The sequence below is a fragment of the Zingiber officinale genome, chromosome 1A (genome assembly GCF_018446385.1).
Source record: "Zingiber officinale cultivar Zhangliang chromosome 1A, Zo_v1.1, whole genome shotgun sequence".
NCBI lineage: Eukaryota > Viridiplantae > Streptophyta > Magnoliopsida > Zingiberales > Zingiberaceae > Zingiber > Zingiber officinale.
This window is the reverse complement of record NC_055987.1, coordinates 66,710,814-66,782,902: the sequence shown is the minus strand read 5'-3', so window position 1 is coordinate 66,782,902 and position 72,089 is coordinate 66,710,814. Positions and strand designations below refer to the sequence as shown.

Sequence of the window (72,089 nt, the reverse complement as noted above, 5' to 3'; positions counted from 1 at the left end):
CTTAATGCTTTCAAAGTTTTTTCAAACATTTTTTTTCAAAATATTTTTGTGCTTAGAAAATACTTTTACCTGAAATTCTTACTCATAAAACCTTAAGTTAGGTTTTTTTTAAAATAATTTTTGTAAAGACTTAAATCTTTTTTCTCAAAAATAATTTTTTTTGTTAACTTAGAATTTTTTTTTCTAAGTCTTCATGTAACGACCCAATTTTCCCTATTTCGAGTTCTAAATGTCCTTAAAAATATTAGGAAATGCTTTTAAAATATTCTAGAGATTTTTAGAAATTTTTAGAGTATTTTTATGTAATTTTTGGAGGTCGTTTGATATTTGTACTAAACGAAAGAAGTTTTGACAAAAAAATTGTCAAAGCCGAGATTCGAACCGTGGACCTCGAACCTGAACCGAACATTAACCGAATCTGGCCAGCCAACTGGTCCGCGACCTATTTGTGAACAAATAGGAACTCAATTGATCTTAAGTCAGAATTAACCTTAAGCCATAAAAGGAAACGGAAATACCAAAATAAGGGGCTGAGGCAAGATTCGAACTAACGATCTCCGACTCAGCCAAGCCTTTATCTGCTTAGGCTGACCAAGTGAGCAAGTAATTGTTTCTTGAAGAAAATCGAAACCAATAGTAGTTAAGCGATATTTTAGAAACCGAAAATAAACTTTGGAATAAAAAGTGCGCGGCTGAGGAATCGAAGCCCAGACCCTTGGCTCGGTCAAAACCCAGCCAACCAACTGCTCCGCGGCTATTTCGTGAGCAGATAAGAACCTGTAATATAGTTAAGTTATAATGAACCGAATTAAACCTAGTTATAAAGGGATTAGGTTTTCCCTTTCTCGCCGAAAACCAAAATCCTTCCTTCCCCTTTCTCGCGACAGCGCATTTCTGTGTGGTCAGAAAGGGGTGACGACGGGGCCTAGGTCTTCACTCCGGCGGTCGGCGAGGGACTCTTTCCGAAAGAGCTTCACGGAATCGGGATCACCTCGGCAAGGAGCGCCGTGAGCACGAAGGGGAAGCCGAGATCTCCGTCTCTTCGAAACCCTAGAACCTCCTTCCTCCTTCGGTTGTAAGTCCAAGAACGCTAGGTAAGTTGCTTACTCGCCTGCAGTAGGAGTAGCTATCGAGTTTTTGGTGTTTTCCTTGTGTTTTTTTGGGTATGCCGTGAGAAAGGATTGAACTTTGAAGTTCTACCATGGGTTGGGGTTTTGGATTAGATTTGCAAGCTTCTTTTTCTTTCTTTCTTGCAATTCTGCTGAAGCAATGAATCAGTTTATAAAGTTTTTGTTTTAAGTCTTCAGCAAGTTAATTTGGTCTGTTTTGTGCTATGTATGGCATTCATGGAAGCTGTTTTGCTAATTAAACTGCCAACACATATAGATATTAATAGTGGTTGTCTATTACTTGATGGTTCCTGGTTTTTCATGGAGGAAAAGAACACGAAAGAGGATAGGTGTGAGGAGCATTTAGCTCCTTTTGGTTACCTGCCATGCCAGGAATTGCTCCCTTAGTTTTAGGGATTTTAGCACAGCATTCATTATATGATTTTAAGAAATCTGAGCATGAAATGGGTTAATTTGGAACATGCAGTTGGTTGCATTGGATAGTACCTTAGTTTAGACTTCTTTAGTTTTGGCAGTAGGCGCGTACCATATTTAGTAGAAGTGTAGAATTTTAGATTCTTTAGTCTTATGATTTAGCATGTTGTTGGACTTTCCTATTTGTTATTAGTTAAGCATGTGTAGTTTCTTTATTACTAGAATAGCATGAGCAGTATTGAATTATTAATAGTATGCAGAAATTTATTAATAGTATGCAGATTTTCGTGAGTTATATATGCAGATTTCTATTTAAGCTTCAAGGCAGGTTCTGTTAAAGCTTATAGTATGCAGAATTTTGTAGCGAAGTATGCAGAATTTTAGTGCAGTTTAGATCTCTTGGTTGTGCAGTTTAGTACTTCAATGTTAGAAATTGTTTTAAATATTTTAGTGTCTTTTTAAGAAGCATTCTTTTATGAGAAGTACTAACAAGTATAAGAAAGATAAAGAAAAGAAAGAAAAAGGCCAAGGCTTTAAGTAGATCCCAAAGTCAAGTCTTTAGGGATTTTGACACACAAGGTGTTAAAGAAAATGCCAAGGCATTATATATTAGAAGTATTAAAAGATAACAAGTATTTTACTTTTATCAGTGGCACTGTACTAGACTCTCAGTTGTCCTTGGGTTGGGCTCCCATAGTCGTCCCTAGGTTTAGATAACCTAGTATGCAGGACTCTCAGTTGTCCTTGGGTTGGACTCTCATAGTCGTCCCTAGGTTTAGATAACCTAGTAAACCCTACTAGATTCGGGACCAGCTATCTCGGGTCTAGTTAGGAATGCGCGCATAGCAATTACAGTTGCTGGGCCCAAGAAGAAAGTTGATTATTATTTTGAAGTATTATAAGTATAAGTTTTTGAACAAACAAAATAAGTTTCACATAAGTATAAAAGTATAAAAGAATAAGTTTAGAACAAATGAATTAAGTTTCACTTTGTTTTAAAATCAGCAAGTTTAGTTTCCTTTTATGCTAGCATGTTATTTAGATTAGCTTACTGTTCTTTGCTATTAGAAGAGCATGAGTAGCTTTACATGTTTAGCATTTCAGTATGTTTGTTTCTTTTACTAGTAGATGAGCATGAGTAGTTTTCCTTTTGAGCATTCAGTTTTAGCTTCAGTATATTCACATGCATATCGAGATTTTTGTGAGTTAGATAGCGCTTACTAAGTATTTTGCTTATAGATTGCATTTCCTCTTATTGCAGATAAAGGAAGACGAGGAGGAGGTGCGGATGGTGTGTGATGCCAGGACAATGGAAGAGACTTGGGATATTATTAAGTTTCCGCAGTTTAGTAATTAATAAACATTTGAAGTTGTATTTCATGTTCATGTCATTTGAGATCCTTTTGTTTAGATTGCATGGAAATGAGTTCTGTTTAGTAAGTATGCATTTTTGGTGTTGTCACTTATTTAACTACGTGAGTGATTGATATATGTTCCAGCCGCCTGTGGCTGATGTATACTATGTTTGTATCTCGGTTTATGGTCACCGGTACAGGGGAGACTCTGTCGAAATTTTTCGGTAGAGACTCTTCGTGGTTTCGATCATACCAGTTAAGTAGAGTTAGTAGTCAAGTAACGGTCATCCTTAGAGTGTAATAGTATAGATAAGAAGGGTGGTCGTTACACTTCAACCCTTAGATTTTTTTTCTTGGAACCCCACTTTTTTTTGTGATCAAAGGGGGAGAAGGATTAGTATAAGTCTAGGGGGAGGTAGACCAAAATATTAACTTATTTTATTTTTTCACTTAAATTACAAATTAAGTTAATTTACTTAATTTTATTTTATCCCTAACTTAACTTGGGTTGATCACACCAAAAAGGGGGAGATTGTTGGAACCCAAGGTTGTTTTGGTGTGATAAACAAAGTTAAGTTAGGTCCTGTGTGTTTCTAACCTTGTGTCTAAATGTGCAGGAGCTTAGGAGCACAGGTAGTCGAGTGGAAGACGCAGCTAGCGTGAATGACGACAGTCCGAGGGACGAGGTGCTGCGGAAGAGTACACCGGCGGACGAGAAGGAAGCGTTCGGTGGTTCCGAGGGACAAAAGCCGGAGCGGAAGATTGCTCGGGGAGCAAGAGACGCAGTTAGCGAGAAGGACGGCACGCGGTGCATCCGAGGGATGAAGACTGTGGATGAGTACGCCGGTGGACGAGAAGGAAACACGCAGCGATTCCGAGGGACGAGAAGCCGGAGGGAAGCCCGCTCGAGAAGACCGGAACTTGGGTTCGGGTGAACCTTATTCCAGATAGCAGAGATCACCTAATCAAGCGGATCCGGAGCAGAGGACCTAGACGAAAGTCAACCAGAGTTGACTCAGCATCCGGGGCGCCCAGACCAGTCCAGGGCGCCCCGGAGTCAGTTTTTGACCAGATCGAGCCTTGACTCGATCTGAACTTTGGGGGATAAAATTTATCCCCCCTAGGGCGCCTGGAACCCTTCCAGGTGCCCCGACCAAGGCTATAAATATAGCCTTAGTCTAGAAGCTTTGAATCAACTCGGAAATTTACATTCTAAACACTTGTGCGCTTCTTTTCTAGTTTAGCTTTTGTCTTTTGTGCTTTCACTGCTGTAAGAGGCTTCTCCGCCTGAAGGAGATATTTTAGTGCACGTTCATTCCTTGGATTAACAACCTCCTTGGTTGTAACCAAGTCAAGTTGTGAGCCTCTTCTTTCTACTTTTTATTTACTGCTAATTTACTTTATGCAAGTGTTCTGTTGAAAGTTCGAGAAGGGTCTTTGTTGTTTTTTTTTCAGGTTATTCAACCCCCCTTTCTAGTCGGCTCAACGGTCCTACACCACCAAGTGTCACTCGCCCGGGAGGACCAAGAAAAGGTGAGCTTCATCACAGCGGGCGACACCTATTGCTACAATGTAATGCCATTCGGACTAAAGAATGTTGGGGCTACTTACCAAAGGCTCATGAATAAGGTGTTCCTGCAGCAGATCAGACGAAATATGGAAGTATATGTCGATGATATACTCATTAAGTCTCTCCGAGCTGCTGACCTCTGCATAGATATAGAAAAAACTTATCAAACGCTCCGCGCATATGGAATCAAGCTGAATCCGAGCAAATGTCTGTTCGGCGTAAAGGGTGGGAAATTCCTCGGCTATATCATCACCGAGTGGGGCATCGAGGCGAACCCTAGTAAGGTAAAGGTACTGCAAGACATGCCGCCACTAAGGAATTTGAAGGAAACTCAACACCTCACCGGTCGGATAACTGCCTTATCTCGATTCATCTCCAAGTCTGCTGACCGGAGCCTCCCTTTTTTCAAGATACTGCGCTGAGCTACGAAATTCCAATGGGACAAAGAGTGCGACAAGGCGTTTGAAGAACTAAAAGCATATATGAGTTCTCTTCCTGTATTGGCTAAGCCAGTTGCCAATGAGCCGCTTTGTATTTATTTATCCTTGACCGAGCACGCTGTTGGCTCGGCATTGGTACGGCCGAACGACGAGGAACAACCAGTGTACTTCCCGAGCCATATCTTAAAAGATGCTGAATCCCGCTACACTGGTCTCGAGAAACTTGCCTTTGCGCTGGTGCTCGCCGCTCGGAGGCTTCGACCATACTTCCTCGTGCATGCAATCATAGTAATGACAAACAACCATCTGGGTTGAGTCCTCCTCAATCCAAAAGCATCCGGACGGCTGATCAAATGACCAACGGAGCTTAGTGAGTTCAATATGCAGTATCAACCCCGAACGGCCATCAAGGCACAATCCTTGGTAGACTTTGTCACTGACGTACAGAATCTCGAGCCAGAAGCCACTTGGAGGATATATGTGGATGGATCATCCACTCGGCAAGGGAGAGGAGTCGGTGTACTACTGATCTCCCCTCAGGAAGAACGAATGGATCTGTCCGTTCGGCTAGAATATCGGGCAACTAATAACGAGGCCAAATATGAGGCGCTCATAGTAGGCCTACAAGTCGCTCGGCATGTCGGAGCAATCAGGGTCTTGATTCACTCGGACTCCCAGTTAGTCGCTCAGCAACTCATTGAGACATTTGAGATAAGCAACACCTGACTCAAGCTCTACGCCGAAGCCTTTGAAAGGTTAAAAGCCCACTTTCGGGTGGTGATTATTCAAAAGATATCCCAAGCGGAAAATCAAGCGGCAGACAAGCTGGCCAAGCTGGCTAGCTTCGTATCGCCTGTTGTCATATCGCAGTCGATCATGCAGGTATCTCTGGTGGCACACATTGATCGAATGGAAGGACTCGCCTTCCCAAATGATTGGAGGACAGTGTTGATAGAGTTCCTGCGATCGGGAATTACGCCGTCCGATCGGGAGGAAGCCAACCTGTTGAGGAGAGCGGGAATATTCACGCTGATTGGGGATCAACTGTACAAGGAAGCTTTCTCCCATCCCCTACTCAAGTTCGTCGGGCCAGAAGACATCGAGTACATTCTACAGGAGGTGCATCAAGGAACTTGCGGAGGACACCCGGGCGATCGGTCGTTCGCCAAGAAGATACTGTTGGCCAGGCATTTTTTGCCAACCCTCCAGGCGAATGCCGCTCAGACAATGCCCACATGCCTATCCTTCCAGAGGTATCACAACCTCTCACGCCGACCCACAGAAGAGATGATGACGTCCACAGTATCATGCCCGTTCGACCAGTGGGGCATGGATATAGTGGGGCCCTTCCCCATGACGACCAGCCAACGAAAGTTCCTGCTCATCGTGGTAGACTACTTCTCCAAATGGGTCGAGGCCGAGCCGATTGCAAGAATAACCGAGCAGATGATTCAAAAATTCATCTGGCAGCACATCATATTCTGGTTCGGAATTTCGCGTCGGCTCATCTCTAACAATGGGAGACAGTTCGCCGGGCAACGTCTCAGAGAATGGTGCGAAGGCTATGGGATTCAGCAAGCCTTCACTTCTGTGGTGTATCCCCAGAGCAACGGACAAGCTAAAGTCGCCAATCGAGAAATTCTACGAATTCTTCGAGTTCGGCTTGACCATGTCGGGGGCAGCTGGGCAGACGAGCTTCCGAGAATGCTATAGGCAATTCGCATGACCCCGAAAGAGGGGACGAGAGTGACACGTTTCACTTGGTTTATGGAGGCGAAGCGGTCGTCCCTGTTGAAGTTGGAATCGAATCGAATCGTCTACAGCAGTACAGCGAAGAGAACACCGAGTGGAGACTCCTGGAGCTGAACTTAGTGGACGAAGCACGCCCCAAAGCAGTCGTCCGGCTGACGGCCTACCGACAGAGGATGCGCCAGAACTACAACAGGCGGGTAATACCTAGATCTTTTCAGGTCGGCGACTTCGTATGGAAGAAGGTGAAGCCGGTCGGGGATGTCACCAAGCTGGAGGCTCCTTGGGCCGGACCCTTCAAGGTCGTGGGAAAGCTCCGATCGAGTGCTTATTACCTAGAAGACGAGGGCGGGCGGAGGCTAGAGCGTCCATGGAGTGTAAACCACCTCCAGCCGTACTGAATTGGGTGAAAGGTGCGCTGATGTAACTAATACCATATAATCTTTGTTCTCTACGTCCTTCAACTACAGGATTAAAAGATAAAGCAAAGGTTTACAAAGTTATCACCGAGCGGTCAACCCGCCTTTAAGACCGTTGAGCGGCGACGTTAAACCCTAGAGTCAGAGCGGCGACTATAAAAACCCCGCCTTGAAGACGGTCGAGCGGCGACGTTAAACCCCAGGGTCGGAGCGACGACCATAAATAACCCGCGCTGAAGACCGTCGAGCGACGACGTTAAACTCTAGAGTCGGAGCGGCGACTATAAATACCCCTCGTTGAAGACCGTCGAGCGGCGACGTTAAACCCTAGAGTCGGAGCGACGACTATAAAAACCCTGCCTTGAAGTCCGTCGAGCAGCGACGTTAAACCCTAGAGTCGGAGCGGCGACTATAAAAACCCCGCCTTGAAGACCTTCGAGTGGCGACGTTAAACCCTAGGGTCGGAGCGGCGACCATAAATACCCCGCGTTGAAGACCGTCGAGCGGCGACGTTAAACCCCAGGGTCAGAGCGACGACCATAAATACCCCGCACTGAAGACCATCGAGTGACGACGTTAAACCCTAGAGTCGAAGCGGCGACTATAAATACCCCGCGTTGAAGACCGTCAAGCGGCTACGTTAACCCCTAGAGTCGAAGTGGCGACTATAAAAACCCCGCCTTGAAGACCGTCGAGTGGCGACGTTAAACCCCAGGGTGGAAGCGGCGACCATAAATATCCCGCACTGAAGACCGTCGAGCGGCGATGTTAAACCCTAGAGTCGGAGCGACGACTATAAAAGCCCCGCCTTGAAGACCGTCGAGCGGCGACGTTAAACCCCAGGGTCGGAGCGACGACCATAAATAACCCGCGCTAAAGACCGTCGAGCGACGACGTTAAACCCTAGAGTCGGAGCGGCGACTATAAATACCCCTCGTTGAAGACCGTCGAGCGGCGACGTTAAACCCTAGAGTCGGAGTGACGACTATAAAAATCCTGCCTTGAAGTCCGTCGAGCAGCGACGTTAAACCCTAGAGTCAAAGCGGCGACTATAAAAACCCCGCCTTGAAGACCGTCGAGTAGCGACGTTAAACCCTAAGGTCGGAGCGGCGACCATAAATACCCCGCGTTGAAGACCGTCGAGCGGCGACGTTAAACCCCAGGGTCAGAGCGACGACCATAAATACCCCGCGCTGAAGACCATCGAGCGACGACGTTAAACCCTAGAGTCGGAGCGGCGACTATAAATACCCGCGTTGAAGACCATCAAGCGGCTATGTTAACCCCTAGAGTCGGAGCGGCGACTATAAAAACCCCGCCTTGAAGACCGTCGAGTGGTGACGTTAAACCCCAGGGTGGAAGCGGTGACCATAAATATCCCGCACTGAAGACCGTCGAGCGGCGATGTTAAACCCTAGAGTCGGAGCGGCGATTATAAATACCCCGCGTTGAAGACCGTTGAGCGACGACGTTAAACCCTAGAGTCAGAGCGGCGACTATAAAAAACCTGCCTTGAAGACTGTCGAGCGGCGACGTTAAACCCTAGAGTCGGAGCAACGACTATAAAAATCCCGCCTTGAAGACCATCGAGCGGCGACAGTAAACCCCGGCCTTGGAAAATCGTCTAACGTATACGCTAAAATGGAAGTCGAGCGGTGACTCTAAACCACAGAGGTATAATCCTAAACGAATATTTCTATAATGGCATGGGCGCCACAGTCGAGCGGGACTACGCATCCAAATACTTAGCAAGCAAACAACATATAAAGAGGGTGCAAAGTGATTTCATTAATAAGCGCTGCCGAGTAGCAGGAATACAGCCAAGACTTAGAAAAAACTCTACTGACCCCTCGCTCACTCGATATATTCAAATACCTCGTCGGGGATGGATTCGAGGAGTTGGACGTGATTCACGTCTTTATCAGATAGGGCCTCAGAGACATGCCCCTTCGTCTTCAGTTGGCTTAGCGTCGCCTCGATCACCAGCTCAAACGATCAGATGATCCGATCGGTCGCCTTCCCCATAAACTGGTATAAGCAGAGGTACTGTTGCTTCAGGACCGCGAAGCGACTCGGCTCGGCCTCCTGATAGGTCTTTAGAGCGGTGCACGAAGCCTCTAATTCCTCTTCGAGGTGCTTCATTTGGCCTTGAAGTAGCCTCCTTGGTCGATCGACCCTCCCGCTCGACAGATAGAGAGTCCTTGGCCTTCTTCAGATCTTCGACCAACTGTCGGACTTCTTTATTCTTTTCTTCCAGATCGGTGATGGCGTGCTGCTTCCTTGTAGTGGCCAGATCGAGTTTCCGATCGTAAGTCTTCAATTGAGCCTCAATCTGACTTAGCCTACTGGCCTGCTCGACCGATTTCTGCTACTCCTCCGTTAGAAGTTGTTGGGCCCTCTCCAGCTCGGCCTTCAGCCGAGCGGACGGTGGTCCCCGGGAGGAAGAGTCTTCTCCAGAAATTTTGAGCTTCTTCAGCTCATCTTCCACCTGTGCCAACCGCTGGCACATGGCGATGCTCTCCACCCAGTACTGCAAACAAATATTAGTGCCGATCGGAGATAATTTATGAAGTGATAGCTGAGAGAACTAACCCCGGTGGACATCTCCAGATGACTGTCGACCAGCGCGCCTGGGGACTTCATGATCGCTCGCGCTCTCGCCTCCTCCCAGACGCGGCCGAGCCAACCCCGGATGTAGACTTGATGTTGGGGAGATTCGGGCTGGTCGCCCAGTGCGTGAAGATCCTCGGTCGGCAGACGAAGGGTGGCTGTGACGAATCGTCTCCCACCCGATGTCGATTGGGAAGAGGCAAACGGGCTGGAGGATTGGGCAGGACGGACGAGATGAATGGTTGAGCGGGTTATCTTCCGCTCGGCCGGAGGAAGGGAGATGAGTGGCTGAATGGAGAGTGGCTCTTGTAGTTCATCCACGAACGGAGTCTGATCGGAGGAAGTAGCCTCCACTGTTACAGGGGTTGGGGACGGGACACCTCCCTCCGTAGAGGCTTGAATGAGTGAAGTTGCAGATCGGGATAGCGCCTCCGTTCGGCACCTCTTGCGGGAGAGAGGAACTTCGTCGCCCGAGGACCCCGATCCCTCAACAGGAATGACGGGCGGCATGCCGCGAAGTGAGCCTGGTTCGGTTGCCGCTCCCACACTGGGCGTCCGTTCGGCGGTCCCATCGCCCGCAGTTTTATTTTCTCCAGTAGTTGCAATTTCCCCAGTCGTGCCCTCTTGCGAGCCAATCGGGGTCAAGCCGAACCGCTCCATCTCCTTGGCAGCAGTCGCCTTGATCTCGGCCTGCTTGGCCTTCATTATCCCGGCAGCTCGAGCGCGCATCATAATGTCAACTACAAAAGAAAAACAGAATCAGTTAGACTCAAAGGAAGAAGGTTTAAAAAATTTTATACCTAGGCTGCTCGGGAGCTGCACTCGGCTTGGACTCAGTCCGAAAATGTACATTATGCCCTATGGAAGTAATTTGTGAATATCGAACTTCATCCCGGCCAACATGTTAGCAGCGTGGAGGTAATCTGGCTGAGTCTTGTATCTCTTCAGCTCGGGCGGAGGTGGCAGAGTGGTCTGCCATTGAGTGCGGAAGCTTGGCCGCTTGGGGAGTCTAATGTAGAAGAAACACTCCTTCCAGTGCTTGATGGAGGAGGGCATTTTATTGAAGAAAACTAAGCTGATGCGGGATTGGAATAGGTAGGTGCCCAGCTCGGACTGTAGTAGAAGTAATGGAAGACCCGAGGGGTCAGCAGGATGTTGTGCACTTTGAATAGCACGACTACCTCACATAACAAACGGGAGGAATTGGGGACGAGCTGGGCGAGCGGGATTCGGAAAAAATTACAAACTTTGATTATGAACAGATGGAGGGGAAACCAGAGATCGGCTACGAATTGGTCTCGAAAGAAACAAATAGTGTCGGTCGACGGGTTGTGTGGTCGATCGGACGGGCCGACCAGGACAATCTCGTGGTCGGACGAGAGGTCAAAGGCATTTATAAGATGTGTCACGTTGCCCGCATCAAACCTGGTCTCCTTGGTGGTATACCAGGGACCAGGGGCGAGGTCGACCGGTTGGGAAGAGCTAGCCATAAGTAAAAGACGAAGAAACAGAGGAGTTCGTTAAGAAGATCGTCGGAAAAACGGCGGAGGTTCACTAGGTAAGACAGTGGGACGCCGGAAAATGCTAATAGGGGAGAAAAGAAAACGAATGAACAGGAGCCAGAGCTTACAGGAAAGGGAAAGGCCTCTGGAGGAAGCTGGAAGTCGTCGGAACACTGGAGGCCAACAACGTAGCCAGAGCGCACAGTCGAAGGGCAGAAGGAGAACGCAGAGGAAGACACGGCGACGTTGAGGCTTTATAAAGATAGTCGCAGTCGATCAGGGTCGTCCAATCTAGGGCGCAGGAATCGGAGAGCACATCCGACCGTTGAATTCGAACCACCAAACGTCACATCAACAGCTGTCACCTCAGACGTGCGGTGACTGCACCAACGACACGTGGCACCATCCCACAGGATAACATTTAATGGATGCGTGCTTAGCCTTAATGGGACTTATTTGCACGCATCACGAGGAGATTCGGATGGCGTCAGCATTAGCTGATCGGCCCGCGCCCCTTCGAAAGCGGTGAGGAAAAGTATCCAAAATACTAAGTATAAAGACACGAAGCACCGACCGGGGAAGAAAGATCAGACATAAGGAGACCCAGCGGGATCCAACTCATCTATCAGCCGACCGGCCAACCACTCGCCAGGCTATTCATCCAGTCAGTCGGACTTTCAGCATCCCTTCGACTAGACTTGAAGGGAGGGCATGTGATCCGGTGGTAAAGGGGGGACTCGCCCGGCAGGAGGTCAAAGTGGTCAACACCCGGCAGCCGTTCGACCGAGTAGATTACCTTCCTAAGCAGCAGGAGGAATGGCCGACCCAGTATTTCGACAGCTCAGCCTGACGCTGAGTTTCCGACGCTCACAAGGCAAAGCAGGAAGAAATGGAAGCCGAGTGGGCATCCCGCTCGGCTAACAGTAGACACGACATTCGACCGAGCGGGCATCCGCCTGGAGGTCGTCAGCCGAAGGGCCTCCGCTCGGCCTGGGAAAGGTACTAGCCGAGCAGTTCCTCCGCTCGGCCCAGGAAAGGTGCGAGCCGAGCGGTTCCTACGCTCGGCTCGGTAAAGGACAAAGGAAGCAGTTGGCGATGTCTTCCTAGGAACTAGTGTCACCGGCAAGAGGCATGGTTGGCGGCTTGATCAGACAGAGAATCGTATGGGGGAAACTTCCACTGTCACGTCAGAGATATGCTCGTGCTATTAAAGTATGGCGTCCTGCACGCTTTTCTGACACATTCATTCCAGGTATGCTTTGAGGAGGGTGCACGCCTCGGGGAGCGTGTGCGCGCCTCTGGGGATCCCTATATAAGGACCCCCAGACGTCGATAGAGGTATGCTCACTATTTCACTGTAGCTACAGTTCTCGTTTCTTCTTTGCTCTACTTCCTTCTGCTAGAGGTTTGACTTGAGCGTCGGAGGGCCATCGCCGGGAACCCCTCCCTGGCTCAGCGTTGTGTTTGCAGGTTCACGGCGGCAAAGGATCTACGTCTTGGGAGTCTTCGACCAATCAACAAAAGTATCACATCCTCAACGTCTATCAACTCAATGCTCGAACAGAATCAACCAACCGTTCTAAGACCTATTGGAAGGTCACCTTGAGAAGAAATCAATCGATGGTGAAATAAGCAAGAGGCCGTTAGGATTGATGCCTAGGCAATCATCTCTATCTACTGAGACTTCTTTGGAAAAATTAAAAAAAAAAAACAAATTTTATATATCACATAGCCCCCCTCTCTCTCTCCAAACTTGTATTTATTTTAAGGATAAAACGGTGGACCGGGCAGGTGAGGTCCATTCATCATTCCCTCTCGTATTGATTTCTGCTCTTTCGCTTTCGTTTTTGCCTTGGAGCCAATTAAGTTTAGGCCTATTGATAAACATTCTAATGAACTAATTCAACAAAAATAAATAAATAAAATTGAGCTTAATTGAATCATCCATATTTAAGCTTGTTTAATTTCTCGGTAAGCAAATTTGCGTTATTAAGAAAGTCCGACTCCGGCGAATTTACAACCCGACGATTTTACAAAGTTAATTGAATAAACTAATCAGAAGGTTTAAACAATAAAAAAAAACCAAAGAGAACTTCAAGGATACGATGACAAAGTGTTACGAAATGGGACATTATCCGGTGGTTGTCATGTAACACAATTACAAAATGTCTTGATAAATATAAAAACCAAAGAGAACTTCAAGGATAAGTCCATCAAAAGAACTCTATAAATAACAACAAACATTAAGGATATGTAGGATTTTACTATTATTGTCTCTCTTTTTTTCCTATGCCTAACATCAATTAAAAAAAAATACTTTGTTGTGTTTTAGATGAACGTAATGGCCAAAAAGGTTATCCACAACAATTTGAATAATTGGAGCAAAAAAACATTCCACTATTAAATCAGAGAGGATAATTTTGAAACAGAAGGGAAGACAGAAGAAGATCAGAGGTAGTTTGATATGTGACTTCATAATTCATTGTGAATTTCACTACGCAGTCAACATAAAATGTTCATCATGCCTTATTCATTTCCAGGCCACAGTCATTATTCTCAAACTTCAACTCAAAACATATTGAATCATGCAGAGAAGCGTATCCGTACCCTTCGCTGAATTGGTGTCCTACAAGAAGGACAATCTTTCATTCCCTGCTTTTCATGAAGCTCATTGCATTTTACACACACAACTTGGTGAGCACAAGGAAGGAAAACAACAGACATTTCCTCTGACAGGCACATCACACATTCTCGCTCCCGCTGGAGTTCTTCCATTTCTGTTTCCTGTGACTCCATGAACTTTGCAAAGATATGGGCATTAACTTTTTTCCTTCCATCAGAGAGGTGGGAAGCATAGCTTTTATCTGTTCCCAACTGTAGAGCAGTGAGGTTTGTGGAGTCTTTGACAAGCCTCAACTGTGCAATCTGCCTCTCGAGCCTGCGTATTTCATTTTTGGACCTTTGCAGATCATTTTCAGCTTCAAATCTTAAAGCATTTTCCTGTGATTTGGTTGAAATCTCCAGCTGTTCTCTTTCTTTTCTTTCAGCATTAACCATTGCAATTGCCTCATTCTTCAACTTCTCTTCTTGTTTCCACCTGACCTGCAGGTTGTTGCCATCAGGCAAAAAAATAAACAAACTCTTACTTAAACAAAGAATCTCTTAATCTGTCTCTTTCGTCTTTTGTTGCCACATCAAATTCAATCTGACTTGCAACATATCCAACAATAGTTCCTCCCAATTTAAAATTTTCAGTTTAACAATAATTTTGTTTATGTTCATTACTCTTGTTAGTCTCAAAAAAATGGCAACAGGTATTTTATGACATGCAGTCAAAATGTCAAATATATGATTGGCCATATTGAAACATTTATCATTATTGTGTTTGTCCTAATCATTTGGGGTCGGCTGCATGAAGTCAATATCCTCCATTGAACACTAGCAATATTTGAGTTGATTAATCATATGTTATTCCAATGACTAATGTTGCTTCGAACTCTGTGTTATGTCTTACACCTTACACCCTAATCCATGTATGTTCTAGTGGTCTTGGACATATACATACCGTCTTAATATATTTTCTCTCAATTTATAGTCAGTTGGAGCTACACTATACAACTCTTGGATATTAGTAATTTTTTTAAAAAAATTATCATTTCTAGTAACTCATTAATTCATCTTTGTATTCTTGCTTCTATTACATTATTGATTTGGGAGTAGTTTGATCACTTTGACCATATAGAGAAAGACTGGAAGTAACTAACTCATCCTGTCTAGATTAATCAAACGACTAGATTTGATTTTAAATGAGTTAATAATCTTAGCCTTTGCTGTTAGAGTCATAAGATTCAAATTCCTATAAAACAATGTTACGTTTTACATGTAAAAACAGTCCGGTTCTTATATAGAACAGGAATCTAAGAGAAGCATGATCATTTTAGTACAATTCAAACATGATTGGATACAGGAATCTTATTTTATATCATTTACAGTCCACTCCTCCAACATCAACTACTTTGGCTAAGAACCCCAAACATCTCAGAAATAAATACAAAGGTAGGCATTTATCAAAAGAAGCACTCCTTCACATATATCAGGAGTTCCATTAGTGAAAAGGGCCTGGGGAAAGCTTGAACCCCCAACATCAACTACTCAAATAGAAGTGCAACACAATCTGATAATCCTATTCCTTCTGAATTAGATAGTCTGACTCCAAATAATTGAGTTAGATAGTTTGACTCGAATAAAAGTAAATTAACTTCTATTTTGAGTCATTTTAAGGAAACAAAGATCAATGGAAAGGATAAGTCCATTTGCAATGATGGTAGTGCTAAATTATTAGAGGATATTCATCATGGTGCAAAACCTTTGCATGATAATAACAAGAGAAGTCCAAAGAGAAAAAAAAACTAAGATAAGGCAGTAAGTTCTTCAAGTATATTTTTGTGAACAATAAATCTAAACACTATTTTTTGATGCAATCGTGCTCTAAGTGATCCGATGTAAGCTTGAGTTTTAATGTTTGGATAAAAGGGTATAAGTTGGAGTGTGTATTTGATATATGTATTTGAGTGTACTTGATGTGTTTGAATGTGCAAGGACTTGTCAGAACACGCAAAGAGCTTGTAAAGCTTGTGGCTTGGTGATGTAGAGCAACAAAGCCTGAAATTTTTGAATCATTTTGATCGGCGGTCACGAGCAGGCAAACATCGACTGGTCATAACTTTTGACTTGAGTTCATTCACGTGACATTTAATTAGTTAAATCGAAGCTCGTTTAGAAATATACTATTAGTTACGGGATGGAATCCGTAATAGCCCAATTTTGAGCCGAAAAAACATCATTTAAAGTCTTTTTGAAGGCTCCAAATAATTTAATCATTGTTTTGGGTTGTTTTCATCTTTTGGGTTTTTAGGGTTTTGGAAACTATTTAAACTATTTGTTTAGTTGTTTTAGGACAGTTTTTTTAATCGATAATATTTTTAAACATTGTCTCCTTCAGGAACGACGAATTTTGCTTTCCTATCAACAGGTTGTAGAAAATTATTTCCAATATTCGCAGTCGAACAATAGCTTGAGCTGCGTCACTTGGCATGGTCAAGATGGCACACTCAATAGATTAGAGATCCATTGAGATCGGAGAAGGATGGTATTGGGCATCCGAGGGACCACAGAATGAGAAGCAATGACCTAGCGTGGACCGAGGGACTATAAGATGAGTAATGAGATAGCAAGGACAATAACCAATAGAGGTGGATTACATAGGTTAAGAGGTGAGTGAAGGAGATAAAGGATTATCCGCACCCAAGGGATTGAGTAACATACCGGAAATGTCATAGGATAAAGTCAAACCGTAAAGGGTAAGACTCTAGTCACATAAGTGTTGAATGACCTATATCCAAAGGGATGAAGAGTAGAACTCAACATAGATAGACTCATCTTAAAAGTGATCGTAGTTGGGTACCAGTCGACTAGCATTGGAGATCAATTGGATGGTGGTTGAGAATCCCCATATTCAAGATTTGTAGTATAAGCAGTTGACTAATGATGGATCTCAATCGACTAGTGGAGAAATCAACTGAGGCAATTATGTCCAAGAAGCCGACTAATAGAATGATTTTGTTCATAGATGAGTTGACTAGGTAGTGGATTGTTCCTTTTTGCTAAGCACCTTCCATCCTTCTTGACATGATACCTTTGTTGTCAAGGCCAACAGTAAGCAACAACCTAACATTGATTAGCTTGTGCGAGCTACTAATAATGTTCCTCTTGTGCAAACGACAGTCAGTTGTGATCAATGTTAGATCATGTGCCAGTGTGATCGATGTGGTAGAGGGGGTGGGCAATACCAATTCCAATGATGTTAGTACTCTACAAGGCAAATATATCCATCACAAATTAAAGAACACTAAATAACTTCAAATCAAAGAAAGTATGCAGTGATTTAACATGGTTCGGAAGCCTCTAAACTCTTAACCACCCCATAAAACCTCTATATTTTATCCTTCTTGTGGAAAAAAGGTGATGCGCTCACCCCAAGGGCCCCTCCATGCCCACCCCAAGGCATTTAAAAGGGAAGTAAATCGCGGTGACCAAGTGCTATATTTTATCTTTCTTAGTAGCACCAAAGGTAGAGAAACCTCTTATAGATTAATAATTAACATGGTATAAAACTAAGAAACAATAAATACATTGGAACTCTCAATATGGTAGAGTAATAATATTTTTTTGACTTGATCGTCCTTTCTTCATGTAGCCCCTCGAGCTGTTTTTGGATAGCCTTCTCTTCGAATCATACTCGAATCTGGGAGGGAAATGCTAAAAGTGAAAGATTTTAGGATTAGTAGAGTAAAAATAAAATATATAAAATTTAAGTTTAATAATATTAGACGTAATGAGATAATTGTTAAGATAGGAGGTGATAAATTATGAGTAATGAGATTTTTAAGTATTTAGGATCATTTTCGCAAGAGAATAGAGAGATTGAGAAAGATGTATTATATTAAATTCAAGCAGAATAGTTGAAATGAAGGAGAGCGTCAAGTATTTTTTGTGATCGTAAAGTACCTTTAAAATTTAAAAGAAAGTTTTACAAAATGATGGTTAGACCTACTATATTATATAAACCTGCTATGTTGGGCAATGAAGCGAGCACAAGCAGAAGATGAGAGTTGCAAAGATAAAAATGTTAAGGTGGATGTGAACTTAGACGAGCATGGCGATGTGAAACTATGACAAATATCATACAAACAAGGAAGAGGAAGACCAAAAAGACTTGGTTAGCAATACTAAAAACAGATAACATTTATTTAAATATAAATAATGATATAGTAAGGGATAGAGCTCAATGACATAGAAAGATTCATATAGCCGACCCTACCTAGTGGGATAATGCTTGGATGTTGTTATTGTTGTAATCTCTTCGAATCATGCTAATATGGCAACCATCAGTTGATTGATCCATAGTATCTTATCCAAATATTGTTGTTAAAGCTTCCATCTTTGATTGCATTTAAATTAGTTACTATAATCAGCTGAACCTCTACAGCAGTCTACCAAAAAGCTTTTTGTTCTCGATCAAATGAACCTTAGTTGATTGGGTGAGTCGAGTAGCATATTTTGTTAGTTTGCCAAAGCTATGAAATCATCAATTATTTAAAGCATAACCACTAGTCGTCAACTGATCATTCCACAATACCCCAAACATAACCAACTTGGGGTATTAAACCACCAATCAATTAATACCCAATTACTAATCGATTAGGTAAACCACAAACATTAAATATTCGAGCCATTGACTCTGTCAATCAACAGTCAATTAATACAACCATCAGTCCACTGATCAAACCACAAAACCACAAAACACTTGGGGCATATTTACTCAGCCACCAGTTGATTAGATCATATCATCAATTAACTGGTTCCTCTTACTTCGACCACATCTATAGTCAAGTCCACCTAAGTTGTCATCTACCCACATCCTTTATGTTCAAGTCACTCCACTTACATCTTTTGTAGAGTTTCTTTTAAGCATTGAAGTCTTCACCCATCAAGCTAAGTCCCTTGTATGCACAAGTACTAGTCTCCTCGTGTCATCCGTTACATCGTTACTTACATAGTTCACCTCCTTAGTTTGCCATACTTTGATATCCATCATGCAATCCCTAGGATGCTCACTCCATCCTTCTCCAATCTCCACTGACCTTAAGCCATCGAGCCAACAAATACCTTGATCACACCAACTTATATAGATGATGGTAGATGTTGCGCAACTAAAACACAAGTTATACATCACACCGAACCTAACTAAAATTCTTTGTCCAACTCATCAAAACTCTTAATTTCCTAATTGCAATGGGACAAGAGTTCCAACAATCATGATCCCACTTGCCACTTAAATACTTGTCGTAAGTCCCTCTAGCAACAACGTCACCTATGAACTAATTAAGGATCATAGATGCTTAGTGTCCTAGCCACCTCCTCACGCACCGACCTCATTTATATGCTTCATCCTACACACTGCCTCTACTCCTGGTACATCACTGTCGCATCCCACACAGCCATGCACATCATGCATCCACACGTTCTGGCTAAGAAGAGTGAATGTCTCCACCCTTTTGTTCCTCGTCACTTTCCTCAAAACCAAATCCCTAATTGGGATTTGATTTAATTAATGTATGGTTTTAAAAAATCAAAATTCTTTACAATACAAACTAATAATTCTAAAAAATATCTTTATCTTTAATTTCTTGGATCTTATCCAAGGGCTATATTTTGACTCGCGAAGGAGCTTTGAAGCTAGATTGCTCAAGGGCCACCTGGTGCAATTTTCAAAGTGGAAGGCTCGTATTAACTCAATATCATTGTTCTTTGATTGAAAATTCTCTTTTGTTTAATTTAATTGATTTTAGTTAATTTGTGTGCATTGTGTGTTTGCTCAGGTATTATCTATTTTATTTGTACCATTATTATTTTAATTAACTTAGTTTTCTCTATATTTCTGTGTTAGTTAATAATCTTCATTACAGGTCAAGACCTTGCAACGGCTATGATAAGAAATTCTACCATTAGAGATGTACATACCTAGTAATAGAAGATGAGATTAAAACCCCCTAGACCTCCTATAACGATTTAAAGGTTATGATACTAGCAAAATTGAGGACAAGAGTCCTAAGCTTGTAGATCATACATCCCATCTAGTTGCACAACCGTTCACCTAAGCATCATTAGCAACAAGAGAATTATCCTACTCTCCTCTTGATGAGGACCACTTGTCATACACCTATGTTTGACAAAGTGTTCAAGATAAATATATCGTGAATCCATCACACTAGTAGATATGTTCAAACAAACTTCAAAAATCAATAATAGACAATGCAAATCTACCTAAAACAATTGTATATGAGAGTAGTTTAATACCTAAGTAAATTTGATAAGCTACACATATGGTGGATCCCCAAGTTAGACGCAAGGAAACTAATACACTTCATTAATGGGCTTAAGCTTGAAATCTAACAAGTTGTTTGCCCCTACCTCAATAGAAGAGGCTTATTGTAAGGTTAAAGAGATTGAAAAATTTATAAAACCAGCTACCTTTGATCATCAAGCTCCTCAACTAGTATCGCTCTTCAAGAATTTATAGGGTGCCACAACAAGAAAAACTCATTGGCTTGACTAGCCCTAAAATTGTCATCCAACAAGTGAAGACTAAAATAAAGGCCCCTAAGAGACTAGAGAACCCTAACTCCAACATTCAATGCTACAATTGTCATGGCAAAGGCCACAGCATCAAATCCCCTTACAGAATCTTGGCCTTCGAACCTCAAGGCAACTCTAAGGATGATGTAATATACTTTAGGAAGAGGTCAAACCTTTTGACAAACACCAAGAGACTAGAGGCGTGGAAGAGACTAGAGGACTCAACATAATGCATTGTACCATATACCCTACACGTCAATACATGGAAATTCACTTACATCATCAATACATAATTTCCATATAGACCCCTTTAGGCCACACCTTAACCACACTCAAACCCTTATAATATGGTATGAGTAAATCAAACTTTCCTTCTATTTCTACAAAGGTGTTTGATTTCCATTGAGAGATTCATATAAGGTTTAAAATTTCAAATCAAGTTGGAGTTTCAGTTTATGACCAAAACGATCCAGTTTTGGTACCGTAGAGTGTCATGCCAATACAATTTCAATACTTTTTTAAATATAAAATATATTAATTAAAAAAAATCATCAATGCTAGTCCTAAACTCGGATAAAAAAGATTGATGATCACATCCGCCAACATAAAACACATGTGAATGTTAATGTTAAGTTGTTCTCTAAAAGGAATGCATTGTAAGGTCCAATTACAACGTCTTAGCGAGAACTGCTATATCTCCATAAGAACTTGGATATAGTGTTAAATATACAAGAATTTTGATATCCCTGGTCTGATATTATAGGAATACTGATCATATTAGAATTAGAATATAGAATATAGGAACGCTTACTGGTAAAACAATGAAGGTAGTAGATATGATGATTAAGAAAAGAATTAATATTTTATGTACGAAAGACAAAATGAGTAGGAGAGAAAGTATAGATAATAGAAAACTCGAATTTTAAGTTATGATGCACAAGATGGAGTAAAGACCACTCGGGCCTCTTACCCCTTCTCCCTATTTGTTGAGATCATTCACGGTCGGGCAATCAATATTACCCCCTTTTAAATAATCAATAGCTATACCATTTCTGGTTGAGTCCCATGGTGGCCGAGTTAGATCACCCCATAGGTATCCCACATGTGTCTTCCCTCGAGATTTTTATTTCTTTGTCATTTTGGGTGCTAGGCATCCTTCTTTCATTTGTCTTCATCTTCTCTTCCCTTTTCCTTCTCTTCTTTTTTTCTTTCTGCTAACTTCGTGTGGTCCATGCAGGCGACATGCACACCATGAAAGCGACGTGATGTCTGCGGCGAGGGGGGCGTATTGGAAGAGCCAAGCGAGTCAACCCTTGCCAATGATCTATTTAGATGAACATATTCGGCATGCATTCATTACTCTGTTATGGTCCCTAGTGCAGGATTGAGTCACAGGTTGAGATCTAGTATCGGACTTGGTAATACAAACACACACAAGGGGGAAAAGAGACTCGTCCACTAAATTTTTCTCTTCCTCCTCTTTATTAATAATAATACTCGGGAGTCAAACATGAAACGACTCATAAATAGAAAAGACCAACTCATACAAGGAACAAGGAATCAAAAACAAAAAGCAAATTAGACCATTATGTGTTTCCACTATAGCAATGGCTAATTAGACCATTATTTGTTTTCACTATAGCAATAACTAAATTAGGTAGTAGAAATTCATGCAATTTGCTTCCGACTATAGTGACGCTCAACAAAGGCATCCACATCATCGAGCTTGTCCTCAAGCTTGAAAGCAAGGTAAGCAGAGAGAAATTGCCCAGCTGATTCCCAAGTAGCATCTTTAATGGAGGAACCCGTCCAAATGCATTAAGAACTCCCTTGTACCCCTATTGAGACGACTGCGCAGAATGGGCTCAAACAGGTAAAGCCTAGCCGTCACACACTTGAGGTAAGGTTCCCACACTATGCAGCGGGTAGTCCTTATATGGCTTTAGCAAAGAAACGTGAAAAACATCATGAATGCGGCTGCCTGGCGATAAGTCGAGTCTGTAAGCAACAAACCTGATGTGTGCCACTACCTAGAATGGACCGAAGTACTTGGGAAGCAACTTGTGGTGACGTTGATGAGCCAATGAGAGTTGGCGATACAGCTGTAGGTACCGCCAAACCCAGTCCCACACTACAAAGCTCAAATCACAGTAAGCAAAGTCAAAAGCCAATTTGGACCGCTGCTAGGATTATTGTAAGTGCATATGTACCACCTGAAACATCTCATCTCTTTCCATCAAGGCGCAGTCCACTACAGCAACACAAGTAGAGTCCCCAGAATAGGATAGAAGGTGAGGGGGCTCACAACCATACACTAGTTGAAATGGTCTGGCGTCCAAAGCGATATGGAAGAACTTGTTGTAGCAATACTCGATCAATGGAAGTCACTCAAGCCATTTCCGCAGTTGGTCCCCAACAAGGCACCGCAAATACATTTCAATGGTGCGGTTAACCACCTCCATTTGTCCATCAGACTGTGGGTGATGGGCTGAAGAGAAGGTTAGCTTAGTTCCACAAAATCGGAACAACTCCAACCAAAAAGAGCTAAGGAAAATCTTGTCACGACTCAAGCATTCCGTGGAGGCATAAGACCTTAGCAAAAAAGACTGCATCAACTGAGAAAGTCATATACGGATGGGCTAGGGGAACGAAGTGAGCATACTTGAATAATTAATCCACTACTACGAATAAGACTGATTTACCCTTCACCTTTAGAAGATCCTCGATGAAGTCCATAGAGATGTCTACCCATACTTGTTCGAAAATGGAGAGAGGTTGAAATAGACTTGTCGGACGCAAGTTCTGTCATTTGTTGCGCTGGTAGGTGACATATTGCTGCACAAAAGTCAGGATATCGTGCTTCATACCGGGCCAATAAAAATCAACATGAAGGCAATCAACACGAAGGCGGTGTAATGTCTTTTGTGTCCCCTCATGCCCTGTCTCATGAAAAATCATGAGCACGGTGGTGAGCAACAGAACACCCGACCCTGGTAGAAGATCAAGCCGTCCTGAGTTTCTCATTCGAGTCCCTCCTCTCAGCGTTGAACTCAGCCTAGGAACCAGAACAGCACCGGATTAGAGTTCACTTCACTTCGTCTCATCTCAAAGATCTCCGCACACGGAATAGAGAGAGTCATGATAATAGGTTCCTCCTCGTGACAGCAGGAGAGGGCGATAGTGGCATGGTTCAAGAGTCCTGCCTTAAATTCCACCCGAAAGTTGAAGCCCATCAGCTTGCTAATCCAATGTTGTTGGGGTGATGTGGTGATGCGTTGCACCAGCAAATACTTCAAACAACATAGTCTGTTTATATCAAAAAATGGCTACCCCACAAGTATGACCTCTCGTGAATCACGGATTTGGACGGACCAATGAGTTCTCATTCATACACAGCTAATTTAAGCTGATGTTATGCTATTTTACGGCTGAAGAAAGCAAAGGGGTTCCCTAGCTGTTGGAGAACTACTCCAATTCCACAGCAAACTCTTTAGTAAAATTAGGCAAACTCAGCACCGGTGTTTCTGATAGGGACTTCTTCAATCATCCAAACGCCCCTTCAGCCTTTTCGAGCCATTAGAAGGCATTCTTCTTGAGAAGACTAGTGAGAGGGGTTGTGATCTGCCCATGCTCCTGGATGAATTTGCGGTAGTAGCCCGTTAGTCCAAGAAATCCCCAGAGATCCTTGCAAGTTTGGGGTCTAGGCTACTCTTTAATGGCTTAGATTTTGTTGCGATCCATCACGACCCCTATGGAATGGATAACATGACCCCAAGTAGGCCACCTGAGACGGACCAAAAGAACACTTAGACTTCTTTAGAAATAATAGGTTAGCGCTTAACAAATCAACGACAAGCTGGCAATGCTCAAAGTGTGTTTCCCTCATAGGTTGTAAATCAGAATGTCATCAAAGAAAACCAGAACGAACTTACGGAGGTAGGGCTGGAAGACTTCATTCATCAATCCTCAAAAGGTTGACAGGGCGTTGGTGAGGCCGAATGGCATGACCAAAAACTCAAAGTGACCATGGTGGGTACGGAAGGTCATCTTCTCAATGTCCCTGAGGTCCATCCGGATGTATTGGTATCTGAAGTGCAAGTCCAGTTTAGTAAAGTACTATGCCCCATGGAGCTCATCAAATATCCCCACTACTGGAATGGGAAACTTGTCCTTAACTGTCCAGTTGTTGAACTCGTGATAGTCGATACAAAAATGTCACGAGCCGTCATGCTTTTTCACTGGGAGGAACTAGGGCGGATACTACCTTGTATGAGCATCTGGGCACATTGTCGCTCAATCTCATCCTTCTGCAGCTGCGAGCAACGGTATGGGCGCAGAACCACTGGGACGGACCTCAGCAAGAGCGTGATGAGGTGATCACAACTTCAGGGTGGGGGAGGCCAATAGGTTCCTGAAATAAGTCATTGTAATCCACAAGCAATGGCTCCAATTTGTCCCCTATAGATTCCTCGATTCGTATCATGGCCGCACATAGTTTTGATTCAAGAGGATGCCTGTGCCAGAGGACCTCCTTGCCCACCAAGACAAACTTCATTGTAAGGGAACGGTAGTCCCATATAATAGGGTCTAGGATGCATAGCCATTTAACTCCCAAAACGATGTCAAACCCTTCCAACAAAAGCATATAGAGATCAATAGAGAAAGTATCTTGCCTACCTGTAAGGGTACAGACTTGCAGAGACATAAACTTGGCACGCGTTCCCCGTTGGCCACGCATACATTCAGGCCAGGTTGCTTCCGAATCTCCATGTTCAGGCCCGGCACTAGCCTTTCACGCATGAAGTTATGTATGCTTCCTGAGTCCACTAGGACTGAGACAAGTACTCTTCAGGATGTGGCCAACAATTGCATTGTTTGTGAGTTTCTAACACCACTTAAAGCATGTTGGGAAATTCTAGGGTATGCTTCCCTATCTTCCTCACTGTCATTGTCATCATCACTTCAATCCAGAACAGGCGCTTGCACTTATGCCCATGGAGTAGAACTCATCACAGTTAAAACAGAGACCCTAGGCGCTATGTTCAACTATCTTGGCGTGTGTCACACGCATGAAGAATGAAGCAGATGGAGTCCTCTTGGTGTTATTCCTTGTTGATGTGGTCTTCACTAAAGGAGGATCTCCACTACTAGTGATAAGTTTGGCTGTGGTTTTGCCAAACTTATCCCAAGTGGTAAGCATGGAGACATGTGTTGCTTGGGGTTCCGAGTTCGAGTCCCCTTAGCAACAAATAAATCCTCCTTTGAGGGGTCTATTGACTGAGGTGTTGTCTTGGTAATAGGACCTCTTATCAACACAGTGGTATCATGCCTCCAAAAAATCCCTTAGGGGGTTTTACTGATATGGGGTCGTTTCGACGGTGGGGCCGGTTATTATAAAAAATTTACCCGGACAGTTTTTGTCCCCTCGAGACGGTCTAGTGGCTAGTGTATGAGGTGCTGCCACCATGAGGTCTGGAGTTCAAATCTCGGCATAGCCGAGGTAAATACCTCCCTCATGCGTCAATCACTATTTTAAAGGCTAGTAGCCATCCGTGATTTACCTCCTCCGTGTCGGCCTTGGGAAGAGTTGGCGGGGCCGCTGGGGGTGAGCATAGTCGCCTTTTGCCACCAAGTTTGGTTGTGGTTTTGCCCCAATTCGTGCGCAGTAGGCGCCCATATTGATGGAAGCACTGCTTCCGTTCTAATGCCCAGATCATATTCATTGCAATGCCTAGGTTTCCAAGCTTCTGCAGTTCGATGTCTATCTGGATATCTTCAACTAGCCTCGCAGTGAACAATTGTAGCAAAAAGGTGATTACGCTTACCCCAGGTGCACCTCACAATGCGTCTCCAGGTTAAGTGAAGGGAGGTAAATCATAGGATCAGCTTATAGCCGACCACCAAGTAGGGATGGGAGGGTTTATTTTTCGAAGCCGCACAGTGAACAAGCTGTCGAGGTCGGAGGTCAGATGTTCGAGCAAGGAGGGACTGGAACTACCGTTGATAGTTTTCTGCAGAGCTTGTTTGCTTCAGATTTGCTAGCTCCACTAGAGGATTGTTGCTCAAGGCGGCTCAAAGTAGATATAGCAATGGTTTTTGAATTGCACCCCAAGTCATATATCGCTCTTCCTATTCCATTTGATCAAACCAAAATTAGGCTTCCCCTACCAAGTGGAAGGCGGTCAGGCCAACCCTTGTCAGCTTTTGTGGTCCTTTAGTTGGCAAAAAAATTTTCACACCTTTTAACCCAGCCTAGTAGATCCTCTTCTCCAGAATAGGTGGGGAACTCCATTTTCGAGTATCGCAGAACGATAGTGTCCCTGGTTGGTAGTTCAACTATGGCCTCCGAGGCTCTGGAAGGGTCACACTCCATGCTGGTAGGGTTGTTTGTGGTGGGCACCTACCATCATCTTATATCTTGAACAGTACTGGACAACTCAGTCAGCTGCTCCTCTAGTCCTCGCTGGCAGGAGGTGATATGCTCCATGAAAACTTACTGGTGCAAGGTTAATCTCTCCATGAAGCCATCGAGTTTGGATGCAATAGGATTCGTGTCACCCATGATCGACTCTGCTACCAAGTTGTTATGGTTCCTAGTGCAGGATCGAGTCACAGGTCGAGATCCAGCACCAGACTTAGTCATACAAACACACATAAGGGGAAAAGGAGACTCGTCCTTAATAGAGCTCACTACTCATTTTTTCTCTTCCTCCTCTTATTAATAATAATACCCCTTATATTATATAAGAGTCAAACAAGAAACGACTCCGAAATAGGAAACACCAACCGAGAAAGAGAACAAGGGGTCAAAAATAGAAAGATAGTTAGGTCATTATGTGTTTCCACTATAGCAATAGTTAAATCATGCAATTTGCTTCCGATTATAGTGGCGTCCAACAAAGGCGTCGACACCATACTTTTGCATTTTTTTCATCCCTTTTGTTCGGAGAACTGTATGTTTTTATTGATAGAATGTGAAGATCTTAATGTTTGGAGTGAATTTGGAGATGAAAACCAAAAGAATACACATTACAACATGATCCACGGCCATTCCGTGCTGCCTAACATAGTCGTAGATCATCTGGGAAGAAGAGGCACCCGAAAACATCAAATTAAAGCATCTAGAGTGGAACATGGCTAGACAAAGTTAGCCGACACGGGCATGTTCGTTGTTGTCCCTAGACAACAATAGCAGACCAAATTTCAAACGAGCATAACTTTTGATTCAGGTTGAGTTATAGGCCCATAACCTATCAAATCGAAGTTCGTTCTGAAATCTATAGTTTGGTATAGGGTGGAATCCATAACATCTAAGTTTTAGGCCCCCAAAACATTATTTTCATGAACATGTGGTGAGGCCTCCTATTTTTATGAAGATTTTATATCTTAGGAAAAGTTTGTTAGTTTTGATATCCTTGGAGGCTATAAAGGAACCAAGGGGCACTTGTTTATGACATCAAGGGATCAAGGGGTTCTCCCCTCCCTATCAAGTAGGTTTACTTGTGACAAGGAACCCCAGGAGAGTCATTCCAATGAGCCGTTAGAGATTCTATTTATTGTAAAGCTTGGAGATTCTTCCAAAGATAACGATCAACACACAACTAAGCTTTTTCTTCTCTTATCTCCTTGATTTGAGTTGTAGGATGTCTTCTTTCTCATCTTTCGATTGTGACTCCATCTCCATAGAATAGTACTTTTAATTCTAGGATGATAGAGTAGTCCGATTGCTTCGTTAACACTTATTTTATATCTATTTGACTTACATTTAACGTATGATTTATTGAGCATAATCCAGCCTCAATATGCATACATGATTATGATACTAACCGTGTGTTTTAATATCCCATGAGATGCGGAGAAAGACCGAAAGGTAAACCCAACTCTCCAACCCATAAGGATCAAGACTTGAGGGGTTGTTTAAGTAGTTCAAAATCTCACGAGGGAACCATTGGCTATCATAGAGTTTGATGGGTTTACTCTTATTTGATGCCAAGAAATAGAGGATAGCACCTAAAGGACCATGAGACATTGTGATAGGAGCCTCCCTAATAAAACAATTGATTTAATAAGGCTACCTTAAATGTAGGCATCGCGTTTGGGTAGATAGGTATTATTTCAAAAATCTATATCGGTTATCTAGGGATAGTTTACCTTCATGTGTATCAACATTGAGGCAGAGTAAATAATATTTAGGGTGTTAACAATCATCGTAGCAAAACCAAAATCCTAGAATTGTTCCCTAAAATCGAATTTCTCCTAACACTCGTCATGTTTTCTCGATTCGCTTTCTTTCTTTCACGGCTTATCCTCTAGATAACCTGCTTAGTGATCCCTGGAATCAATCATTTATTACTTAACGACAACCGTGCATTTGCGATTTTCACTCATCACCCACATGTATCCGCCCTCAAGGTTTTTATTTTTTTATCGTTTTGGGTGCTAGGCATCCTTCTCCCATTTTTCTTCCTCTTCTCACCCCTTTTTCCTTCTCTTCTTCCTTTTGGTAACTTCGTGTGATCCATGCAGGCAACATGCACACCATACAAGCGACATGATCATCCAGGCGTTTGTGGCCAAGAATGTCCCCAAGAGGAATAGGAGGCGTTGAAAGAGCCAAGCGAGTTAACCCTCGCCAATGCTCTATTTAGATCCTCATTGCCCGCCTCTTCGCACTAAGCAGCCCCTCCATTGCCCTTCGAACGACCCCATAGGCTTGTATGTGAAGCCAATAGAAGTCCGTTGTTTTCTTGTTCTATAGCCAACTCCATGAGTCCACGGCTTGCTAGTCCTCAAGAAATTACTTCTCGAGGTCCCAGCTCGGCTCCGAGCAACCCTCTAATGGTCCTAGAGGGAACGGATCATCAATCTTCCCCTACCATCCGTTTAGAGAGAGGAAATCTCCCTTCTCTCTAGAGAGGGCGACGGAAATAGGGGGAAAGGGGATCTCGTCGATAGCGGCTAGAGGAAGAACCCCTCTACGATAAGGGAGGGATCTCTCCTTCCCCATCGGGGGAGGCTTGCTAGACACCCTCACTGGCGACGGTGGAGGGGTGAAGGAGCTATAGGAGCACAACTCTAACGACAACTGTAGGAGCTTCGAGAGGCTGGGCTTCTCCCATCGTCAAGGCCTCCAACCCAACCACGAACATGCTGTGGAACTCGAATACTATGAGAGGAGGCAAGGAGGAGAGCATAGCCTCCAGGTATCGTGCAATATGTCAAAAGCTATAGAAGCTCTCAGGCAAGGCAACAAAGAGGAGGATCTGGTTCAACTCCTAGCTGCAGGCTTCTTCATGGACCGAACGGTTGCCTGTTCTTACTGAGGTTAGAGCACAGATCACAAAGGGCGCCTCTCCGGTGTTGGACCACAACACGCCGAAGAGGAACCGGTGATGAGTGGGAATGGGCAACAAGTGGTGGGGCTGCGATGCTCATCAACGGAGAGGGGAGGCAAGAAATCAAAGTTGTGGCGAAGGCTCCAATGCTCTTGCTAGGGAGTTGGTCGAATGCAGAAGCTCCGGCAAGCAACCGAACTTGAGGAGGCTCCGACGAAGTGGGAGGCACGGTCCTTGAGGTCACCTTGGAAGGTGTGGCCAGTTGGGATTGTGGAGACAGAAATTCAAATACAAATTTGTGCAACGGGGAGGAAGTTCGAAATTCAAATTTCAAACCTCAAACCCCCCCCCCTTAACCCACCGATGGTGATGTGGAGGAAAGAGGATTAAGTGTTAGGGTTGTGGATTTCAAGTCCTAGCATGGATTTGCAAACTGCAACCCATTAGACAAAGACCACCGGAGGCACTCTTCTTCTCCGGCACCGACCTGCTACCCAATTCACCTTGATGGAGAAGGAGCCTCTCTGCTCATGTGAAGGTAGGCTCTCTTCTGGTGTAAGGTTGGACCAAGAGAGCGCATATAGAGGGGAGGCAGATGCACCTAGTCACAGTGCGCTTGCTGGCAACGAGAGCTATGGATGAGGGAGCAGTTGCACAGTGAAAGAGGGGGCAGCCAAGAAAGCTGTCACGGATGCAAACGAACAAGCAAAGATTTTTTGCCTCAAGTCATCTTAGTTCAAGCCTAATTGAAGCCTTCATCAAGTCGTCCACTACTGCTATGCTTTCGGACGGAGAGGTTGAAGACAGAGTTGTTGGACGACCGGAGCTCCGGCTATCTACCGAGGGGTCCGCATTCACTGAAAGGCAGAGAGGGTTATGGCTAAATGGCAAAGGGCATCTTCTTTTTCCGAGCCCAAGCTACATCTCGAGATTAAGGTTGGAGATGGGGTGCTGCTAGATTTGGATGGCTGGTAGGATGAAGTTGCTGGAGGAGAGATTGGTCATGGAAAGATGGGGCGATGATGGTGTTGCATTGGTGACAGTGATGTGTGTTGTGATTATGTTTGTGGTTGTATTCTTGTCTCTAATTGCGTTCAACAGTGATGTAGGTTGGTGGCCCTATGCATATACCAACACATAAACGGTGTCATGAGTATCCACTTTGATTTGGTATACTCAGACATGACAAGTTGGACCCAGCGGTATCATTTGTTCTTGTATGTTTTTGATGATATATATTTACCCCTTTTCATAAAAAAAAAAATAGAGGGAACGGGTCATCCCCTCATCATCATCTATATCAGTGATGCGTCGGACATCCATTCTGAGGATGTTGCCATAGGCTGATAGAGAACAACCCCGAGGCCTTGGATCTAGAGGTGGTCACCCCGTGTTGCCCAAGGAGGGAACTCCTACGACACCCAAGGAGGTTTCCCTCAAGAGCAATGTCACACCCAATTCGATGGCAACTACTCTGTCTGAAGAGGGGCAGTTCTTGCCACCACCTCCAGCTCACACAGAAGATCCTGAGGTACCCTTCTTGAAACTATCGAGAAAGGAGGAATGCCTCCTCCGCAAGATGGGTTGGGTTCCCCTATTGGAGGAATGCCTCCTCATTGTCTGGCTTTTCCTCGTTCGTTTTCTAACTTATATTGTGTTTTTGGGCTAGCTCTATCTGGACACTAGGAGTTAGTGACTCAATGCCTATCTTCAAAACAGTAGCCAACTCCTCCACACCCATGTGTCTACACTAGAGGCATGGATGGCTGAGCTAGAGCACCAGGTCAAGGACCTCACCTCCATGCCCTAGAAATGATTAGGTAAGGGAGGTTTCACAACATACCAAGGTTGCTCTATTCGAGTAGAACTATGCCCCCAAGCTGTCGTCGAGCTATTTTCCACAGACAACATCATTTATGATGCATCAAAAATCCACCTCCCCCCTCAACATTGCTGACAAAGTCTCCCACCTGTGTTGAGGACACCAGATGTGTCCATGAAAATCCCTCCAACGTTCAAATTAGCTCCGATAAAGATGCTCATTTGAAAGCCCAAGAGAAGACTAAGAATCAAAATTTCGAGGAAACGATCCTTTTACCTTTGTATAGTTTATCTTTTATGTGTCTGCCACTAAGTTGTGTTGATGATGCGATCCTAGAGTACGGACGTAAGTGGAAGATGTGTCCGCAGACAGGACAGTATGGGGCAAGCCATGCTCTACCATGACTTACTCCTGCAATGACCTTCCTTATTTATGGTTTATAGGCCTTTACGACAGTCCTGCCACCACCTTCTCTACTTATGGTTTGTCTGCCTTGACCATTGCGTGTGCTAATAAGTCTCTGACAGGAACTACTGACCCATCATGTAAAATACCGAAAATAGGCGATTATGAATAAGGAAATTTTCCGGAATTTTTGGACATTTTTCGAAAATTTTTCGGAGCTCGTATGGACGAGTTAACGGGGACCAGAACGGGGCCCGGGAAAAAAAAGCCTGTTTAGGCTACCCTATTTAAGAGAGGAGAAGATTATATTTATAAATCTTTTTCCTTTTTATTTACATTGTCGCCGAAAATCCCTCATTAATCGCCGTTTCTGTTCTTCTCCCTCGCGCACCCGAGCGTTTCCCCCTCTCCTCTGCCGACGCCGTCCACAGAAGCCACCGCCGCCGAGTCTGTCTCGCCTACATCGAAGCCCTAGCCTCTGCCCGATTTTCTTCTTCTTCCTCTGCGCCTGCATCGCCACCGGTGAGCAGGGAGTAACGCAAGGATTCCTCTGCCCTAGTCGAGCAACACTGCCACCGATCGAAGCCTCTTTTCATCTTCCTCCTCATCCTTAGCGACGGCCTTCTCTACGCAGTGCCCTGGGATCTCCACAGCCGAACGATTCCTTTGTTCCTCCTTCCCGAGCAGTTCACAGAGCCATAAGTGGCTTCGATTGAGGGGGGTTGGGGATCTTTTGAGTGAATTGAAATCCAGTTGGTGGTTGTTTAGTGAATCCTCTTGATTCCAGCAGTGTTTCTATTTCTGGCAGCATCAACTGCTTGCACACTTGTTCTGCCGGATTCAACCAGACAGCAGTGAGAGGTCAGTAGAGATTATGCATGGTTTGATTTGTGATCATCTTGCCGGATCTCATCTTGTTCTGTTTGTGAAGAATTCCAGCCAAGAAAGGCTGTGCTGTGGACTTTCTGTTACGACATTTAAATTCATTCAGCAGCAACAGTGCTAGGAATCAAGGAGTTTTATACGAGACGAGTATCTCGGAGTCCGGATTTGGACCATTTTATCGGAGGCGGGTACTTTGACTTATGTCTTTTGATATGCATGATAATATGTTTAACATATAACAGTAATTGTGTTACCTGTTTATTTCGGTTGGTCACTACATGATTAGTACATGTTGTTTGTTTATTTATTCTGCACTGCATATTATCTACCTGATCACATATGCCTTAGGTAGTGACCTAACCACATGCTCTGTTATATTCTGGACCTAGGGTTTATTTGATACCCTCTTCGATTTGTGTACCTTCTATTTGATACGTCTTCTTGTGGTACACACTTTGTATCTATTTATATGGATCATGCTATGTTATTCATGAGATTGCCATGTTCAGTATCATGCATCATGATTGCATGCTGTGCGATTGTCGGCTCTACTTTGGTTGAGCTCATCGCCAGTTACATGTACTGCACACATCACCCATGGATTTGTATATCTGGCTGGTGTGTGGCGGTTCTGCTGTTTAGCTCCGTTGGTCGGTGACTCAGCGTAGCCGTCAGTTCCGCTCTGTTTGGCTCCGTTGGCATTTAGGGTAGCAGCGTAGCCGGCAGATGGTGGACTTTGTTTGGCTCCGTTGGTCGGGAGACTCGCGTGGTAGCCGGGAGATATCCTCCCCGTCGTGTATCGGGAGATGAGAGCATTGAGCTCCCATTTATGATTTGGGGTCACGGGCGGGAGTACTCCGGCATCCCGTTTACTCTGTCGTTGCAGGAGCATTGATTTGAGTATGGGGTTGCATATGCATTTATTGCATTTTATTCGCTTGTGATTGCTGCACTTATATGCTGCATTTGTTTGGATGCATTGATTGACATGCATACAGGATTATGACTCACTCGGTCTGACGACCTGTTACCTTTATACTTTGATCCGGTCAGTACAGTTATCTTCTGATTTCATTTCAGTTGCATTTATCCTCCTCATATTCAGGAGACTGTACGCATGATTAGTGTTGTCTGTTATTTGTTTTATTATGCATATCAGTTGTACCTGCTGAGTGTTGGACTCACCCCGCCTCCATTGTTGATATTTTCAGGTTGAGGCTGTCCGGAGCAGTTCCAGTCGCTGGCCCCCCATCTGCACGTAGAGCTAGCTCTCTACTAGGTTGTTATTTGCTTTATTTTGGTTTTTCTTCCATCAGACTATGTTTTAGTTTTGTTTTGGATTTTATTTATGGATATTGTACGGATTGTTACCGTTTGATGGTCTTTTGGATGGTTTGGTTTTTATTCTACTATATGCCTGCCTGGACGGCAGAAGAGGTGAGTTCATTGGATTTGAGCTTTACGAGTGTAGTGGAGTAGGGTGGATTTCGAGTCAGAGTCCTATTGTTATTGATTATCTTTATTATATTCTCTAGATTGAGTTAGATATGCATGGTGTTTGTTTTATTTTGTGTGATGGTTCTAATATATATTGATATGTAGATTGTATTTGATGTTTTGATTGTATTTGATGTGTCATTGTGTAATACCTCGTTTGTGATGGTAGTTTATCAGGCGGTATACGATACTTGCTATGTGTTTTGGATTTTCGTTGATTTATCCGATACCAATTTATTTGGTATCGGAGCATAAGTTTTACGATTCTTTGATTTCGTATTGTGGACATTTGGGATAACACGATACCATTTATTTGAGCGCCAAGGTTTAGCGATACTTGTTGGTTTCCGTGTGTTGGATTTTGAGATTTATCGATACGATTTATTTGGTATCGGGGCGGAATATAATCACCTTTTGGTGTTACGGTGATTTATCGGATACTGTTTTTTGGGTATTGGATTTTGGATTAGTGAGTTTGCGAGTGTTGGGTAGTTGTTTAGTGACATGGATTTTCCATTCGATTGGGTTTGGATTTCGTTTGGTTTATATGGATTCCGTGATTTTCTCGTTCGAATTTTGAGGTCGAGTTGGGGAATTTGAATGATGGAACATCTCCAGACGCGAATAGGTATGATGTTTATTTTATGATAGTTATGGCGTGTATTAGCACTTTATCTTTAGTACATGTCTGATTGCTATAGCATGATGGGTTAGCCGTTGAGCATGGTTGACCTTAATAGAGATCGAGGATTATAGTCTGGTGATTTTTCACATCGTACCATCGATGGTTTAGCCATTACTCTAGTAGGAGATGGAGGCACTACCGACCTCTGCTTATTATGGATAATGGATGATACCTCATATTCCTGTTGACTTAGCGAGGAGTTTTATACTCATATCTTTTGGATATTAGGGTACTCGATACGATGGAAATTGGTCATTGGGGAGTTATCATGTTTGATCATTGATGAGAATGGTTTGAGGTTGAGGGATATTGTGAGATCAGGTATTGTGATATGTTAATTTCTAATGATTTAAGAGGATAAATGTTATGTGGTTGTCTGATGATCAAATACTAGATATTTGTTTTGATGATCTATTAGTGGATAACTATTTTGATGATTTATATTTGGGTTGTCGTTGATGGTGACATAGTGAGTGTCGTTTTGATATTCACAGGTTTGATGATTATGGTTGGTGATCGATTATAAATTGGATCCTTGAGAGTTTTACGGTTGAATGTGCCTATGAGATTTTAATAAACCTGGTTGGTTATGGATAGTTAACAGGATATATAAAAAAAAAAAAAATTGATATATGCTTCCTCTGAAATTGGACTATGTGGATAAATAATGATTGATGTTTTGAATACTAACTTGCCCTCATGGGGAGTAGAGACTTATTCATCTGATATTATGTGGGCTGATGTTTTTGAGGATGAAAATGAGAGTGTCGTGATGTTCTTAAATTTTGACTTTTTCTTTGGGTCGTACACATATGTGGTTGGATATACCTTAGTTGCTTGTGGAGGATTAAGGTATTCTTGATTAGTTAGTAAATGAATGATTTAGTTTTGTTGGTTGATCAGTAGTGGATTGCCATACTCTATTTTTAGAGGTTTGAACCTTTAGGTTATTTGTGCTTAGTTATGTATCTAGAGCACATTTGAGTACATGTTTTGTACTGATGTGAAAATGACTGATTTAGCCATATATCATTATCGGCTTGGATAAGTTATAAAGGATCGATGTATCCTATTCTATGAAGATTTTGACCGTGGATTGTATATACCTGGTGGGTTAATTTAGAGGGTGTTTGGGATGTGACCCCGCTGATGTAAGGAAGTGTAGAGCTAATTGCTTAACACTTATGGGATACAATTGTTACTAGTGTATACTGGAAGAGTACATTTGGATTTATGATGATAAAATTTTTCCCATTTGATATAGTCTTGGGTAGTGTATAACATTGACTGGCAATGTTATACCATGGTGTGTATATCTTTCTTGTCCAATACTAGTTCCTTTGAACCTATAGCAAGGTTGTTACTGGATGATTAGACTACTCTATTTTGGGTTGCTTTTGATTGATGTATTCATGCTTGATCATATGCATGAATTTTGTTTAGATATACCGTTAACCCATGAGTGTTGGTAGCATAAGGTTGGTCTCTTTGATTGAGCTGGTATGCTGATTTTGCATGTCTATGTTGCATGTATATCATGATTGTTTTGGGTTGTAGGAGTCCTGTGGTAGACTGTCCATTTGCAAGTAGTATATGTATCCATGTTCTGATATGGTTTGAAGGCTCCTTGTGGATTATAGATATGTAGTTCGGAGTATGTATCCGGAGGTATTATTGAAGATAGCTTGTTGATTAAATCCGAGATGTAGTATAAGTACATCGGTGGTGTTTTGATGGAGGCATTTTGTCGATTTAATCTGAGTTGTGATATGTACATATGTGTTTGATGTGGTATCTGAGGTATCTTTTTGGATTATGTTTGATATGTGAGTGCACCTGAGTTTAGTATGCTTTATTGGAAGTATATGTTGGTTATACTCTTGGCATAGGTGAAGATATGTCATGTGAGGGTGGTTTGAGGTGTATTGTTGATTTTACCTACATTGATTTTGCACACGTGTTCGGTATGTATTGTTGGAGGTATCATACTGAATATACCTGAGTTGTGAGTATGTTTGGTGTATAATAATTGGAGGATTTTGTTGATCATACATATGTTGTGTGAGCATGTGTGCTAGGTGTATACATTGGTAGCAGTATGATGATTCTACTTATCTTGAATGCAGAATGTGGAGTGACTGCATTATGTCATTTGTTGGATTAACCCATCAATTAATTTTCCTATCAGTGGATGACCCACTAGGATGCTGATAGAGTTGATGATGGATTTGATTAGTTACTAGGTTGTTATAGCCTAGGCTAACCACAGTGAATTGTGGTAGAGAGATCTTGTACAGCCTCTAGCTGGATAGTTAGGTGCCTTGGGGTACTTATGTATTATTTTGTGGTGGAGCGTTGCTCCCACATATCACTGATTGCTGGTAGTGGAGCATTGCTCCTATATTTATTACGATACATATTTCAGATTACTTGTGGTGGAATGTTGCTCACATATTGAGGATTTCTTGTGGTAGAGCGTTGCTCCCACATATGTGGTGTTTCCTGTGATGGAGCGTTGCTCTCACCCTGGAGGATTTATTCTTTGGTGATTTATGTTATTGATGATCAGATTTTTCGATTTATTATTGGAGATCTTATGGATAGGAATGTCTGTGATACGGACATTATGTGTATTGGTTTTTGCCATATAGGCTTACAGTGCCTTAGATGTTTTCAGGGACTCGATGATCCTGGTATGTCGAGGATGTTTGGATAGGTGTCCATTATCGTTGTGGACGATGTTGTGATCTATTACGGATCCGAGGTGAGTCACGTACACTACCTTTGGATAGATCTAGAGATGATTCGACGAGAACATCTATATGTGATTATCAGTAGTGCTGGTATGGATTGTCTTTTGTTATGATGTTTGGGACACACGGTCACGGTAGGAGTGTCCGGTGGTTCCACGAGGAGATAGAGGTTATTCTGGTTGGGAGGCCAAATCGATGTAGGAGATCCTGATCTTTTGTGACTCGCGAGGATATTCTGGACTTTTAAATCGAGGTTTCTTCCATGCTATACTACTTTCACGCGTGACCATGAAAGGCGTGAAGTTTACTGATTGAGGATTGCAAGATCAGCCAGGAGGCGGAGATTGTTATCGGCTCGATTTTGGTTTTACCTTACGGAGAGACGGATTTGTCCTCTACAAGCAGCGTTCTCGGTATGAGTCTGTTACGATGCGGCACGGTTGAGTATTTTTATATGCTTCTCGATAGTTGAGGGAGCCTGAGAAGAAAATACTCAGTTCATGATCTGGAGTTGGCTGCTATTATTTTTGCCCTGAAGATTTGGCAGCATTACCTGTATGATATTACCTTGAGATTCTCACTGATCATCGAATCTTAAATATCTGTTTTACTTGGAAGGAACTTAATCTTCGACAGAGGAGATGGATGGAGTTCCTGAAGGATTATGAGTGTACCATTAGCTATCACCCGGGAAAAGCTAATGTGGTTGCCGATGCACTTAGCCAGAAGTCCAGAGGGACTTTAACTTGCTACCGAGTGGTGGTTATAGACTTGATTCAGGGTTTCTCTGTGTTAGACCTTGAGGAGCAGGGACAGACCGAGCAGGGTAGTCTTGTTACCATAAGTACTCAGTCGTAGATCAGGATGAGAATCCGAGATGCCCAGTTGTTGGGACCTCATAGAGCTCAGCGAGGCAGAGTGGTCCTTACTATCGGACGGAGGATGTCAGAGGCATAAGACTGCTAGAAGTGTTATGCTGACCGGAGTCGGAGACCCTTAGAGTTCTTCATTTGCGACCAGGTATTTCTGCGAGTTTCACCCACGAAAGAGGTGAGGAGATTGGCCTCAGGGGTAAGCTAGCTCCGCGATACATTGGCCCTTTCGAGATCTTGGAGAGGATCGGAGCAGTAGCTTACCGACTGACACTACCACCGTCTCTGTCAAGCGTGCACGATGTATTCCACGTATCTATGTTGCGGAGATACATTCCTGACCCGACACATGTGTTGGCTGATATTCCAGTTCCAGTTCAGCCGGACATTTCTTATGAGGAGGTTCCGGTACGGATTCTCGACCGGAAGGAGCGTCAGTTGCGGAACAAGACTATCCGGCTGGTTAAAGTCGGATGACAGCATCATTCAGACGAGGAGGCTACTTGGGAGCTCGAAGATACGATCCGAGCTCGATATCCCCACCTTTTCACATGAGGTATGTGATTTAGTTTACCGTTCATGATTTATACTCTATATCTGTTGTTAGTACTTGCTGATGGTAGATAACGAAATTTGGGGACCAAATTTTTATTAGTGGGGGAGAATGTAAAATACCGAAAATAGGCGATTATGAATAAGGAAATTTTCCGGAATTTTTGGACATTTTTCGGAAATTTTTCGGAGCTCGTATGGACGAGTTAACGGGGACCAGAACGGGGCCCGGAAAAGCCTGTTTAGGCTACCCTATTTAAGAGAGGAGAAGATTATATTTATAAATCTTTTTCCTTTTTATTTCTTATTCCTTTTTATTTACATTGTCGCCGAAAATCCCTCATTAATCGCCGTTTCTGTTCTTCTCCCTCGCGCACCCGAGCCCACTCCTCGCGCCGAGTTTCCTTTTTGCCCTAACCGCCGGCACCGGCGGTTTCCCCCTCTCCTCTGCCGACGCCGTCCACAGAAGCCACCGCCGCCGAGTCTGTCTCGCCTACATCGAAGCCCTAGCCTCTGCCCGATTTTCTTCTTCTTCCTCTGCGCCTGCATCGCCACCGGTGAGCAGGGAGTAACGCAAGGATTCCTCTGCCCTAGTCGAGCAACACTGCCACCGATCGAAGCCTCTTTTCATCTTCCTCCTCATCCTTAGCGACGGCCTTCTCTACGCAGTGCCCTGGGATCTCCACAGCCGAACGATTCCTTTGTTCCTCCTTCCCGAGCAGTTCACAGAGCCATAAGTGGCTTCGATTGAGGGGGGTTGGGGATCTTTTGAGTGAATTGAAATCCAGTTGGTGGTTGTTTAGTGAATCCTCTTGATTCCAGCAGTGTTTCTATTTCTGGCAGCATCAATTGCTTGCACACTTGTTCTGCCGGATTCAACCAGACAGCAGTGAGAGGTCAGTAGAGATTATGCATGGTTTGATTTGTGATCATCTTGCCGGATCTCATCTTGTTCTGTTTGTGAAGAATTCCAGCCAAGAAAGGCTGTGCTGTGGACTTTCTGTTACGACATTTAAATTCATTCAGCAGCAACAGTGCTAGGAATCAAGGAGTTTTATACGAGACGAGTATCTCGGAGTCCGGATTTGGACCATTTTATCGGAGGCGGGTACTTTGACTTATGTCTTTTGATATGCATGATAATATGTTTAACATATAACAGTAATTGTGTTACCTGTTTATTTCGGTTGGTCACTACATGATTAGTACATGTTGTTTGTTTATTTATTCTGCACTGCATATTATCTACCTGATCACATATGCCTTAGGTAGTGACCTAACCACATGCTCTGTTATATTCTGGACCTAGGGTTTATTTGATACCCTCTTCGATTTGTGTACCTTCTATTTGATACGTCTTCTTGTGGTACACACTTTGTATCTATTTATATGGATCATGCCATGTTATTCATGAGATTGCCATGTTCAGTATCATGCATCATGATTGCATGCTGTGCGATTGTCGGCTCTACTTTGGTTGAGCTCATCGCCAGTTACATGTACTGCACACATCACCCATGGATTTGTATATCTGGCTGGTGTGTGACGGTTCTGCTGTTTGGCTCCGTTGGTCAGGTGACTGTGGTAGCCGGCAGTCGGTTCCGCTCTGTTTAGCTCCGTTGGCATTTAGGGTAGCAGCGTGGCCGGCAGATGGTGGACTTTGTTTGGCTCCGTTGGTCGGGAGACTCGCGTGGTAGCCGGGAGATATCTCCTCCCGTCGTGTACCGGGAGATGAGAGCATTGAGCTCCCTCGTTTATGATTTGGGGTCGCGGGACGGAGTACTCGACAAGATCCCGTTTACTCATCGTTGCAGGAGCATTGATTTGAGTATGGGGTTGATATACATTTATTGCATTTTATTCGCTTGTGATTCTTGCACTTATATCTGCATTTGTTTGGATCATTGATTGACGTGCATACGGGATTATGACTCACTCGGTCGTGACTGTTACCTTTATACTTTGATCCGGTCAGTACAGTTATCTTCTGATTTCATTTCAGTTGCATTTATCCTCCTCATATTCAGGAGACTGTACGCATGATTAGTGTTGTCTGTTATTTGTTTTATTATGCATATCAGTTGTACCTGCTGAGTGATGGACTCACCCCGCCTCCATTGTTGATATTTTCAGGTTGAGGCTGTCCGGAGCAGTTCCAGTCGCTGGCCCCCCATCTGCACGTAGAGCTAGCTCTCTACTAGGTTGTTATTTGCTTTATTTTGGTTTTTCTTCCATCAGACTATGTTTTAGTTTTGTTTTGGATTTTATTTATGGATATTGTACGGATTGTTACCGTTTGATGGTCTTTTGGATGGTTTGGTTTTTATTCTACTATATGCCTGCCTGGACGGCAGAAGAGGTGAGTTCATTGGATTTGAGCTTTACGAGTGTAGTGGAGTAGGGTGGATTTCGAGTCAGAGTCCTATTGTTATTGATTATCTTTATTAACTGCGTGGTTGTGACAGCCAGAGGCTGAATATCTCTATACACTGCGTGGTGTTTGTTTTTATTTTTGTTATCATTCCAGCCGCTTGTGGCTGAAGTATATATGATATGTAGAAAGTTTCATATTGTCCGCCGTACAGGGGAGATGCTGCCGAAATTTCTTCGGACAGAGACTCCTCTGGGGCGTGACACATCATGAGTCAACTACAAGGTCATGCATACTAGGCGAGATGCTCTATTTGGCCTTGTGAGCGAGATAGAGGTTGGTCAAGAGACCAAGGAACCATGCCTTACATGCTCGGAAGTATATGAAGGAGTTGAGTACGAGATTGTCTAAGCGAGGTCTCTCAGGCTAGAACTGTGATATGTTCGAGCTACCAAGTGGTTAGCCATGTGTGCGTATACTTGTCTACATGGTCGTGTGTGTGTATATAATCTTAAAGTTTAGACTACATACAATTGATTTACGTTGTTGTTCTACCAAGTTATGTTATTCCCTTTGTATTCTATACCTTTGATAATGTTGTTGGTGCTTGATGATTTAAATACATAAAAGATCTTATGTTATATTCATGCATTTATACAACAATAATATATTATATCTGATCCTGTCCGAATCGTTGAACCAACGGACGCTGGGCACGTGGCGCTCTCCTAGTTGCTGACGTAGATCTCCGACTGGTCGTGTGGAGCTCCGGCGAACCTGCAAAGAAGTCGAGCCGGGAAAGGGTTCCCGACGACGACCCTCCGACGCTCAAGTCAGGTAGACGGAAAACAAGAAGGTGGCTAAGGTGGCTTCCAGGGTCAGAGATTTCATACCTCCGGTGAAGTCCAAGGGCTCTTATATAGAGCTATGGGAGCTTGGTACACACAAACCGAGGTGTGCACGTGTCATACACCATACCGCAGCATGGGCTTGTCAGAAGAGCATATCTAACGTCATACTGCTACAGTCTGAGCGTCTTCTTGATGGGACAGCAGAACCTTTTGTCGTACGATACTAAATATGGCCTGGTCTTCGAACATGTCTGTTGTCAGCAACAGAGGTTACTAAGATGACGTACCGCTGTCCCACACTCTGTGACTTCTTCGCGGATCGGCCATCAAGCCGCTCGGCCAGACTATTCGCCTTTGGTCTGGCGTCGGTGGTCGTCCGTCCGGGATGGTTCAGAGTCGCCGCCCACTCGGCTCTTGTAGCCGAACACCCTGGCCGAGCGGACAACCGCTCGGCCTTCACTCTTGATTTGCAATGCGGCCGAGCGGACTATCCGCTTGGCCATATGATCTTTTTCCCTTGGAAATTTGGGCTCACGGCCAGCAGGTTGCTCTCTCGGGTGAAAATCATTGCCAAGTGATCGGCCTGTCCCACCCGCTCGTCGAGTCCATGGGGTTGACCCCCCTTTGACTGTCGTCCTCCACGTGTCACTGGACTTTCCCTTATAAGGGCCCTCCGGTCTTACCACCGGATCACTTGCCTCCCTCTCAAGTCTAGTCGAAGGAGGCGGAGTCCGACTGACTGGACTGCCGGTCTGACTGAGTGACCACTACTATGCTGGGCCCGAGAAGGTTCATCCGCTCGGCTTACCTTCTTTTTCATGCCCGTTCGACGCTATCATGCTGACGCCTTCAATATCCCCTCGGAATTCACGCCGAATCTTCTCCATTAACGCCAAGCACGCGCACAGCGCGCGGTAAGGGGCGTTAATTAAATGCGCCCTGTGTCCTGCTGACACGTGGCACTCCCGCTGTCGTCATCATACAGCGCTGGCCTCACCTCCGATGGGACAGCCGCCGTTTGAAATGAGCGGCTAGATGACAGCCTCGTTCTTTACGACCTGAATCGGACGGCTGAGGCTATCCAAGGCCAATGCTATAAAGCTCTCGATTTCTTCTCTCCGCCGCATTCCTGCTCCTTCGCATTTCGATGCCCTGTTGCTTCTATCTGCTCCGGTGACTCCGTTTCTCAGCTCTTCGACGACCTCGCAACCCCTTTCGATCATCCTTTTACTCGTAAGCCTTTCTTTTCTTCACTTCCTCATTCCTTTACGCTTTCTGTTAGCTGCCCTTGTCGTTCTGCCACCTTTCTTCCCTACTTGATTTCCCTTTCCTTTAGTCCCGCATTTCTTTTTTAATTTCGACCATGACTAGCACTTCCCAACCGACCGTCGGCGCTCCTGGTCTTTGGTACACGACCATGGAGAGCCGGTTTGATGAGGAGGACGCCCTGCGCCTCACTCGGACATATAACCTGCCTGACGACCACCATATAGTATTAGCCACACCCACCGACCGGCCTCATGGCCCGCCGCCCGACACCGTTCTCTTTTTCCGAGACCAATTTTTGGCCGGGCTGCGATTTCCTCCACATCGATTCTTCTTACAAGTGTGCAACTACTTTCGCATCCCGCTCGGTCAGCTAGTTCCGAACTCCATTAGGCTGCTGAGCGGGGTGGTAATTCTCTTTAAACTGAACGGCATCCCCTTGAACCCCAAAGTTTTCCACTACTTCTACTATCCTAAGCAAGCCGAGTGGGGCACCTTCGTTTTCCAATCTAGGATAGGTTTTGTTCTTTTCGATAATATGCCGACCTCCAACAAACACTGGAAGGAGCATTTTTTCTATATGCGTTTCCCCGAGCCACCACATAGTATTAGCCACACCGAAGCTCGGCAAGTTTAGGGGCGATCCGGCCTATCTTCATGCAGTCGACCGGCTGGTCGGCCAGCGCTACCACATCGACAAGCTGCTCCTTCCGGGAGTGCTGTATATATTCGGCTTGTCCCCAGTCCCAGCCGACTTGCCTTGCAGCATGAGTAAGTGCTCTTATCGTCCTCTTTCTTTTGTTCTAACTGATTTATTCTTTGCTTCTGCAGCCGAAGTTATGTGGCGCGCCAAAGCTACCGAGCGGCTAAAGTTGAGAGCCGCTGAGATTGAGGCGGCGAAGAATAAGGAAGTCGCCGAACGGGGATTGGTCCTGGCTGGCTCAGCAGCTGGAGGAGGTGAGGGGACTCAGATGGTCCCCGAAGCCGTAACCATTTCTGCCTCTTTAGACGAGGCTGGAGGCGATATCGCGTCCTCGGCTCAAGCCGAGGTAGAGGACCGCTCGGCAGACGAGGTTTCTCTAGCGACTCGGAAACGCAGACGGCAAGAGCAAGCCTCTCAGCCGACCCCATCCGATGAGCAGCGTTCCGAGCGAGGTGGTGAGGCTCCCTTGATCTCCGGAGCGGTTTCCACGGAGAGCACCCCTACGCCGCTCGGCTCCCCTCGGGCTGCCTCCGAGGTGCCGCCTACTAGTCCTCCTCGGACCCTGCGTTGCCTAAGACGATTGGGCGACCATCCTTCCCCAACTGGCGAGCCATCTGGCACAGCCATTACGCCCCAAGATGATTCGAGCGGCCCGCGGTTGATAAAAACTGTTCTGCGATTTCCGTCGGAGGAATATTTATTGGCTGCCGATCGGCCAACGGTTCCCGAGCAGCAAATCACTCTTACGGGTCCCCTAGCCAAAGCTTGGGAGGACGCTCGGCTTCGCATCGCTCTTATGACTCCCAGTCAACTAGGCGATAGCAATTTGCAGCAGGCGACTGGGGTATATCCTTTGTCTTGCTAGTTACTTTGATTTAACTTCTGACTCGATCATATCCATTTGCAGAACTGGGTGGAGCAGATTGCTATCAGCAACCGCCTAGCCGAGCTGGAGGACGAGCTGAAAAAGCTCAAAGCTTCGGGGGAAAGCCGAGGCCAATCCACGGCCGCTCTAGAGAAGGCCAAGAAGCTACTGGAAGCCAAACGGAGTAAGTCTTCCGACTTGTCGAGTGAAGTAGCTCGGCTCGAGGCCTTGGTCAAGCAACGGGACAAGGAAATAAAGACCGCGACCACCCGGAAGCTCAAGGCCATCGACGATATGGACTTGATGAAGGTGGAAAACCGAGGGCTAGAACAGCGCGTGAAGGACTTGGACGCCTCGCTGGCCACTGAACGGGAGAGCCGCTCGGCGGACCAGGCAAAATCTGAAGGGTTTTGAAAGATCTTCAGGCTGCCCTTGACGCTTCCAGAGCCACTCTTAAAGAATATCAAGATGGGGAGCCCGGTCGGTCGGCGGAAGTGCGCAAAGCTTTCGTCCGCTCGGACGAATTTGGTGAAAAGTTCAACGATAAGCTGTCCCTAACTTTTGAAGAGGCTATCAAGGTGGCGGTTGATTATCTGAAGACTAAGGGCCACCTACCAGCCGAGCTGTCTGTCCCCCCCGAAGATCTGGCAGTCATGATGGGCTCTATCCCGGACGCCCTCTTTAACTTTGATGAGTGAGGAGTATTTGAACTCTTTTTTGTACGCCCGTCGTTCGGCGCTAATACCCTTGTTATCATTATTTTTGTTTGTCTGACGTTCGGCGTAAATGAAATATGCTTTTATTTGCTTGCTAGACCAATATTCCTCCTCAGCCTTTGTTTCAGTCATAATAATTCTTTTTTTTTTTCACGCTAAGTATTCTTTATAATGGAGCCGCTCGGTCGTACAATGGCCTTATTCTTGTCTTTATAGTAGGACCGATTATGGGTCGCCGATTACAACCGGGTCGCGTCATGCGAACAGCTATCCGTCCAGCGGCTTTATAAATGCCTGTTCATCGCTCGATTTTTAACGTCGGCGCTCGACGGTCTTCGGCCCGGAGAGTTTATAGACGCCGGCTCGTCTCTCGATTTTTAACGTCGGAGCTCGACAGTCTTCTTGTATAGTTGGGCACGTGGCGCTCTCCTAGTTGCTGACGTAGATCTCCAACTGGTCGTGTGGAGCTCCGGCGAACCTGCAAAGAAGTCGAGCCGGGAAAGGGTTCCCGGCGACGACCCTCCGACGCTCAAGTCAGGTAGACGAAAAATAAGAAGGTGGCTTCCAGGGTCAGAGATTTCATACCTCCGGTGAAGTCCAAGGGCTCTTATATAGAGATATGGGAGCTTGGTACACACAAACCGAGGTGTGCACGTGTCATACACCATACCGCAGCATGGGCTTGTCAGAAGAGCATATCTAACGTCATACTGCTACAGTCTGAGCGTCTTCTTGATGAGACAGCAGAACCTTTTGTCGTACGATACTGAGTATGGCCTGGTCTTCGAATATGTCTGTTGTCAGCAACAGGGGTTACTAAGATGACGTACCCGCTGTCCCACACTCTGTGACTTCTTCCCGGATCGGCCATCAAGTCGCTCGGCCAGACTATTCGCCTTTGGTCTGGCGTCGGTGGTCGTCCGTCCGGGATGGTTCAGAGTCGCCGCCCACTCGGCTCTTGTAGCCGAACACCCTGGCCGAGCGGACAACCGCTCGGCCTTCACTCTTGATTTGCAATGCGGCCGAGCGGACTATCCGCTTGGCCATATGATCTTTTTCCCTTAGAAATTTGGGCTCACGGCCAGCAGGTTGCTCTCTCGGGTGAAAATCATTACCAAGTGATCGGCCTGTCCCGCCCGCTCGTCGAGTCCATGGGGTTGACCCCCCTTTGACTGTCGTCCTCCACGTGTCACTGGACTTTCCCTTATAAGGGCCCCCCGGTCTTACCACCGGATCAATATCTTACATCAAATTAGAGTTTAATCTCTTATATTCGACATGTAGCATTGTTGTTTATATTTTTTTTGCTTTTGGGTGAACAAAATGATGAAGGTGTTCATTACTAGTAGAATTGATACATATCATCAATATATGAGAAAGTAATTAGACTCATGGTTGTAGGTCAGGACATGGTAATTATTACCTAAAATAACATTGAACGATCTATTTGCATATGAGACCGATCTATAGTGGATGATGATTGTGAATGAAACCTTTAATGGATATAGATTTTATCATAGATGAGTCCTTGGGTCCAATAGGATGCTTTAAATCATATAATATTTTATATCACTCTTTGCACCTCAACCATGCGTTAATCAACTAATGAGTGTAATACATTAAATGCAGCCAACTCAGACTACCTTCAGTAGTCATTCATGTGTTTTGAGTGCACATGGGCTACCACTCTCCTATAAAAATAAATTTTGCAAGGGCCCACTACTTAGGTTTATCCAAATATACTTACAGTTTTGTGAACTACAATTAATAGAACTTATGCAAAAAGTGGTGTGATCTTACGCAAACTGTAGCAAGCCTGTATTTGCAGAACTTTTATAATGTCATTCTATTGCTTGTGTTTGCAATATGAGTATGTTTAATGGTTTATATAATTGTAATAATGATGAATAATACATGCAAATTTTGCCTAGTCTTATTTCACAATGTACATTGATGTTTATGATGCTTTATTACAAATATTGTTGATCTTGAGTATTATTTTCATGTTGCCCTTTATGTTTGCTTTGCATATTTGTGCTTTCGTTTCAAATTGTATTTTGAGATAGTTGCAATAGTTAATCATCATGGTCAATTGTTGCTTCTAAATCAAGGTATAGACTCCTTGCTTGACATAACTTACATCAAAGTGCTCTAACATATGAATTAAATATTTGAGGAAAAAAATAGCCGTAAACCCCCTTACATAAGGTTTAAGACTCAATGCTAATTAGAAATTCATCAAGTTAAAAAGTGAAATACAATAAAATAATAAATAGACTAAGTTTAATTAGACCTGTGTTTGGTAAATAGTGTAACATATACATCTGTTTGCAGAACTTTGAAAATGCACATAGAAGCTTATGTCATTTGGGGACTTGAATTGGTCTATTAGATAACTAGATGCAATCAAGTTGGCAAAGAAGTGGACTCCAAAAGCCAATAGAGAAGGATAACATGTACAACAAGCTCACCAAACTTGGTGAATCTAAGATACTAGAAGCCCAATACAAGGTATACTCTAGAATGGCCTAATGCAAGGTGAACTCATATATGAGGGGAGAAGGATGGCACATGGAACAAGTTCGTAGAGCTTGATGCATCTAAGAAACCGAAGGCTTGACACAAGGTGGACTGAAGGGCAATGAGGAACATCAAAAAGGTTGAATACAGAGGCATAAAATTTTGAGAGAGTACAAGTGATGTGTACTATTGGGCTTTTACTTCCAAGCAGTGTCATCAAAGATGAAATGTTTAGTTAGGCAGGGATAGACTGCCTAGTGGCTTGTGTTAAGCATTCAACCGAGAGACTATAGGTCACTGGATATTGTCTACAACTCAACTCAATCTCAAGACTTTTAAATAGGGAATCAATTGGACTATTCCAATTTATCCAATTGGGATCAAGTGAACGTGAGGTTTCTGTGAATAAAATTTTATTCAAGCAACAATCGACTTGATATCGATTTGAATCAACAAAAGACTTGAGTACTCATTTAGACTAGACTGAATTTTAACCTAATTGTCAATATAGTTGTTGGTTACTCAACAGTCACTTGTCATCATGCAGTTAATTGAAGCTTATTCCAATCACTTAGAGACGACATATGTTTGTTAGAGCAACATCTATATAAACCTTGAAAGCTTTTTAGCTTGCAAATGGTGCACAAAAATATTCTATATTCTTCAATGACCAAGTGCTCAAATGTTAAAGCTGTCCCAGGTCTTTCAATGCTGGTTGAAGGCTTCAATAAACAAGTCCAAGTCCTTGTTAATCATCTTCACTTGAACTTTGCATTTCATTTTTATTTAAGAGGAGAGTATCATTGTAATCATCCTAAAGGTTGAGATTGTAAAAGGCTTGCTCCATCACCTCTTGTTAAAAAGTTAAATTTAGTGAACTTACAAGACTAACTCATCAGACAAACTCAATGAGTCATGGAGTAGGAGTGAAGGCTCTAAATTACATAAAATAGTCATGTTAACATTGTGTTTCATATTCTTATTATTTCTACAGTGTGAAATACTTGATACAGCATCTGAACTCACACATAGGCACCCCACACAATTAACATTTGTTTATCTTTGTCTTGCAAGAATTTGTTTTTTAGGGTTTCAGTTATTCACCCCTCCCTCTTTAGTCAGTTGCACGGCGCCATCACTCAAGAAGTATACTAAAATAATAGCCTAAACACAACCTAAACTTTTCAAACAAGATTTGTTTGCATTGTAAATCTCTAGTAGAAACTAGATACTGTTCAAGGAATTTGTTTTAGTGCAATTTATGCACTTGGCCACATGGAGTGTTTCATGAGATACTAGGGATTTGTGAAAAGAAGTTACCTCTGATTGATTGTGGAGCTCCTCAACCTGTTCCAGTTTCTGTTGCAGTTGAAACAGCTGATGTTTTTCGGTCGCGAGCTCCTCTTGAAACAATGCTTTTTGTTTCTGCCATGACTGAAACATTTTCAGTGTTTTCATTTCCCTTCTTGAAGATTCTTGACAATTGACTGCTGATTGTGCAGCATGCAACTTTGCCTCTTCCATTTCCAATAATAGTTGAGAGTTTTCATATTTGAGTCTGTGGGCAGCAGCATTAGCCCTTTCAACCTGGGTGCTGGCTTTGGATATTGCAAGTTCCATCTCAGCAAGCTTCTTCTTGGTATTGTCTTCTAGAGCATACCTCTCTCCTTTAAGCCTAGCCACTTCTTCTCTTTCCTGTCGCAGGGATTGAAGTTCAGCTTTATCCTTGCTCAGCCTTCGAGCAGCCTGCATCACCTTCTGCTGGGCCCAATCAGTCCAGTCTTGCAACTGTGCCTGGAGTTCATGCATCAGCGGAACCAATATAAGCAACATTTCATCCTTTTTGTCATCTGGAACCAAGTCATTGCATGTCATACTTGAATGGATTAAACTATGATCACTGCAATTTGCAGCCTCAGCATTAGACTCTGGCGCAATACTAAGGCAAGTGTTATTTGTAGAAGGAAGTGACAAGGTAAGTCCAGTTGGTTGACAGTTGTGTTTTTCAGTGCATGTTAGATTAGAAGGGTTTCCTTGAGAAAAGGAAAGATTATGTTTATCATCTGTCAATGATTTTTCTGTTTCTGGTATTTTTGCTATTTTCAGTGAGGAGCTCTTTAAACTTATTCTTGAAGAATCAGAAATTGTTTTTGATTTCCTATCAAAGATTAAGCTCCCTAAGCCACTTTGCTTGCATGCTCTGGAAACTGCTTTAGATCCCAATGGTCGGAAGCTTTTCTCAGAATGAATTGACTTCTGTCGTAGAACATATTCTCTTTTCAAACTACTTAGATGAGTCTTTCTACTGCTAATTGACTTTTCTTCTTGAGAAGATTGAGGAACTGAGGATGATTCTTTAACATGAGTGGATAGTGAAATTAAGCTTTCCTTTAGGGGTTTAGGTTTTGAAATTGTACCATCCTCATTTGAGTCAGATAACTTTCCTGTTGGAACAGTAGATGGAACAGTAGATATTGCTGCCACCTTTGGAATTTCTAATTTCTGGATGCTCTTTGAAGGAGGTATTATATCATGCAACTTCTGAGATCTTTGAACATTTAGTTCAGAAGCTGTGGAAGTAGCATTATTGTTAGAGATTGAATCTGCTTCCAACTGAGCTATGGTAGAAGCACCAGAGTACTCATTACTTGTGATAGCATTTGATGAATTGCTGTCCATGGCACAAGCATGAGAAATATTTGCATCAGACATCAGCAAGAGCCACATTGCATCACCTGTACTGAAAAATGGCCGTACTTCCCTCAGCACACTAACCATATCAGCTAACACACTCTTCTCCAAATGTCTTAGGTCTTCTGCCATATTCTCTCTAGGGGAGGAATCCAATTCTTGGTTACTCTTTAAAAGTGCCAATGCATTATCCACAACATTAGAAACAGTATCTTTGTACCCATAGCAAAGCCCTGACCTCAATACAGCATTAGTTGCAACTTCCTTTGTGTGACCATGAAAAGTAATCATCTTGATTGCAGCCCTAAAGACTGTATCCAAGTTATTCAACAAGATCTCCTCAAGCTGGGACTCAGTGAGGCAGCTCCAATCAACATCTTGGAAGGCATTCACATCCAGCCCCTCCTTGGGCCCAAACATGTGAGTCCTACACATGTCACAGATGCCGACATGATGGTCAAGGTCGGAAAGCTCTGCAGATTTCTCTACAGGGAACACATCGTAATTGCATAAATTATTTTGCAATGCATCCCCAAGCACGCTCGAGTCAGCCATGGGTGGTTCTGCCTGGAATTTTCTCTTGTTCCTGCTCCCTGTCTTTTGTATAGCAATAGATGAGTCCACAGGGCTATTACCACTAGCAACCATAGCGGCCATTCCAATTAAATCAATAAATTCTAGAAAAAAAAAATCATATGCAAGTATAAAAACAGTCAAGCAAAGAAAACCACAAGATGAATAAATGGAAAAAAAAATAGTGATAGGTCTCAGACCTCGGTGATCTTGGAAAAAAAAGTAGATTATTGTTTTCCTGCATCACAAGGAAAAAAGTCATCAGAAGGGAAGAAAAGAAAAATATAGGAGGGATAAATCAAAATCGCCCCAATCATGCCAAACTTCATTCATCTACTTAAAATTGTGCCGAAACATCAAATTTCCTAAACAAAACCAAACCAAGAAAAATATAATAGTAAAAGCCTGTAAAGCCTCTGATACGCATGACAAACCCTCCGATTGAGGGTTCCGATGATCGATTAAAGGGGGGTTACGGCAGAACAGGCGAAAACAATCGGCTAGTGGAATAAAGAAGAGGCTTTGTGCAGGACTGCAGGGATGGGAGGTGGTCGATAGGGGCGCACCTGATTGGAGACGCAAATCGTGGGGTGGCCGAGAGATCGGGCAGTGGATTAGAGGGCGAGGAACATCTTTACTACTGCCGCTGCTTGCGTGAGACAGATCGAAAGAGAGCGCATTCCTTTACTTATATTATATGAAAAAAAATTCACAATAATTATTATTATTATTATTATTATTATTATTATTATTAAGATGGTGCACACATTGTATGAGTTAGTGGATAAACTGTAATATTGTTATAATTTTATACATTTTTAGAAATAATGAATTCTTTTTTATAAAAAATTAATTTAATTTTTTATATTATATATTAAATTAATATTAATTTTTGTCAAAAATCGTCCATAAATTGAGTAAAGATATGCTCTTTATATTAGATATTAAATTGATAAGAACAAATACCACACTTAATAGTCAGATTACTTGGGAGAGCGTAAATCAAAACTAAGGATATATTTTCGCAATGGAAAATTTTTCGTTGTTTACTTCATTAAAATTTTTAGATGAAAAAGAAACGCGATCCATCAACGAATAGTTTTGGAGCCAAAATTGATCACACCAAAATCGGACGAAAAATAACGGATGAAAAAAAAATGACGCATGTACCTTTTTTATTTACAAAAATTAAACCATATACTAAAAAATGACGCATGTATTTTTTTTTTAACTTACAAAATTACACCATATACTTAAAAAATGACGTATATTCCCTTTTTTATTTAAAAAATTACATTGCATGTATCTACCTTCTTCTATCAAGATAAACAAGCATATAAAAGAAGAGATTTTTTCACCTTTTCTCTTCTCTTCCTACGAGCATAATTTTCTACCATAGATTACATTCCTTTTTTCATCCATGCTTTGGAATAAACATAGCATTAATCTTATCCCAAAAGACTATCCATAAATTAGGTAAGAGTGCATCAGACTCATGCAAGCTACTGTAATAGACTTTTTCTTATAAAAAAAATAATTTAATATCATATTTGATTTTAGAGAGATTGATACGTTTGTAGAAATTATCAATAAATTTTAAAATTATTTTCAAAAAAAAATTAATATAATTCTATTTTAGATTTTATCAAAATTAGTTAGTAAATGGGACACATATTTCATAAAATAGTGTGTTAATTTTTCATTCAAAAATATTTTTATTTTTCTTAATCATACTAAGTCCCGTATTATAATAGTAGCAAAGTATTATTAAAATTGCACCAACATTCATTAAATTACATGTAACAACTACTGCAACACTATTTAAAAATATTAATATGGATCAAAATTACTACAACGCTCGTCAAAACAACTTCAACTCTAATCAAAATTATTCAAAGATAATCAAATATTTTACTAAACCACAAACTTGACTTTCAATACCTAAATTCCGCGCCATATTTTCATATTTACTAAATCAAGTATCTTTTTCCCATAATACTCCTATGTAAATTGTAAACTCTTTACTGTCTACACCAAACTACAATTTCTTTGTCTAAGCCATCGAACCTTCACTTATATTGGCGAGCCAAAATTTACACCCTTTCCAAAAAAAAAAAAAAAAACACCTTACATTCAACCGTCACATTTATTGTCGCACTAAGCTCCTATTTCGGCCGCCAAAAAATTTGAAGGTGCAATCCTCTAGCAAAGGCGACATCTAAAATCTCGTTCAGTCATCTCACCATTTATGATACCTAGAAGTGAACTTTCCCTTCCTAAACTTTTTATCCTTAAAATCTCGTCAACTATATCATCTCTATTCTGTAATTTTTTCTTCATTTATAACATTATCTCTAAGAATTTGAACTAGATCTCATAGGACATTGAAGATAAATCATGAATTAAGGAGTGTTGGTTCAAGAAGAAATGGAGATTGACTCTCACAAATGGGCATAGATGATTCATACAATGTTAACACAGATTAATCTGAGTCGATTCCTAACAGGTGTAGAAGCCCCATGTATTACCTCACATTCTCCTGTTGTATCTAACCAAGAGGTCAACAATACTATATCGCTTGAGGAGAACATTATCACTTTTTGCAACAGAAGAGGAAAAGGAGATTGGTTCACACTTGGAGGTTGGTTCATATTGGGAGAATTAGTTCATCCTTGGGAAGAATCCCACAACCATCTCACAAAGGAATAAATGGAGAGAACAAAAGAATGGCACACCTTCATCTCCTCCATCAAGTAATGGAGTTCTTCTCTCTTCACACCGACTCCATTCAAGATTGGTCGGCAGGGTTCCTTTGGCCATCTTATCATCACCAACACCTCAAGAGGACAGGGCGTTCCCTTCCTCATTGAGGAGAGCATACCATCTCCGGTATTTTGGTATAAACAACACTAACAATCAAATTCAGGTTTTGATAAATGACAAAAGGTTAAAGTTAGATGTTTATATGTGTTGGTGCAAGAAGTACCAGATGATCGAACCTAAGTTTTGATAATGGAAAAAAGTTCTAAGTAAGTATTATTGTTGTTCTAACAAGTTAAACTAAGTGTGCAGGAAAGTCCTAAGTGATCTTAGGCAAAGTCAAAATCCTAGCTATGATTAGGCAACGAAGTCTTGATCCGGAGGACTAGGCAAATGTCTTAGCAAGTCAAGAATGCTGGGAAAAATCCTAGGGTCACAGATTCTAGGTGGAAGTCTTGGAGGTCGCGAACATCAGGCGGAAGAATGGACAGGTCGGGGATCAGATGTCCAGCAGAAAGTTCTAAAGTCTCAGATGCTAAGCAAAAGTCCAAACCGAATATGTTGGCAAAAGGTAAACTCTCTTGAGAGGAGTAGGTGAAGATGCGTTCCTAGTTAAGAGAACAATAGGTGTCGATTCTGTTGGTACACTAAGGTTATTTTAATGTGATCAAACAAGTTAAGTTAGGTCATGTTGTATTTAACCCTGTATCTAAGTGTGCAGGAACTTAGGAGCACGGGAAGTCAAGCAAAAGACGCAACTGGCGTGAAGGACGGCACAGGAGAGAGTCGATGGACTCAGTGCGTCTGAAGGACGAGGTGTTGTGGAAGAGTACACTGACAAAGCAGAAGGGAGTGTGCGATGTTTTCGAGAGACGAGAAGTTGGAGCGGAAAATTGCTCGAGGAGCAAAAGATGTAGCTAGCGAGAAGGTTGGCACGGGAGAAAGCCGACGGGCTCGGTGCATCCGAGGGGCGAAGCTGCGGAAGAGTACACTAACGGACAAGAAGGAAGCATGCGATGATTCCGAGGTACGAGAAGCCAGAGCTGAAGCTTGCTTAAGGAGAAGGCTGAAAGCTAGGTTCGGGTGAGCCCTATTCCGGATGGCCGAAATCACCCAAGTGAGCGGAGCCGGACCGAAAGACCCGGACCGAAGCGAGCAGTACTGGAACAGAGGGTCGGGACTGAAAAAGTCAACATGGTTGACTTTTCAATTCCGGGCGCCTGGAACCTGATTTTTATCATGTTCGACATGGACGTTGACCGACGCATTGGGGATAGAATTATATCTCACTCCAGGCATCTGGAACCCTTCCAGGCACATCGACCAAAGCTATAAATATAGCCTTGGTCCAGAAGCTAAACAATAACAAGCAATTTGAGTTCCAACACTTGTGCGCTTCACTTTGTTAGTTTAGCTTTATCTTTTTGTGCTTTCACTGTTGTAAGAGGCTTCTTCACCTGAAGGAGATACTTAGTGCAATTCATTTCCTTGGATTAACAAACTCCCCGGTTGTAACCAAGTAAAATCTGTGAGCCTCATCTTTTAGTTTATTTCTTTATTTTATTTTATGCAAGTGTTCTTTTAAGTCTGAGAAGGGTTTGTTTCTTTTTAATTGTGCAGGGTTATTCAACCCCCTTTCTGTTGGGATGTATACTATAAGCTAGCTTTTGTATGAGCATCTATTTTGAAATATTTTGAAATGAGAATCACTTTGATCAAATGTCTGCATTTTATATTTCTATATATGTCAATGCAGTTGTCCATTTAATTTATATTGTAGATAACATAGTGTGTGATGTCACATAGAAGATCATGTTATCGGTTCCTTATAAATTATAAATAGTAGCTCACAACCAAGATGGATTGGGATAAACCATCGGAATGGTTGTAGTGTAATTTGGTATTAGTCTGTCTTGACTATAAAATTACACTAGTATACTATGTGTGTATTGAGCAGGACCATTTGAGGTTGTTCGATTTATACTGACTACATAAAATAACAAAATCTCTGTTATTATAGATGTGCGTCCTCTTAATCCCTATATAATAACAAGCACGTATACTTAGTATTTATTTCTTTGACTTATCAATGGGTAAGATTTATCCGTTAAATCAATATGCCTGATGAGTTAGGAAATAATACTCCTTATATGGTGTGTTGTTGATTATAAAAGGAAACTGTGTCATAATTATTTAGGTTGATGATGCCCCCTTAAGGAGCTCATAAGGATTATCATGTAAACCCTACAGGCGGACTTACTCCGACATGATAATAAACTTGAGTGGTACTACTTTTGGACTCAGATGTTAATTAACTGAATTGTCAGTAACTCATTTAATTAACGGACATACGATATCTTAAACACAGGAAGATTAACGCACTCATAATAAGAAGGAGCTCATATTATAATATGGGATTGGTGCGGTAGTTCAATAATAACCCTTTAGTGGTATGAGTTATTATTGATAGACTTGAGTTGGGTGTTTGGGGCGAACACGGGGAACCCAAGCCCATCGGGAGGCCTAAACCAATTCTTTCTCTAGGTCCCTGTTGTAGCCTCAATATATAAAGTCTCGCATCCACCCTTCCATAACCGGGTTTGGTTTAACTTGGTTTGGTTTAACTTAACTTGGTTTGGTTTAACTTAACTTGGTTTAGTTTAACTTAACTTAGTTTGTTTTAACATAGTTTGTTTAGATTATTTCTAAAACAAAATTTTGTTAATTTTTTTTTCCTTGTAACCGACGGCAAGTCTATAAAATGGAGTAGGATGTGGCTCCTAAAACCTAACTTTCTATTATTCCATAACTCCCTTCTCTCCTTGTGGTTGCCGCCCCATCTCCTCCTCCTAGGGCCGGCGGCACAACCCCCTCTCCTCCTCCTTGTGGCCAGCGTCCTTTCCCTCTCCTAGCTTAGGGTCGACGCCCCTTTCCCCCTCCTCCTCCTTGCTTAGAGCCGACACCCTTATCCCCTCCTCCTCCTTGGTGGTCGGCACCACTTCTTCATCTTGGTGGCCGGCAGTTTGAAGAAAGGGAAGAAGAGGAAGAAAAGAAAAAAGAGGAAGAAGAGGAAGAAGAGAAAGAAGAGGAAGAAGAAGAGAAGGAAAAGATTAGAAGGTGCCCCATCCTAGAGACTCATTTTGTGGCCGACATTTTGGAAGAGAAGAAAAGAAGGGTGGTGTCGTCTTGGTAGATCGTTGCCCACACGACGTCCAAGAAGAGGAGAGGAATACGGCAGAAGGTCAAGAGGTATTTAGCTTCAAACAAAGGTACAACTAGTTCTTTAATTCCGCTGCGTATCTAGTTTTGTTCTCTTTGTATCGATTTTGGATATCAATTTTGAATACCAACACAAGAGGTCAGCGATCTTGTACTTTGATCAAGGTGTGCTTTGATCATTCAAGAACTTGCTTAATTGATCAAACACATGTCTGATTGAACGTGTGAGTTGCTAGGAATAGTTCTGCACTTGTACAATTTTTATACGGGAAATTTAAATAGAACGGAATTCCAACACCCTTCAAGTGATATCAGAACATGTTTTCTGGTTCTGTGTGATTGGTTTTCGGTTAAATTATGCACTGCTCATACATAAGTTTAGGCCAGATAATAGTAGGATGTGCTAGATAGATTAACTCTGCGGTTGCAGACATCCTAGATCCAACTATTATGGCTTTTTGTGTGCTTGTGTGTGATTTGAACCCTCGGGCATGTCGAGGTTGTTGTGTGTGCATGATTGTAATAATTAAATACGGCCAGTTGCCGTATTATTATTGTTGTTGTTTTATATTCTGTTCGATCTAGATTATATGTAAATTCCTTTGTGAAATATAGGATCGATAAATGTAAAATTTTATTTTTGTTGCGGCTTGTATCCTTGCTATGTGTGGTGCTATTTTGAGGGCCAGAGGCGCGGTGGAGAAGGAAGCGAGATAGACGCGACGACTTGATCCATCTGTGACACATTGGAGGACAGCGATCCATTGGCGCGCGACATATTGGAGGGCAGTGTTGCATGAGGCCATAATAGTAGAAAATTTTATTTTCATATTTATTGCCTTATATGTTATTTTTATGTACTGTGATGTGTGTGCTGTGATGTGCGTGCATGATTAAAATTCCTCAATTTAAATAACTAAGTAGGAGAGAGATTATTTAAATAAATTCCACAGTCTCCATTACTGGTTTGTATGTGATGCATTCAAACTTGCGCGTTGGCTTTAAGTGTCTTCCTCCATATCGGATGAGTTTATTTGCGGATCACTAGATCAAACTTCCTCTATGGATGATTATATGAAATTAATTAGGTATGTGTGATCTTCTCCATCTGAAGGGGCACAATCCTAATTAATGGACTAAGCATCAAGTAATGGTATATATTTAGGCGCATCTAATAGTATCCTTCCCATCGGAGCCACTGCTATTATTTGTGTGACCGAAGATAAACCAACTATTAATTTTATTTGTCATAAAGTTAGGTTGACAATATAATAAAATTAATGGATAAAACCTCCTCTTACAAATGTTTAAATTAGTATACGTCCACACTATCGTGGCATATGAAATTTATGGCGTTTTGATGTATTGGTGAATTCAAATTATATTGTTTGAGGAATCAATATTATTTTAAATTCTAAAGTTTTAAAAAAGTATTTTATTTTGTGATTCTCAAGATTTCAAAATGGCTTTTGATCTTCTTATTGTTATTTTAAAAGAAAACAAACTTACTGTTGGTGCGGTTAGCACTAACGATTTAACCTAGGTTTTGATGAATGACAAATAGGTTAAGTTAGGTTTGTCGTTATCTAATGCTTTGATCGAGTATGCAGGCTAAGTCCAGACAGGTCGACGGGCTGACCGGATGTCTGGCACGAAGTCCAAGTGGGTCGACGGGCTGACTGGACGCTTGACGAGAAGTCCAGCTAGGTCGACGGGCTGATCAGATAGCTGGCACGAAGTCCAAGCGGGTCGACGGGCTGACCGGACGCTTGGCACGAAGTCCAGCTAGGTCGACGGGCTGACCGGATAGCTGGCACAAAGTCCAGACGGGTCGAAGGCTGACCGAATGTCTGGCAGGTAAGTAAAGGTAAGTCATTGGAGGAGAGTGACTGTGAGGACGCATCCCAGTTAAGGGACAGTAGGCGTCGGTCCAGTTTAGGTCTATTTTGAATCCCTAAATTGAGATCCTGACTAGGTTCTGGTCTCGGGAAGATAGGACCTAACTCATAAATCTATATAAAATGTCTATACATATATTTTTCTAACTCTATTTTGTAGATACAAATGTAAAGCTTCAAATTCTTCATGCGTAGCAACTGACAGAGCTTGATTTCGAGTTCGGAGTCAAAAGTTATGACCTTCGGAAGATGACTGTGTCAAACAAGTAGTTGGAGACGACTCGGATCAGCCAAATTCGAACTCTCCTCATCTGATCCAAAATTTTGGGATCTGATAAGCTCTGGAGACCCCTCCAAAGGGCTATAAAAGGAGGGGGTGAGCAAGCTTCAAGGATACAACTCTCAGAATGAAGAATCTGCTTCCTTGTGCTCCTGCTGCGTTGCGATCTCCGACAAGCTTTTCCTTCTGTTCTAAGTCTTTTTATTGTCGGTAATTTTTCCTTATTAGCAATATTGTACTTAACTTGTAATCTATATTTCGAATTGCTAGTGAATTGCCCAACGAAAGTACTCACGGAGTACGGGCCTTCGAGTAGGAGTCGTTACAGGCTCCGAATAAAGTAAATCCACTGTGTTCAATTTTCTTATTCCGCTGCGTTTATACTCGTTGTTTTTCGAATCGATATTCACTCCCCCCCTATCGACGTTTGACGATCCAACAAGTGGTATCAGAGCGGGTACCGCTCTGATTTGGTGCAACCACCAATCAGACAGGGGGTGAAAATTTCCTTTTTTTTTTTTTTAATTTCAGTTTTTTCGCATAAGTCCAAACTAGTATCATTACTTGTTTTGGATATTTTCTTTCGTTGCAATTAAGACTAAATTGGTGCAACACCAACTTAGTTCATTTTGATTAAACTCTTCTCGCACTGCTAATCCAAGACGAAGTCTTGGGATATTTTTTTTTTGCTTAATTTCGTGTGTGCAGATTAACATGTCTCAATTAGAAGGCTTCAGCACAGTACGTCCTCCCCTATTCAACGGGGACGACTTTTCGTACTGGAAGAAAAGAATGGAGGTTTACCTAAAGACAGACTACGACCAATGGTTCAACATCATAAAAGCCTACAGACCTCCAGTCGACAACTCCGGAAATCCACTAGACCCGGAACAGTGGACTCCGGACATGAGGAAAAAGGCATTGACTAAGAACAAAGCAATTAACACGCTACACTGCGGTCTAACACGAGAAGAACTGAACCGGGTCGGACCACATCAGAACGTGAAGGAGCTTTGGGACAAATTGATCGAGCTGCACGAAGGAACGAGCGACGCAAAGGTAACAAAAAGAGACTTACTTTTAAATAGAATTTTTAATATAAAAATACAGGAAGGAGAAATGCCAAGTCAGCTCCACGCGAGGATCAAGGACATCGTCAACGGACTCCACGCAATAGGCCACCAGATGGAAAACAGAGACTTAATAAGGTACGCACTAAATGCTTTTCCACGTAATAGTTTGTAGGCATCGATCGTAGATGCCTATAAAATTTTCAAAAATTTATCTAAATTAAAGTTAGACGAGCTTTTTTGTGAGTTAGAACTACATGAACAAACTAATGCTAGAGCCGAGAAAGGTGTTGCTTTATTTGCAGACTCCTCCAAAGAAAAGAAGAGCAAGCCTGAATCTGAAGAAGATTCCAACCAAGATTCCGAAGACGAAGAATACCTGGTGAACTTGGTAAGAAAAATGTTCATCAGGAGAAAAAGGAGCTTCAGCAAGAAGGATCTTCAAAAGATCAGTTCTCCCACGAAACAAAAGAACGTGACCTACTTCGGATGTAATAAGAAGGGGCACTACAAGAACGAGTGCCCGAGACTAAAGAACGACAAACCGAAGCCGACCAAAAAGAAGGCTCTCAAAACAACGTGGGACGACTCCTCCTCGGACGAATCGGAGGTAGAAGATCAGAAGCACCAGAGCCACCTCGCGCTGATGGCCCGCGAAGCTGAATCGGAAGACAAATCGGAAGACGAGTCCGAACCCGAATCGAGTCACGAGTCCGTACTCGTTTCCGAAGGCCCGGAAGAGGTATATTTCGATTTAAACAAAATTTTTTTTTAAATTATTTCCTGCTTAAATAATAAATTAGTTAAAATAGAAAATGAAAACAAATCACTCCTTGAGGAAAATCAAGACCTCAAGGAACAAATCAAAAATTCAAATCCAACTCAAGATCTAACACTTGAGGAGGAGAATTTATCATTAAAAAATGATATTAACAATTTAAAAGAGATGTTAGAAAAATTCACTACAAGATCAAAAAATCTAGACTTAATCCTGAATAATCAAAAGGCGTGTTATAATAAAACCGGACTCGAATATAAGTCAAACTCAAATAAAACCTTTAAATCATTAATAACCCAATTCAAACCAACACGTAAAGCTTGAGTCCCGAAAGCGTGCTTAACCATGCAAGTAGGACTTAATCAACTTTACATACCTAAAGATAAAATATATTATATAAAATCTGATAAAGAGAATCAAAAATCAAAATACAAACTTAAATAAAAAAATTCAAAATCTGAACATTTTAAAACTAAACAAAATATAAATTATCACCAAGTTAATTATAACTATAAAAGAAATAGACATAAACCTAAATCAAAAAGGTTAAATTGAAGGCCAATAATTCAGGGGGAGGCTCCAGAATAGCTGGCACCTCCAAAACTAACATACCCGACAGGGTAACCCAAACAAACTAACCCGACAGGGTGATTAGGATTAGTTAAAAAGTGACCAGGTTTAACTTGAATCATGGTAATGGTGAAATTTTTGGATGATAGTATGTTAGGGAAGCTTGGGCATCGCATGTCTAGAAAGATATGGCTTCGATCTGGTGTATTTGGCCAAGTGGAACTGACCGAAGCTACCCTTAAATGGATCCTAACTAGTTAGACCAAGGTTTAGTACTAAACTCCGTGGATAGGACTATTCGGAAAACTTTAACGGCATGGTTACTCTAATGATGTCCAGATGACTCACCAGAGCCCAGAGGTTTATCCGAAGAATGCATATTTGTTGAGACCAAAGCTAAACCTGAATCTAACACAAGTTAAACCAAACTCTATAATCAAATCAACTTCATCTCACAAAATTATAGGATTCCCTGATTGATAATTTAGATCGGGTGAGATGAATAAGGTTTAAATTAATTTTTAAATTAAATTTTGAATTAAATTTTGAATCTCGAATTAATTTCAAAATTTTAATTTTAAACTTAAAAATTAATTTCAAAATTTTAATTCTAAACTTAATTTCAAATTTTTTATTTTAAACTTAAAAATTAATTTCAAAATTTTAATTCTAAACTTAATTTCAAAGTTTTAATTTTAAACTTAAAAATTAATTTCATAATTTTAATTTTAAACTTAAAAATTAATGTCAAAATTTTAATTCTAAACCTAATTTCAAAGTTTTAATTTTAAACTTAAAAATTAATTTCAAAATTTTAATTTTAAACTTAAAAATTAATTTCAAAGTTTTAATTTTAAACTTAAAAATTAATTTCAAAATTTTAATTTTAAACTTAAAAATTAATTTCAAAATTTTAATTCTAAACTTAATTTCAAAGTTTTAATTTTAAACTTAAAAATTAATTTCAAAATTTTAATTTTAAACTTAAAAATTATTTTCATAATCTTAATTTCAAAAACTTAAAAACTTATTTTAAAAATTAAAACTTAAAGTTTCTTAAAATTTTATTTATCAAAATTCAAAACTTAAAATTAACTTAAATAATGCTTGCTCAAAAATAATCTTAAAAGACTACCTTTAATTCCTACTTACTGTAGTAAACCAAGTGGATTTTGGACAGTGGTTGCTCCAAACATATGACTGGAGATCACACCAAGTTCACTCAACTCACTTACAAAAGCTTAGGAACAGTTACCTTTAGAAACAATGGCAAACTCAAGGTAATTGGTATAGGTAATATTGAATTAAAAATAGACTTTATAATTACAAATGTTTTACTTGTTGAAAATTTTAAATATAATCTTCTGAGTATAAGTCAATTGTGTGATACTAGGTATAAGGTTAAATTTCTATCTACAGAATGTTTAATCAAACATCTAGATAATCCTACTGTAAGCCTAAAAGGTTTTAGAAAAGACAACATCTATGCCATCAACTTAACCATTTTTTCAATTAAGTGTTATTTAACACAAAAAGAAGAAACTTGGTTATGGCATAGGAGGATGTCTCACACCAACTTTAGAAATATAAGCAAATTAAATGGACTAGTTAGAGGCTTGCCAAAATTACCTAACTTGGATTCAACCATATGTAATGCTTGTTAACAAGGTAAACAAACAAAATCCACTCACAAACCAACTAATCAGCCACAAACCAACTCAATATTAGAACTTCTACATTTAGACTTTTTTGACTCCCATGGAGTCAAATCAATAAATGAAAACTTATATTGCTTAGTAATAATAGATGATTATTCTAGGTTTACTTGGGTAAAATTCTTAAAACATTAAGATGAAACTTTTGGAATCTTTACAAACTTTTACAAACAAATTGAAAATGAAAAAGATCTTAAAATTAAAAGAATTAGGAGTGACAATGGGGGAGAATTTAAAAATCATAACTTTAACAAATTCTGTCTTAAAAGTGGCTACCATCACGAATTTTCGTGCCCTAAAACCCCTCAACAAAATGGAATTGTAGAAAGAAAAAATAGAACCTTACTGGAAGCCTCCAGAACTATGTTAAATGAATACAATTTACCTAAATATTTTTGGGCAGAAGCTGTCAGTACAACCTGCAATGTACAAAATAGAACAACATTAAATAAAAGACATAATAAAACTTTCTTTGAAATATTTTATAACAAATAATCCAACATAAAGTACTTTAAAATATTTGGGTGTCCAACCTTTATCCTAAACACCAGAGAACATCTAGGAAAATTTACTTCTAAAATAGAAAATGGAATTTTTGTAGGATACTCACTAAATAGTAGGGGTTACAGAATATATAATAAAGTCACATTAAAAATTGAAGAAACAACAAATGTAAAATTTGAAGAATCTAAAGAAATCCTAGGACAAACCCAACTCCTACCAATTGAGTTCACTCAAGGTAATCAAGAAGAAACCAATCAACCCTTAAATCATGAAGAAGAAGAACAACCTCAAGAAAATCAACCCCCTAGAACTATAAGAGTGAACCCAAACCATCCAACTGATCAAATAATTGGTGATCCAGACCTAAGGGTTCAAACTAGATCATCATTTAGAAATCTAAGTCAAATCTCTTTAATCTCAAATATTGAACCCAAAACTGTAGCTGAATCCCTACTTGACCCAGACTGGATCATAGCCATGCAAGAAGAACTAGCTCAATTTGAGTGTAACGAAGTCTGGGACTTAGTACCACTACCCAAAAATAAGAAAATAATAGAAACAAAATGAGTATTTAGAAATAAATTAAGTGAAACTGGGGAAATTACTAGGAATAAGGCTAGGTTAGTTGCCAAAGGGTTCAGTCAAGTTGAAGGACTTGACTATGATGAAACCTATGCCCTAGTAGCTAGATTAGAATCCATTAGAATGTTACTAGGTTATGCGGCCCATAAGGGATTCAAACTATACCAAATGGATGTTAAGTCTGCCTTTCTCAATGGGTTAATAAAAGAAGAAGTTTATGTAGGTCAGCCTCCTGGATTTGAAAGTTTAGAACACCCTGACTATGTCTTTAAATTAAAGAAAGCATTATATGGACTTAAACAAGCACCCAGGGCATGGTATGAAAGGTTAACCTCCTACTTAACATCCAAAGGATTCAACCAAGGTCAAATTGATCCAACCTTGTTTGTTAAATCATTAAATAACGACATATTTATAGCACAAATATATGTAGATGATAAAATATTTGGTTTAACTAACTCAGATTTTTTAGAAGAATTTACTAATCTAATGGAACAAGAATTTGAAATGAGCTTAGTAGGAAAATTAACTTATTTCCCAGGATTACAAATCAAACAAACAAATGAAGGAAATTACATTTATCAACACAAATACACTAAAGAATTACTTAAAAAATTCGGAATGGAAAATACAAAAGAAATTAAAACACCCATGACAGTAAACACAATCTTAGACAATGACCCAAATGGAAAACCAGTTGATCTAAAGTATTATAGGAGTGCAATAGGTAGTCTACTTTACTTAACTGCAAGCCGACCTGATATTTTATTTGCAGTTAGTATGTGTGCTAGATACCAAACCTGTGCTAAAGAATCCCATTTGACTCAAGTCAAAAGAATTTTTAGATACCTTAAAGGAACAACAAATGTAGGAATTTGGTATCCTAGGACCACCAACTTTGAATTAATAGGGTATTCTGACTCAGATTATGCTGGGTGCAAATTAGACCGCAAAAGCACAAGTGGTGGATGTCAACTACTAGGTCCATCACTTGTTAGCTGGTTTAGTATAAAGCAACACTGTGTTGCGCTATCTACAACTGAGTCAGAATACATAGCCATAGGAGAATGTGTAGCCCAATTATTATGGATGATGCACACCTTAAAAGATTTCAACTTAAATATCACAAATGTAAAAGTCTTAATTGACAATATTAGTTCAATTAATTTAACAAAAAATCCAGTGTATCATTCAAGAACCAAACACATTGAAATTAGGCACCACTTTATCAGGGACCATGTCACTAAAGGTGATATTGAACTCAAATACATTGAGTCCAAGTCAAATTTAGCCTACATATTTACCAAACCACTCCTTGAAAGTGAATTTAGTAATTTACGTAGAAAATTAGGAATGCGTTTAATAGACTAGGATTTTCAAATTACAAAATTGTTTTAAAAAATGGTTATTTTTTAGGCTAAAATTATTTCTATTCTTATTTTTCAAAAACTTCCCTATTTTTAGATTTTTAAAACAGTTTTAGCCTTAGACTAGTTCAAACTCCTTAGAAACTATGTACCTATAGGACTAGTTTTTGAGCATCTCACCAACACCCTAAGCTTACCTTGCTTGTGTTTGACAAACATAGAAAAGGGGTGAGATGCATAGGTCACTTGCCTAAGACTTAAGATGCTTATTTCAGTGCATCAATATAAGTCTGGGCGTTAAATACAAGATATACATTAATCAAGTTAAGTTATTCAATTTAAATTTAACTTGACTAACCTAGTGAAAATTACTGTCTTCTGACAGTCAGTCAGTAACTAACTGGTTAGATATTTGACTTGATGTCAGGTTTAGGGGGAGGAATAAAAATCAAAATCTTTAAAGTTCAAAATTACTTAGGTTTTGGAAAACAATATCTTCTCAGTTTTTGAAAATTCGATTCTACTTAGTCTTTGAAAACTGAGCTTTTCAAATATTTTAAATCATGGTTTTGAAATTAGTACGTTAAACTTTGAAAATTTAATTTTGGAAAAAGAATTTTACAAAATTATTTTAAAAACTCCTACTACTTCATTTTGAAACATTATTTTGATTTTAATTCCAAAAATGTAATCTTACTTTACCAAAATTAGTTGTGACAAACTTTGAAAACTAAAAGTAAAGTTCAAAATCGTTTTTCTTAATGTTTGAATTCGATTTAACTTCACTTCGTTTTGAAAATAACCCTGAATTAAGTTCTGAAAAATTGGTCGTACTTAATTTTGACAATTTGATTTGACAAAATTAGTTTTGAAAATTACTATCAACTTAGTTTTGAAAATTATTTTAGAAAGTGATTTTTTATAAAAAACTTATGTTTGAAAACTTGAATTACCTTAAAAACTATACTTGAAAAATTAGCTATCTTTCAAAATTAGAAAGTTATAAATCAACTATCTTTCAAGACTTAGTTTTTTTTTCAAAGATTTAAGAAATAAAAGCAAAATAATCTATGTTTTAAACTCCCCCAGATTAACTTGACATTATTTCTTACTTTGTCTGAAGTATGTATTTATGCTTACTTAATCCATGCTTACTTTTGATGAATGCCAAAGGGGGAGGGTTAGGTGGTTAAGTTAGCTAAACCAAACTGAAAATACAAACTAACTTAAAAATCACATAAATGCATGTTGTTACTTGTTTTTTCTTGCATATGTTTTCACTAACTTAACCAGGTTGTCATTCCATCAAAAAGGGGGAGATTGTTGGTGTGGTTAGCACCAACGATTTAACCCAGGTTTTGATGAATGACAAATAGGTTAAGTTAGGTTTGCCGTTATCTAATGCTTTGATCGAGTATGCAGGCTAAGTCCAGACAGGTCGATGGGCTGACCGGATGTTTGGCACGAAGTCCAAGCGGGTCGACGGGCTGATCGGACGCTTGGCGAGAAGCCCAGCTAGGTCGACGGGCTGACCATATAGCTGGCACGAAGTACAAGCGGGTCGACGGGCTGACCGGACGCTTGGCACGAAGTCCAGCTAGGTCGACGGGCTGACCGGATAGCTGGCACAAAGTCCAGACGGGTCGAAGGGCTGACCGAACGTCTGGCAGGTAAGTAAAGGTAAGTCACTGGAGGAGAGTGACTGTGAGGACGCATCCCAGTTAAGGGACAGTAGGCGTCGGTCCAGTTTAGGTCCATTTTGGATCCCTAAATTGAGACCCTGACTAGGTTCTGGTCTCGGAAAGATAGGACCTAACTCATAAATCTATATAAAATATCTATACACATATTTTTCTAACTCTATTTTGTAGATACAAATGTAGATCTTCAAATTCTTCACGCGTAGCAACTGACAGAGCTTGATTCCGAGTTCGGAGTCAAAAGTTATGACCTTCGGAAGATGACTGTGTCAAACAAGTAGTTGGAGACGACTCGGATCAGCCAGATTCGAACTCTCCTCATCTGATCCGAATTTTTGGAATCTGATAAGCTCTGGAGACCCCTCCAAAGGGCTATAAAAGGAGGGGGTGAGCAAGCTTCAAGGATACAACTCTCAGAATGAAGAATCTGCTTCCTTGTGCTCCTGCTGCGCCGCGATCTCCGACAAGCTTTTCCTTTCTGTTCTAAGTCTTTTTATTGTCGGTAATTTTTCCTTATTAGCAATATTGTACTTAACTTGTAATCTATATTTCGAATTGCTAGTGAATTGCCCAACAAAAGTACTCACGGAGTACGGGCCTTCGAGTAGGAGTCGTTACAGGCTCCGAACGAAGTAAATCCACTGTGTTCAATTTTCTTATTCCGCTGCGTTTATACTCATTGTTTTTCGAATCGATATTCACCCCCCCTCTATCAACGTTTCACGATCCAACACTTACTAGTCCAAATTATATTGATTGGAAACGAAACTTGGACATTGTCTTAACTGCTGAAGAATACACGTTCATACTTCTTGAGGTATGTCCTAGTATGGCTATTAAGGATTCTAGTAAAGTGGAGATAGAGAGACACTGGAAATGGGTCAAGGCGGATGAGATGACACGGTGTTACATTTTGGCTTCTATGTCAAATGTGCTACAACATCAGCATCAGGCCTTATCCACTGCCTATGACATGATGCTCAATCTCAAGGAACTCTTCGGACACCAGAATCAGGCTGCCAGGCAGGAGGCCATGAGAAAGGAGAACAATGAAGGTATATCTTATTCATTAGTTGTCGAAACATGTTTAGCGGTGTTATTTACTGGTACCTGGTGTGTAGATACGGGAGTCACTGATCATGTCTGCAATTCATTGCAGGGGTTCCAGGAAACCTGATGACTACATGAAGTGGAGATCACCGTCTACATGGGAAATACTACGAGAGTGGCGGCTGTTGCAGTAGGAGATGTTTATTTATCTTTTGATAGGAATAAAACTTTGATTTTGAGAAATTGTCTTTACGTACCATGTTTTAGAAAGAATTTGATTTCAGTTTCTAAATTATTTATGGATGGATATTCTGTTTCTTTTGATAACAAAGTTCTTGTCAAGAAAAATATGGTGGTTATCTGTTCTGGTACGTTGGTTGACAATTTGTATACTCTTAATCCAATAACTCCCACGATGCAACAAATGAAAATTAATAACACATCTTCTAATTCAAATAAGAGAAAGCAACCTTCAAAAATAAACCAAACATATCTTTGGCATCAAAGGTTGGGTCATATTAACTTGAGTAGGATTCCAAGGTTAATAGCCGATGGACCTTTGGGTTCATTAGTAGTGGAAAACTTTCCGACCTACGAGTCTTGCTTGGAAGGAAAAATGACCAAAATACCTTTTATGACAAAGGGGTATAGAGCCAAAGAAGTGTTAAAATTGGTTCATTCTGATTTGTGTGGACCTATGACTATCTAGGCAAGAGGTGGTTTCAAATATTTTATCCCTTTCATAGATGACTATTTGAGATATGAGTACATTTACTTGATGTGCCGCAAGTCTGAGTGCTTTGATAAGTTCAAATAGTACAAGGCTGATGTGGAGAAATGTCATGGTAAAAGTATTAATACACTACGATCTGATCATGGTGGAGAGTATCTCTTAGGAGAGTTTAGGAGTTATTTATCAAAGGTCGGGATCCAATCCCAATTGTCTGCACCTGGTACACCCCAATAGAATGGTGTGGCAGAACGAAGGAATAAAACTCTTATGGAAATGGTTAGATCAATGATGAGTTATTCAGAATTATCAAATTCGTTTTGGGGATATGCTCTGGAAATAGCGGTGTACATTCTGAACTTGGTACCTTCTAAGTCAATAACTCTCTACTCCCATAAAATTATAGAATGGGCATAAGCCTAGTTTGAAACACATTCAAATTTGGGGTAGTCCAACACATGTGCTGAAGGGAGACGCTGATAAGTTGGAATCACGTACAGAAGTTTGATTGTTTGTGGGTTATCCTCGGGGAATGAAAGGTGATTTGTTTTATAGTCCTAAAGATCAGAAGGTCATTGTTAGCACCAATTCTCGATTTTTAGAAGAGGACTATGTAATAAATCACAAGCCCATGAGTAAAATTGTTCTTAAGGAAATAAGAGATGACACTTCTACTTTAGTACCAATGGTACAAGATGAGATACCATAAGTAATCTCAACACGTGTCACAAATAATGCATAATTACAAGTAGTGCCTCGTCGTAGTGGGAGGATTGTTAGACAACTTGATAGATTCATGTTTTTGGGAGAGTCTTTGGACTTGATCCCTGGTGAACATGAAGCTGATCCCTGGACATATGATGAAGCACTCCAAGATAAAGAGGCAACATCTTGGCAAAGTGCAATGAACTTTGAAATAGAATCTATGAGGAAACTTTTTCGCCGGTAGCCATGCTTAAGTTTATCCGGATTCTTTTATCTATTGCTTCTCATATGGATTATGAGGTTTGAAAAATAGATGTCAAGATAGCTTTCCTTAACGGAAGTCTTGAAGAAAATATCTATATGAAGCACCTAGAGGGATTCATTGCGAAGGGCAAAGAGCATCTTGTATGCAAGCTCAATTGTCCATTTATGGACTGAAGCAAGCTTCAAGATCTTAGAACATCCAGTTTGATGAAGTGATCCAGTCTTATGGATTCATTCAGTGTCCGGATGAGTCTTGTGTATACAAGAAAAGTGACGCAAACGTCATGGTATTTCTTGTACTATACGTAGATGACATTTTGCTCATTGGCAACAATGTCAAAGTGTTGCCAGACGTAAGGGTATAGTTGTCCAAGCAGTTCGATATGATGGACTTGGGAGAATGTGGGCATATTCTTGGGATCAAAGTAATAAGGGATCACAAGAAAAGGATGTTGTGCTTATCCCAAGCTTCGTACATCGATACTATCCTAGCTCATTTTAGCATGCAAAACTCCAAGAAAGGTTTTCTACCTTTTCGGCATGGAGTACCTTTATCTAAAGAGATGTGTCATAAAACATCAAAGGAGATAGAAGAGATGAAGACAGTTCCTTATGCTTTGGGTGTAGGAAGCCTAATGTATGCGATGCTATGTACGAGACCGGATATCTGTTTTACCGTGGGCATGGTTAGTAGATATCAAAGTAATCTAGGACCGGGACATTGTACTGCCGTAAAGCATATATTAAAGTACCTGAAAAAGGACTAGAGATTATATGCTGATTTACCAGGCAGATGATTTGCTCCCTTTGGGTTACACGGTTTCGGACTTCCAATCAGATAGGGATAATAGTAAGTCAACCTCGGGGTATGTGTTTACTTTGGGAGGTGGAGCCATAACATGGAGGAGTGTTAAGCATAAATGCGTTTCAGACTCCACCATGGAAGTTGAGTATGTGACAGCCTCTAAGGCAGCCAAAGAAGTTGTATGGCTCAGAAACCTCTTGATGGACTTAAATGTGATTCCTGGTTTACCCAAAATTATCACAATTTATTGTGACAACAGTGGTGCAGTAGCAAACTCGAAGGAACCACGAGCCCATAAGGCAAGTAAACATATTGAGCACAAGTACCACCTGATACGAGACAT

General features: G+C 41.6%; 1 protein-coding gene and 1 long non-coding RNA gene across 3 annotated transcripts; one reads left to right on the top strand and one right to left on the bottom strand.

The window, feature by feature from the left end:
* Nucleotides 1–854: 854 nt before the first annotated feature.
* Nucleotides 855–2,987, top strand: LOC122004993. Its single transcript, XR_006118300.1, has 2 exons — nucleotides 855–1,094; nucleotides 2,806–2,987. It is a non-coding gene; the product is annotated as an uncharacterized LOC122004993 (long non-coding RNA).
* A 10,657-nt stretch (nucleotides 2,988–13,644) lies between these two features.
* LOC122025813 (putative E3 ubiquitin-protein ligase RF298) lies at nucleotides 13,645–52,423 on the bottom strand. 2 transcript variants are annotated; one of them, XM_042584690.1, is made up of 4 exons: nucleotides 52,316–52,423; nucleotides 51,950–51,987; nucleotides 49,806–51,853; nucleotides 13,645–14,291 (listed from the first exon to the last, which is right to left on the bottom strand). In XM_042584690.1, the coding sequence occupies exons 3-4, from the start codon at nucleotides 51,831–51,833 to the stop codon at nucleotides 13,773–13,775; spliced, it is 2,547 nt and encodes an 848-aa protein (XP_042440624.1). In that variant the 5' UTR covers nucleotides 51,834–51,853; nucleotides 51,950–51,987; nucleotides 52,316–52,423; the 3' UTR covers nucleotides 13,645–13,772. The 2 variants fall into 2 exon arrangements, with proteins under 2 accessions (XP_042440624.1, XP_042440625.1); XM_042584691.1 differs by having other exon boundaries at nucleotides 49,806–51,773.
* Between the last annotated feature and the right edge of the window lie 19,666 nt (nucleotides 52,424–72,089).

Excerpts from the sequence above, each read along its gene's own strand:
- LOC122025813 (XM_042584690.1), bottom strand. The coding sequence starts at position 51,833 with ATGGCCGCTATGGTTGCTAGTGGTAATAGCCCTGTGGACTCATCTATT. Across the intron at positions 14,292-49,805 it reads AGCTCCACAATCAATCAGAG|GTCAGGTGGAAACAAGAAGA; the intron begins GTAACTTCTTTT and ends AACAACCTGCAG.